Below are 72,089 nucleotides of genomic sequence, written 5' to 3'. Positions count from 1 at the left end.
ATTTTCTTAAGTCCAAGACCTCCCGGGCCCCATTCAAAACTCACCCGAGCCCTCGGGGCTCCAAACCAAACATGCACACAACCTTAAAAACATCTTACGGACTTACTCGTGCGATCAAATCGCCAAAATAACATCATATACATAGGATCAAGCCTCAAACACATGATTTTCTTTCTTCAACTTTCATAACTCAAATTCTCCATTTTTAGTCCGAAACACGTCATATGACGTCCGTTTTTAGCCAAACTTTACAGATAGTGCTTAACACATATTTAAGACTTGTACCGGGCGTCGGAACCAAAATACGAGCCCGATACCTATATTTTCTAACTCCTTTTCATTTCAAATTTTCATATCAAATTTCAGAAAATAATTTCTTTCAAAAATTCATTTCTCGGGCTTGGGACCTCGTAATTTGATTCCGGGCACACGCCCAAGTCCCATATTTTTCTACGGACCCTCCGGGACCGTCGAATCACAGGTCCGGGTCCGTTTACACAAAATGTTGACCGAAGTCAATATTATGCATATTGATATCAAAATCCATCAAATTGTTTTCACAAAATTCACATATTCTAACATAAAAACTTTCCGGCTATGTGCCCGAACTGCGCACGCAAATCGAGGCAACTAAAAGCGAGGTTTTCAAGGCCTCGAAAGAGCGGAACAAGGAAGAACTACGGTGATGCCCCTTTGGGTTGTCACATTCTCCACCTCTAAAACAACCGTTCATCCTCGAACGGACAAAAGAAAGAAGTACCTGAGTCGGGAAATAGATGGGGATAACGGCCCCGCATATCGGACTCGGACTCCCAGGTCGATGCCTCAGGAGGCTGACCCCTCCACTGAACACGCACCGAAGGAAAACTCTTCGACCTCAACTGTCAAACCTGCCGGTCTAGAATAGCCACCGGTTCCTCCTCATATGACTGATCCTTGTCCAATTGGACAGTGCTAAAATCTAACACGTGCGATGGACCTCCGCGATACTTCCGGAGCATAGATACATGAAACACGGGATGCACAGCTGACAAGCTAGGTGGCAAGGCAAGTCTATAAGCCACCTCTCCCACACGATCAAGAATCTCAAATGGACCGATGAACCTAGGGCTGAGCTTGCCCTTCTTCCCAAATCTTATCACGCCCTTCATAGGCGATACACGGAGCAATACCCGCTCACCAACCATGAAAGCAACATCTCTGACCTTGCGGTCTGCATAACTCTTCTGTCTGGACTGAGCTGTACGAAGTCTATCCTGAATAATCCGGACTTTATCCAAGGCCTCTTGAACCAAATCAGTACCCAATAATCGAGCCTCTCCCTGCTCAAACCATCCAACTGGAGACCGACATCGCCTACCATACAACGCCTCATACGGAGCCATCTGGATGCTGGACTGGTAGCTGTTGTTGTAGGCGAACTCTGCTAAAGGCAAAAACTGGTCCCACGATCCTCCAAAATCAATAACACAGGCTCGGAGCATATCTTCAAGAATCTGAATAGTCCTCTCGGACTAACCGTCCATCTGAGGGTGAAAGGTTGTACTCATAATCACCGGGGTACCCAACTCGTGCTGGACGGCCCTCCAGAACCGTGATGTAAACACTTAACCCCTGTCTGAGATGATAGAAACTGGAATGTCGTGCAGACAGACAATCTCCCTCATATAAATCCCTACTAACCGCTCCGCTGAGTAAGAAGTACACACTGGAATGAAATGAGCGGACTTGGTCAGCCGATCCACAACAACCCAAATAGAATCAAACTTCCTCGCCGTCAGAGGGAGACCAGTCACAAAATCCATAGTGATCTTCTCCCATTTCCACTCCGGAATCTCCATCTGCTGGAGTAACCCTCCCGGCCTCTGGTGCTCAGCCTTTACCTGCTGACAGTTGAGGCATCTAGCTACAAACTCTACTATATCCTTCTTCATCTGCCTCCACCAGTAATGCTGCCTCAGATCCTGATACATCTTCGCGGCACCCCGATGGATGGAGTACCGCGAGCTATGGGCCTCGGTCAATATCAACTCCCGAATATCATCCACATCGGGTACACAGATACGACCATGCATCATCAATACCCCGTCATCTCCAATAGTCACATTCCTAGCATCGCCATGCTGAACTGTGTCCCTGAGGACAAGCAAATGAGGGTCATCATACTGCCGCTCCCTGATACGATCAAACAATGAAGACCGAGAAACCACACAGGCTAGAACCCGACTGGGCTCCGAAAGGTCCAATCTCACGAACTGACTGGCTTAAGCCTGAACATCCATCGCCATGGGCCTCTCTGAAGCTGGTAAATATGCCAAACTCCCCAAACTCTCTGCCCGGCGACTCAAGGCATCGGCTACCACATTGGCCTTGCCCGGGTGATATAAAATAGTGATATCATAATCCTTCAGTAGCTCCAACCATCTCCTCTGGCGCAAGTTCAGATCCTTCTGCTTGAACAAGTGCTGTAAACTCCGATGATCCATGTAAATCTCATAAGGCACGCCGTACAAATAATGTCGCCAGATCTTCAAGACATGAACAATAGCAGCTAACTCAAGGTCATGGACATGATAGTTCTTTTCATGTACCTTCAATTGTCTGGACGCGTGGGCAATCACCCTACTGTCCTGCATCAGCACCGCTCCCAGTCCAACTCATGAGGAACCACAATAAACCATATAGGACCCCGAACCAGTAGGCAAAATTAGAATAGGGGCTGAAGTCAAAGCCTTCTTGAGCTTTTGGAAGCTCGTCTCACACTCGTCTGACCACTGAAAAGGAGCACCCTTCTGGGTCAATCTAGTCATAGGGGCTGCAATCGATGAGAACCCCTCCACAAAACGACGGTAATACCCCGCCAGGCCAAGGAAACTACGGATCTCAGTAGATGAGGAGGGCCTGGGCCAACTCTGCACGGCCTCCACCTTCTTTGGATCTACCCGAATGCCCTCACTCAATACCATGTGGCCTAGGAACGCCACAGAACTCAACCAAAACTCACATTTTGAGAACTTTGCATATAATTTCTTTTCCCTCAGGGTCTGAAGCACTGTCCTCAGGTGCTGCTCATGATCTTCCCGACTCCGGGAGTATACAAGAATATCATCTATAAAAACAATGACAAATGAGTCGATATAGGGCCTGAATACATTGTGCATCAAATGCATAAAAGCTGCTGGGGCGTTGGTCAGCCCAAATGACATGACAAGGAATTCGTAACAACCATACCGAGTCCTGAATGCAATCTTCGGGATATCCAGCTCCCGAATCTTTAGCTGGTGATATCTTGAGCGCAAATCAATCTTAGAAAACACCTGTGCACCCTGAAGCTGGTCAAATAGATCATCAATACGAGGCAAAGGATATCGGTTCTTCACTGTAACTTTGTTCAACTGCCGATAATCGATACACATGCGCATAGAACCATCCTTTTTCTTTACGAACAAGACATGAGCACCCCACAGTGAAACACTGGATCGAATAAAACCCTTATCAAGCAATTCTTGTAATTGATCCTTCAACTCCTTCAACTCAGGAGGAGCCATACGGTAAGGAGGAATAGATATGGGCTGAGTGCCCGGCAACAAATTAATAATACCAAAATCAATATCCCGGTCCGGCGGCATGCCCGGAAGATAAGCTGGAAACACACCGGGGAAATCCCGTACTATTGGGACAGAGTCAACAGAAGGGGTATCAGCACTAACATCTCTCACATAAGCTAAATATGCGGCGCACCCCTTCTCAACCATACGCTGAGCCTTAAGAAAAGATATAACTCTACTGGGAGTGTGATCAAAAGTACCACTCCACTCAATACGGGGAATACCTGGCATAGCCAGTGTCACGGTCTTAGCGTGACAATCAAGAATAGCATACTGGGGTGACAACCAGTCCATGCCCAATATAATATTGAAATCAACCATATCAAGTAATAAAAGATCTGCCCTGGTCTCAAAACCACGAATAGTAACCAAACATGACCGATATACACGGTCCACAACAAGGGAATCTCCCACGGGAGTAGAAACATAAACAGGAGAGCTCAAAGTCTCTCGGGCTGTACCCAAAATACGGAGCAAAATAAGATGACACATAAGAATAAGTAGAGCCTGGATCGAATAGAACCGATGGATCTTTGTGACTAACCAATATAATACATGTGATAACAGAATCGGAGGTGACAGCCTCGGCACGATCAGGAATAGCATAAAATCTGGCCCGGCCCCTCCCTCGAGGGCGACCTCTATCTCCCCGATCTCCGCCCCTGACTGGCTGGGCAGGTGAGGTGGCAGCTGGAGCTGGAACAATGGCCTGAGAACTCTGTGGGGCACTCTGTGGCTGAGAAGTGTATGGAGGTGCACCCCTCCCAAGTCTAGGGCAATCCCTCACCACGTGGCGTGTGTCACCACACTCGAAACAAGCTGTGGGAGGACGTAGTGGCTGTGACTGGTTAGGGCCAGGTCTGCTAGACTGACCTCTGAAAGCACCCCGCGCAAGAGGTGCGCTAGAAACTAGAGGTGCATAATATGGCTCCTGAGATCTGGGAGAAGCTGGAGCATTGCTGGATGCTGGAAGAGCTGAATGAACGGGGCGACTGATATATCCCCTACCATGACGACCTGCAGCTGGGGTACGGGCACCAGAAAAATGGTCCGACTCACGAGACCTCTTGGCCTCCCTCTCCTCTCTCTCACTAGCATGCATACCCTCAACCCTCCTAGCAATGCTCACTACCTGCTGATAAGAAATATCCATCTCCAACTCACGAGCCATGCTAGATCTGATGGGAGGAATAAGCCCCTCAATAAACCGGCGAACCCTCTCGCGGACAGTAGCAACCAAGGCTGGTGCATGCCTAGCCAATCTGGTGTAACGGAGAGCATACTCTGAAACAGTCATAGTACCCTGGCGCAAATGCTCAAACTCTGCACGTCATGCGTCCCTGAGGCTCTGAGGGACGAACTCTCTCAAAAACATGTCTGAGAACTGGGTCCAAGTCAGTGAAGCAGCCTCGTCTGGACTGTCTAACTCATAGGTGTACCACCACTCATAGGCGGCTCCCTGAAGTTGGAAAGCAGTGAAAGAAACCATGCTCGATCCGGTAATACCCATAGTACGAAGAATACGGTGGCAATCCTCCAGAAATCCCAAGGCATCATCTGTCGCTAGTCCACTGAAAACCGGAGGATCATACTTCTTGAACCTCTCGAGTCTCTGCTGCTCATCCTCAGAAGCAGTTGGCCCATCCTCGGGCTGAACTGGAACTGCAGTCTATACAGGAATGATTTCTAGGACCTGCTCAACCTGCACTCACTACTCAGGAGTGCGGGCGGCGGGAGTCTGTGCCCCTCCCCCGGCCTGGGATGTAGCTGCAGCAAGGGGAAACAACCCTGTCTGAGCCAGCCTGGTGTACATACTCATAAACTGTGCCAATATGTCCTAAAGGGCTGGAGTAGTAGTGGTTATAGGCGCATCGGGTGCCTGAACTCCGGCTGGATCTGCTGGCGGTACCTCAGCGGCAGCTCGCGCATGTGATCTGGCTGCACCCCGTGCGCGTCCACGGCCTCTGCCCCGACCCCTACCTCTTATGGCTGCAGGAGGGGGTGCGGGTGCCTGATCGTCCCGAGTAGCACGTGTCCTCACCATCTATGAGAGAATAGAAGATAGAAGTTTAGAATTGATGTCAAAAATATCGCACGACAAGGAGATCAATGAACTGAAGAATTTTTCCTAAATAGTTGCATAGCCTCTCGTAGATAAGTACAGACGTCTCCGTACCGATCAGCGAGACTCTAATAAACCGGCCTGTGTCCCGGGACTCCTATGAACCTAGAGCTCTGATACCAACTTGTCATGACCCTAGTTCACCAACCGTGAACATGTCATGACGGCACCTAGTCTTCGTGACCAGGTAAGCCTAACACTTGCGAAAACATAATAATTGCAGAAAAATAGAATACCATATTTAATTATCTAAAAAGGAAATTGTACTGAATGTCGCTCGGCATATACGACTCAATATCTCAAGACTAAAACAATCCCAAAACCCGGAAACTCACGGGAAAACACAGGCTACAGAAATGTATAGTGAGGCTCCAAACTACAGAATATCTAACAAACAAAAGGAAAGAGAACTAAGTACTAAAGATAGAATAAAGAGGGAGACTCGTCAGTCTGCGGACGCAGCAGATCTACCTCAAAGTCTCTGTAGTCCTCCTGCCTTACTAATAGTGCGCCTGAGTAGAGGTACCTGGATCTGCACATGAAAACATGCACAGAAGAGGCGTGAGTACACCACAGCGATACTCAGTAAGTGCCAAGCCTAACCTCGGTTGGGTAGTGACGAGGAAGGTCAGGGCACTACTGAGGTTATATAAAATATAAAGATATTAGGATAAGATAAGCAGTGTAATTGAGAATCTAACCCGTAGTCCCAAAGTAAATGTGCAGGGGGAATCTCCCGGGAATCTAACCCATAGTCCCAATTTAACACACAGAGCAGCAACACAAGAATATTAAATTAATGCTAATTTCGTACCAAGTAAACATTTACTTCTATCCTAACATGCTTCACGTAATGCAAATTCAGGCAATTTAAGCAAATAGGCAATTTAGTCAACTAAACATGCCTTTCTAGACTAGCAACATGCTAAATTCACAAGTAGAATAAAATAAGAAAAGAACTCAATTGAAATACTTAAGGAAAAACAGGATTTTTCAACAATTAGCTCAAGTACGCGCTCGTCACCTCACGTACAGGCCATTTCAATTATCAAATATAGCACATCCTAAGGGGAATGGTCCCCCACACAAGGTTAGACAAGCCACTTACCTCGAATGCTCCAACTCAAGTCTCGATTATAGTTTTACCTCTCGAATTCACCACCCAACCGCTCGAATCTAGTCACAAATTACTTGAATGCATTAATAATTACTATTGGAACTAGCCCCAATGCACAAAAATAGTTTTTACAAGGTTTTTCCCAAAAAGGTCAAAAATACCCCCGGACCCATGTGGTCGAAACTCGAGGTTCGGACCAAACCCTATTACCCATTCTCCCACAAATCCAAATATATGTTTTGTTTTGAAATCGGATCCCAAATTGAGGTCCAACTTCTCAATTTGTAGAAAACCTAGGTTCTACCCAAAACACCCAATTTCCCCATGAAAACCTTTGATTTGAAGTTGAAATCATGTTAAAAGATGTTAAGAAGTGAAGAAATTAAGTTTGAAATCACTTACCAATGGTTTTGGAGAAGAAAAGTTGTTTGGAAAATCGCCTCTTAGGTTTTGGATTTTTGAAAAGTGAAAAATGACTGACATTTTCCGAACTTGTATACCTTTCTGAGGACCTGGCTCGGACCGCACAAAAATGTGTTGCGGCCACGCCGAGTGGGAGAAAAATTGGGGCTTCTCTAAACCCTTCCAGCGCGGACCGCACTGTTTTGGTGCGTGGCCGCGCTAGTTAACCTGAAACCCTAGCCCTCAGACTCAGTCACGCGGACCGCACAAAAAGGCATGGCGGTCGCGTGGCTCCAGCCTGGAACGCGCGGAAATGACCGCGGCCACGCTGGTGTCTGCAACACCTGAACCTGCATTTTCTTAAGTCCAAGACCTCCCGGACCCCATTCAAAACTCACTCGAGCCCTCGGGGCTCCAAACCAAACATGCACACAACCTTAAAACATCTTACGGACTTACTCGTGCGATCAAATCGCCAAAATAACATCATATACATAGGATCAAGCTTCAAACACATGATTTTCTTTCTTCAACTTTCATAACTGAAATTCTCCATTTTTAGTCCGAAACACGTCATATGACGTCCGTTTTTAGCCAAACTTTACAGATAGTGCTTAACACACATTTAAGACTTGTACCGGGCGTCGGAACCAAAATACGAGCCCGATACCTATATTTTCTAACTCCTTTTCATTTCAAATTTTCATATCAAATTTCAGAAAACAATTTCTTTCAAAAATTCATTTCTCGGGCTTGGGACCTCGGAATTTGATTCCGGGCACACGCCCAAGTACCATATTTTTCTACGGACCCTCCGGGACCGTCGAATCACAGGTCCGAGTCCGTTTACCCAAAATGTTGACCGAAGACAATATTATGCATATTAATATCAAAATCCATCAAATTGTTTTCACAAAATTCACATATTCTAACATAAAAACTTTCCGGCTATGCGCCCGAACTGTTCACGCAAATCGAGGCAACTAAAAGCGAGGTTTTCATGGCCTCGGAAGCGCGGAACAAGGAAGAACTACGGTGATGCCCCTTTGGATTGTCACACAATGTACTGATTTCACATATATAGATTGATTTCATAACAGGGACGCCCCTAGGAAGCTTGAGTCTTCCCCTTTTATCTTTTTCTTTGTCAGTCAGTTAGGTAGCAACACACGTAAAAGAAGCTTTTTTTTTCTGTAACTGTCTTTTATAATGGGGGGTAAGAAATGATAGCTCCTTATGAATCTATCACGAACACTCCATGATGATCCCTAAATAAAATACTTTCCAACTATGATGTGATTTTTATCTATGGGAAAACACATCTCTCAAAGTAGTAATAAATTACTTTTTCTTCCTTCAAACGTATCTTCATATCCAAACTGTATATGAATCAAATTTTCAATCATTACTCTATTTGTAGGGATCTTTTGTGGAACAGAAGAAGTTAAAAAGAAGAGTTATTATAAGCAGTTTCTTTCATGTTTTTTACGACAAAGCTTTCAATACTATTATCTTGATTTTGGAATACGAAGTTATATTATGATGCCTAAAAGTTTCTGGAGCATTCTCCTAGAGTTGAGACTACTCAAGCATGTCAAACTTTCTTTTTGCTTCATGGAGTAGTGTGTATTGTTTTTATCATTTTTATTTTGAGGCCAAGGCCTTTAATCCCCACATAAATAGACACAAATCGGCCTTTTAAGTAACTCGACCGTAAGGGAGATCACCTTCCTCCCTCGAATATTTATCTTTGTTTTTTGCTTGATTATACAGTTGTTGATTGAGTTTACGCCCCGTAGTATTACATCGATGTTATGCTCTACAGTAATATATTACGATGATGTTACCCTCTGCAATAATATATTACGATGATGTTACGCCTCGTAGTATTAAGTTACGACAATATTGCACCCAGCAGTATTACATTACGATGATGTTACACTTCGCAATAATAAGTTACGACAGTATTGCACCCTGTAATATTTTACGTTGAATTTGTCGTAATGTAATTGACATCAGTCCAAGGAAAATATTATTTGGAGATTATAAGGATTATGCTAATTCAAACAAGTGATGAGTAAATTCGTGAAGATAAACGGGGAAGCAAGTCGGAGAAAATTAATTTTCGTCAAAGTTTAGCATTTTGGAGTAAGAAAACGGCCCAAGCTAAAATGCCCGGTATTTATGGACTAGTGCCATACAAGATACTACATGATCATGGTAGTAAGGTGTATAAGGTGTGTTAAAAGTGAGTAGTATTTTAGGTAATTTTAGATAATCCTTAATTATGTAAATTATTGAATAATGGGGGAATTAACTAGTTAATTAATCAATCATGGTTGATTAATCAAAGTCTTTGGATAAGACTAAGGAGCCAAAACATGGCATCCCACAAAGTCAAAATATATGACTCTTATATCACTATTCAAGGTGTCATTCTTAGAGAATTGGGCGGCCAACTAAGATAAAAAGTGGGGCCCACTCTTAAAGGTTAAGAAAACCTTTCAAATTCATTTTGAATCTCTAAAATGAAGAAGGAAGTTTCAGCAACTTATTCAAATGTTATCAACATGAATTTGCTACCAAAGACCAAACCACATTCTGTTTTTGGTTAAAACCAAAAACGTTAAGAAGAAGAAACATTTTCATCCAAGATTTCAATCCATAGCAAACTTTAGTTTGAAAATTTTAAAGAAAGCAAGAAGGATTCCATTCTTACTTTGAAGGGTTGGAAGTTAATTTTTTATAAAGGAAACGTTGAAGCAGAAGCATTTTGATTCAAAACAAAAGCTTCATCAGAAGCAATTTCGTTCAAATTTCAAAGCGCAGAGGCTTAATCCGATTTTTGGGTTCTAAGTTCAATCCACGAAGGTTTTCAGCGGAGTATTATACGGATTTTCCCTATTTCGGGTATGTTAAGGCTAAGTTTTTCCTTCATTTTAGCATGATCGCTTCATTACACATGTTTGATAACGAGCCATAAAGAAAAATTCATATCCCGAAATTTACGTATATTTGGCTAGTCTCGCGAATTACGTATATTTTCCTAGTTTTGTAAGTTACAATATTCTCCTTATTGGGACTTCATATTCAATTGAGTATTTTCTTCTTCCAGTCAAGAGAGTAGAGAATTTACATATATACAGTATTAAAAGTATTTTCATTACCATCGAGCTATAACCGATGGGCAGGCCCCTATTGGGCAACCTCTGATTAGATGGTAAGTTATATACCGAGCCTACTGTGGCCGAGCACTTATAAGCGAGCCTAGTTGGTCGAGATACAGAGCCTAGTATGGCCGAGCGCCTATGACCGAGCCTATTACGGCAGAGCAGTTATATATATATATCGAGCCTTCTAGGGTCGAACAACTATTTTACTTACTATATTAAGAGAGTTGAGTCAGTATCAGCAGGTAAGCATATCTTCATATTATCTTAAACTTCCAGCTACTTGCAGTTATTATATTATCAGTTCAGTTTCAGCTTTCAGTATATTGCCTTACATACTCAGTACATTATTTCATACTAACGTTCCTTTTCTAGGGACGCTGCATTTCATGCATGCAAGTCAGACAGACAGACGGATAGGCCACTTCAATAAGTGTTGCCCGAGTTTAGCTTGATCGGTAAGCTTCATGCCTTTCGTAGTTTCCGGGTCTAGAGCCTTATGTACATCTTGTATATATCTGTATATATGTTATGAGTAGGCCGGGGAGTTGTTCCGATCATAGTATATCCATCAGTAGACGCTTATATCTGTAATAATTATGACGGCTTTGTCGGCCCAGTTTTATATTGACATTTAGTTAGTATTCGCAATTATCTTGCAATGTGGCCCATGGACAAAGTATGATCTCATATGTTCAGAGTCCCTTAGTTGCAAGTTGGTACGCAAGGATAGGTGAGGCTCTAGGTGCCGGTCTCGCCCCCCAGGTTCGTGGCATGATAAAAGTGGTATCAAAGCAGTTCTGTCCTAGGGATGTCTACAAGTCATGTTTAATAGAGTTTTATTTATGGGTGGGTCGCGCACCACACTTATAAGCAGGAGGCTACATGGCATTTAGGATTGTCACTCTTTTTTCTTACTCTAGATCATGTGGTAGAGCTTACTTATAAGAATTCAAATTCCAAAATTTTTTTTATTCATAATAAGAAGATACCTACATCTGGAATGAAGGTTGAAAAGAGAGATAGTTGTGGACGAGTTGAGTCTGAGGAATTGAATTTTTGTATTATGCCTACGATAAGTAAATGTGAGGTCTTTAGCAGATCATGGGTGTACTGGAATGTGCAAGCTTCCGGATAAGTAGCCTTAAGGCAAGAATGTTTATCCATCTTTGTGGTGAAAGACAATGAGAGATTAAGAAGATAAATACAAGTTTCAACAAGCAAAAAAAGCAAGATGAAGAAGGGTACGAGGTGCCTAGTTAATGAAGGTTAACAGCGTTTATAATTGAGCCAGAGGAGTATAAGCTTTTTGAGTTATATCCAATAGTAATAGAGGTTATACAATTGGTCGTACCAATTCCAGATATGCCCTATGGGGGTTAACAGAACTAGTATAATAAGATATGATGGATGAATTGTTTGCGTCAGTTGACATTTCCGAAGGATATTGCAAATTTACTAATAGATCTCTTTATGAGATACCCAGATGGTGCACTCTAAAATAGTACAGCTAGATATGAGTACTACAAATATAGGTACTAGAAGCCTTGAAGGGATAAATAATACCTTAGTATGGCTCACATCCCTAGTAGAACGAGAATGCTTGGCAATCCGAAGAGTCAATGGATGAAGCAAGGGGAACTAAAAGCAAAAGAATGTCATGTTGAAGTTTTTAAAAGAAAGTGATAGGCAGAAATATTAGCAGGGAAATAAGAAGAGAGATAAAGAAGCATTATGAATAAGGTGTGATACAAGGATAACGACGGCATGAAAAAAAATGATGACAGTATTACAGAGTCTATAGTCAGGTGAAGGAAGGGACGAGGGGTGACAGTCCTTAAGACAACAAAAGAGTATAGGCTATAAAGTTATATCGTCATTTCTATAAATGAGCTCATGACTCCAACGCGACTACCTAAAGGAAAATTTAGATTCCAGAGTAATAGAAATCAGTATAATTGGTGAACAGGACAAACTAAAAAAAGAATTAGGGACTGAGTGATTTGATAATAGTCGGCATCATGAGAATTTCAGATTTTGTTCTGGCGATAGTAGAATGGACAACATAAAACGATTTAGGAGAAATTCAGAAAATGGTCATTCAGGAAGACGCTTCCCTAAAGCAAGAAATGTAAGCAAAGTTAAGCTTAAGGGACTATGTGTGCCAGTTACACTAAGTACCACCCTCGCAAGTAAGAAATTTTGTTTTCTTGGTACAGAAGGATTACTGCAAGGCGAGTAAGGGTCGTCGATGATGTGAGAAGATGCCAAGGCTGAAGAGGTAAAACATCTACAGGTAGATAATCGTAGTGCTAAATCTTAGTACTCCCCTAAAGAGGGTAATATGGAGTTATATGGCATGAAGTCAGAATCAAGTGGTTCTAGTAAGCATGAAATGGTAAATGAAGAATGTGGTAAACACGAAAAAGGAATGATATTACACTTATTCAGCTTCTATCTATGTGCTACAATTCCTGAACATTATGCAAATACGACGTCAATGAGAGAAAGTAAGGGTCCCTTCCCGAGATGTTATTGATAGAAAAGGAGTTAGTGCGAGAAATAAGTTAAGATAAAGGAAATAACTCAAGAAAGATTTTGCGGAATATTAACATGAGAATGGGCCAAAGAGTAGTTAGTAGTTGATTCAGGAAGAGCCTAGTCACGACTAGACAAGAAGTTACAGACAAATCAGCAAATTATGCAAGATAAATGTAGTAAACCCCAACATGGAGAATTCAACCCCGCAGTTATGACATTGTAATACTTGAGATATATTCATATAGGAGTTGGAGAAGTTAAAAAGGTACTGTATGAGAGTTACAAAAATAAGAGAGAGTGCCACTAGGAAGACGTTCAAAATATCAGTCCAGAAGCAACCCCACAAGCACAAGGGCATGGAGATAAGTAACTACGAATAAGTATAGGCAAGGAAGGACAGCAGAAGGTCCGTCGAGTATATGATATAATAAGATCGCATCTTTACAAGAGTCAGGGGATCCTCCCTAAGTACTACAATGAAGGACTAGCTAAGTAAATAAGGAAGAAGGCTTCAACCTAAGCACAGTGACCTAATAAAGAGGTGGTCATGTAAAAGCAGTCTCACAACAAAAATTGTATGTCCTCTAAAAGAAAGTGGCACCTACCGTGGCTAACGAACGGGGAGAAAGATCGAAGGTAATATTTGAGACTATATGAGTTGCACAAAAATTCCGGCATGTATGGGAACTAGGATTAGTTAAGTATGCACACAACATAGGGCAGAAAGACCATGAAAAGTAATTGCACACGTTTAAAGAAAGCTGAGATGGAACAAAAGGAATTATTCGATAAATGATCCCGAGTTAGTACGTTATGGATACACTCAAGATTTTGGAGCATTATATTTTTTGACAATCATACAGCCATAGAAAACTCTGGTATAAGTTAAAAGAAGAATTGAGCCTATGAAATAGACAAAGGATTGAATTGTTAGAAGATTGTATCATGGATATTCCGTAATGCCCATCAAAGGCTAAGGTAATAACTGATACTATGAGCCATAGATCGGAAGATAGCTTAAGCCTACATAAAGGCTGATCGGAAGGAAGAGAAAGCTAAAGAATTATATCACCCAAGTAAATCAGAAGTCTGATTATTGGATCTAGAAAAATTATAGAAGTTGTTCTTGAGAACATGACAGAATCACTCTTAATATCAGATGTTCAAGAGAAATAATACAACAACTATAATCTATAATGGCTCTACAAAAAATCTAGTTAGATGAAGTATCAGCCTCATAAGAAGTCAATACGAAGATCCCATCGGATTGTGTATGTAGTAGAGGTGCGAGTATTATAATAGAGCTTCAAGTTATGGACAAGAATTACACCTAGGTGAAAGGGAGGTCAGGAAAGAGATAGAAGATACGATGTGAAATTTTAAGGTAAGTAAGGTAAAGGTGAACAACGTACGAGATACTCAAAGGCAGAAGATCCTGAATAGTCCATACTTCGGATAGAAGGCTATAAGCACGGGGATCCAATAACTAGGAGTGATAGCGGCATCTTCGGCAACATGTCTTCTAGCCTATGGTTTCTAAATACTGAGAGATCTAGTTAATAGAGTAGAGAAAAGTTGGAGATGATGTGATGTCTCGCTTGACATTCTAGAATAACATAAGGAAATATATGGTTCAAGCAAGTTGAAGGAAATTTGCGAGTAGTATAAATGGATATATATAAGTCGCAAGCTAAAGTATGGTAGAGCGATAAAGTTTTAAGGAAACATGAGTAAGGATGAGGAAAGGCAAGTGAAAAGGTGACGAGCATGGATAAGTCCTCAGGATTTAGTCCATGGAAACAAGAGAGATAATGGTTTCTCTAAGTTATTGAAAGTTCAGTATATTCTGAATGAACTCAAAGGAGTCTAAGATTAATAGTATTTAGAAGGAATGAAATACTGACCTGGTAATAAAATGAGGGTATAATTGTGACAAATAAAGAATGATGTTTGGGCCTTCGTTTAAATAATGATTTGAAAAAAAATGAAGAGAAGTAGAAAAGATTTCGCTGGCGGCACGAAATTAGGATACCCCCATATGGTGAATCACATTGAGACACTATGTTACGATTATGGGAATCACTTCGAATATTCCTTGATGTAACGTAAGCCCTAGTGGAAAAGTATTACGTAAGAAGTTTCAAGTTATCAGTAGTATATTGTAGATCAATATTGAGGTGAATCAATAATGGATGGACAAAAGTCACAAGGTATGAGATGAGATTATGCCGTCATTCTAAAGATGGGCAGTAATGAGGAAGCATTAAAGGAATTAAATTTATACATATGGAATAAGCAACAAGAGTAAGCTGGGATTTGGTAACAGACCTCAGCAATGTTAAATTAAAGTAAGAGTTATGGTAGTAAATTCATACGGATGGCTAAACGGACATGTGCGATAAGATATAGCAATATTCGTAAATTCAAAAAAGTACCGAGCTAAGAACTTCAATATACTCATAGATTCCCAAAGGGACATCTTATCATGCTCTAAATATGAAGCCTAAAGATTGGGCACCTTTACAAGGTCAAAATCGTACAGGCTGCATGATGAAAGGTAGCAACAGTTACGAGATTGAAAGGATTCTGACTACAAGTTATGGTGTGAGAAGGAAGCCTAAGTGGGGAATGCCTTAGACTTTGGACTTATTCACAGAACAGTCGCCTAGATGGAAAGGGAAGTTCTAAAGTATTCGGAAGATATAAGTTATGAAAATAATAAGTGCATCAGTCAACATTCGAGGACGAATGTTTCAAAGAGGGAATAATGTTACGCCCCACAGTATTACGTCGATGTTATGCTCTGCAATAATATATTACGATGATGTTACCCTCTGTAGTAATACACTACGATGATGTTATGCCTCGTAGTATTAAGTTACGACAGTATTTCACCCAGCAGTATTACATTACGATGATGTTACACTTCGCAGTAATAAGTTATGACATTATTTCACCCTGCAGTATTTTACGTTGAATTTGTCGTAAGGTAATTGACATTAGTCCAAGGAAAAGATTATTTAAAGATTATAAGGATTATGCTATTTCAAACAAGTGATGAGTAAATTCGTGAAGATGAAAGGGGAAGCAAGTCAAAGAAAATGAATTTTCATCAAAGTTTGGCATTTTGGGATAAAAAATACGGCCCGAGCTAAAATATCCGGTATTTATGGACTAGTGTCATACAAGGTACTACATGACCATGGTAGTAAGGTGCATAAGGTGTGTTAAAAGTGAGTAGTATTTTAAGTAATTTGAGATAATCCTTAATTAGGTGAATTATTGAATAATGGTGGAATTAACTAGTTAATTAATAAATAATGGTTGATTAATCAACGTCTTTGGATAAGACTAAGGAGCCAAAACGTGGCAGCCCACAAAGTCATAATATATGACTCTTATATTATTATTCAAGGTATCATTCTTAGAGAATTGGGTGTCCAACTAACCTAAAAAGTGGGGCCTACTCCTAAAGGTTAAGAAAACCTTTCAAATTCATTTTTAAATCTCTAAAATGAAGAAGGAAGTTTCAGCAACTTATTCAAATGTTATCAACATGACTTTGCTACCCAAAATCAAACCACATTCTATTTTTGTTATAAAACCAAAAACGTTAAGAAGCAGAACCATTTTCATCCAAGATTTCAATCCATAGCAAACTTGTCACGACCCTAACCCCGAACCCGATCGTGATGGCGCCTCTCGTGAAGACAAGGCCAGCCAGTCTAACACATTTCGTCCTTTTAAGCAGTTAAATAGCATAAGAACAGTTCAAACATGATTTAATAGCACAATTAGCGGAATTAGCGATAACAAAGCGGAATTTCCAACCCGACACAGCCCTAAACATGGTGTCACAAGTCATGAGAAACTAAGGATCCTGATATGAGTCTACTAAATACAATATCTGGTACAACTGTTTAAGGAACTTAGAAATATTAAGATAAGGGAGACACGGGGGCCGTAGACGCCAATAGCTACCTCGTAGTCTCCGAAACACCACCTGGACTGGAAGGATTAGCACTCAGGAGCGGGACCTGCTAGGCCTGAATCTGCACACACGGTGTAGGGAGTAAAGTGAGTACTCCAACTCAGTGAGTAATAAATATAAATAATGACTTAAAGTAAGAAAACACGTAAAACACAAGGCATTCTATACCGAAGTAGTAAAAATCACTTAAAACTAGTAGACAGTGAAGAATCGAGTAAAATCCCTTTTTAACAAGAAATTGACAGGTAAGTAAACACATAGAAGTTCGCCCCTCGGGCACAATATCAACAAAACCACCCCTCAGGCAACATCTCAGAATAGTACCAGCCCCTCGGGCAATCACATGGGACAACACCAGCCCTTCGGGCTCAAATAGAACAATACCAGCCCCTCAGGCTCAAATCTCAGAACAGTGCCAGCTCCTCGGGCTCAATCACACATCACAATGGGTACCCGCGCTCACTGGGGGTGTACAGACTTCGGAAGGGGCCCTTTACGGCCCAAGCGCAATATCAAGCCATCTCGTCGCATCAAATCTAGGCCCTCGGCCTCATAACAGTCAAGCCACCTCGTGGCTTATATATCTCAGGCCCTCGGCCTCATAAACAATATCAACAAACCACCTTGTGGCGTACATATCTTAGACCCTCGGCCTCAAACCAGTATAAGTGTTTCCTCACAACTAGGCCCTCGGCCTTACTCAGTCAAAAATACTCACAAGCCCCTCGGGCATTAGTAAAACAGTATTTCTCAGTCCAAAACATCATTTAAAATATCATTTAAGTCTCAAAACGGAGTAAAAATGGCTGACTAGTAAAACAGTGGAAAATAACATGACTAAGTTCAATTAATAAGTGAAAACAGTGAGGAAATAGTAATAAAAATCCCCGAAGGGTTCAAATAGTTGACACGAAGCCCAAATATGGCAATCTGCCCAAATCATGATGATAACAAATAAGTTCCAGTCAAATACGCGGTAAAATCATCAATCGGGACAGACCAAGTCACAATCCCCAATAGTACACGACCCCGCGCTCGTCATCAAGCGTGTGCTTCACCTCAATATAGCACTACGATGTGCAATCCGAGGTTTCAAACCCTCAGAGCATCATTTATAATCATTACTCACCTCGAACCATTTAAATCTCTTACTCCCGACACCTTTGCCCCTCGAATAGGCCTCCACGCGCATCGAATCTATCCAAAATCAGAACGAATATGTCACAATATGCTAAGGGAACAAAGCCCAAGCGAAAACAATCGAATTACCACAAAATTCCAGAAATTGGTCAAACCCGACCCCCCGGCCCACATCTCGAAATTTAAAAAAACTAGAATCCTTATACTCTCACGAGTTTAACCATACGAAATTTATCCAATTCTGATACCATTTGGTCCTTCAAATCATCATTTTACATTTTTGAAAGATTTCACAATTTTCTTCCCAAATTTCATCCCAAATCACGAATTAAATGATGAATTCAATGATAGATTCATGTACTCTAGCCAAATCTGAGTTAGAATCACTTACCACGATGAATTTCTTGAAAAAAACCTTCGAAACATCACCAAAATCCGAGCTCTCTAGGTCAAAATATCAAATAAAACCCAAAAAACCTCGTATTTATAGAGCACCCCACAGATTTCCACCTCCGCGAACCGCACAAAATCGATCGCGGTCTGCACAAAGCCAGTGCGTTCTGTACAAAAACGACCTCGGCCGCACAGGCTTTCCTCTGCAGTGATAGGTTTTAGTATTTTGGCCATTCCTTTCGCTACAAATGCCCAAATTGTAATATATTTACCTTTCTGAAAACTAAACATGAAGAGCTACAACTTTCGTTTTTGAATAATCTCAAAATTCTTTGTAGATCAAAAGATATGTGCTTCCGAAGTAGGACCAGTGAAATGTTCCCCACCGCGGCCGCACTGCATTTTGTGTGGTCCGCACAACACCTACCATGGCCGCACTTCATTTTGTGCGGTCCGCACAGCACATACCGCGTCTGCACTCCTTTTTGTGCGGACCGCATGGGTGGGTTCCGAGGCCTGCAACCCTTCTGGACCTGCTACAACTATAATTTGCGGCCTAAAACAACCCGGAACCTACCCGGAACTCCCGGAACTTCAAACCAATTGTACCAACACATCCCATGACATCGTTCAAACTTGCTCAAAACTTCGGAATGTTCACAACAACACCAATCACCAATTTAACATAGGATTCAAGCCTAAGAACTCTTAGACTATGCTTTCGATCAAAAAGTCTATCAAATCTCATCCGAATGACCTAAAATTTTGCACACACATCCCAAATGACACAAAAAAGCTACTGTCACTCTCAGAATTCCATTCTGACCCCTATATCAAAATCTCACCTATCAACCGGAACCGCCAAAATATCAACTTCGCCAATTTAAGCCTATATCTTCTCTACAACTCCAATACCCATTTCGATCGTCCTCCTAAGTCACAAATCACCTCCCGAAGCTAACCGAACCATCGGAACTCACTTCCGAGCCTTCTAACACATAAGTCAACATCCGGTTGACTTTTCCAACTTAAGTTTTCTTAAGAGAGACTAAGTGTCTCAAACTTCACCAAACTTATGCCAGACTCGATCCGACCAATCCGATACCACAGAAACACGAATAACGAAGCATAAAGAAAATGAAATGGGGGAAACGGAGCGGTACCTCATGACGACTGGCTGGGTTGTCACATCCTCCCCAACTTAAAAAAACGTTCGTCCTCGAACGAGTTAAGAAACATACCTGAAGCCTCGAATAGGTGAGTATATCTGCTCTGCATTTCCCGCTCGGTCTACCAGGTAGCATCCTCCACGGGCCTACCTCTCCACTGCACTTTCACTGAAGCTATATCCTTTGACCTCAACTTCCGAACCTGACGACCCAAAATAGCTACTGGCTCCACATAATAGGTCAGATCATCATCTAACTGAACCGTACTAAAGTCCAAAACAAGAGACGTATCCCCGATATACTTTCGGATCATAGAAACATGAAATACCGGATGCACACTCGACAAGCTGGGTGGCAAAGCAAGCTCATAAGTCACCTCCCCAATCCTTCGAAGTACCTCAAAAGGCCCAATGAACCGAGGACTCAATTTCCCTTTCTTCCCAAATCTCATAACACCCTTCATGGGTGAAACCTTCAACAGAACCTTCTCGCCAACCATGTAGGACACATCTCGAACCTTCCTATCAGCATAACTCTTTTGCCTTGACTGTGCTGTATGAAGCCTCTCCTGAATCACCTTCACCTTATCCAAAGCATCCTGTACCAAATCAGTTCCCAATAGCTTGACCTCACCGGGCTCGAACAAACCAACTGGAGATCTGCACTGCATCCCATACAAAGCCTCATATGGAGCCATATGAATACTCGACTGGTAGCTGTTGTTATAAGAAAACTCTGCAAGCGGTAGGAACTTATCCCATGACCCTCCAAAATCAATAACACAAGCACGCAACATGTCCTCCAATATCTGAATAATACGCTCGGACTGCCCGTCCGTTTGAGGATGAAAAGTTGTGCTCAACTCAACATGAGTACCCAACTCTCTCTACACAGCTCTCCGAAACTGCGAAATAAACTGAGTAACTCTATCTGAAATGATGGAAACCGGAACGCCATGCAAACGAACAATCTCCCGGATATAAATCCCTGCCGACCACTCTGAAGAATAGGTAGTACACACAAGAATGAAGTGCGCGGACTTGGTCAGCCGATCCAAAATTACCCCAAATAGCATCGAACTTTCTCAAAGTCCGTGGAAGTCCAACAACAAAGTCCATAGTGATTCTCTCCCACTTCCACTCAGGAATATCCATCTGTTGTAGCAAGCCACCCGGTCACTAATGCTCATATTTCACCTACTGACAATTGAGACACCGAGCTACAAATCCCACAATATCTTTCTTCATTCTTCTCCACCAATAGTGTTGCCTCAAATCCTGATACATCTTCGCGGCACCCAGATGAATAGATTACCGCAAGCTATGGGGCTCCTCCAGAATCAAATCCCGAAACCCATCCACATAGGGCATGCAAATCCGGCCCTGCATCCTCAACACCCCATCATCGCCGATGGTCACATCTCTGGCATCATCATACTGAACTCTTTCCTTAAGGACTAACAAATGTGGATCATCATACTGGCGCTCTCTGATACGATCATATAATGAAGACCGAGAAACCACACACGCCAATACCCGACTGGGCTCTGAAATGTCTAATCTCACAAACCGATTGGCCAAGGCCTGAACATCAAATGCAAGAGGTCTCTCCCCAACTGGAATACATGCCAAACTCCCCATACTTACTGCATTTTGGCTCAAAGCATCGGCCACCACATTGGCCTTTCCCGGATGGTATAATATAGTAATATCATAATCCTTAATCAACTCCAACCATCTCCGCTGCCTCAAATTAAGATCCTTTTGCTTGAACAAATGCTGAAGACTGCAATGATCAGTGAACACCTCACAAGATACGCCATACAGGTAATGCCTCCAAATCTTTAATGTGTGAACTATGGCAGCCAACTCCAAATCATGAACAGGGTAGTTCTTCTCATGGAGCTTCAACTGACGAGAAGCATAAGCTGTAACTCTACCCTCCTGCATCAACACACAACTAATCCCAGATCTCAAAAGAATCACAATACATGGTATATGAACCTGAAGTTGATGGCAAAACCAACACCGGAGCTGTGGTCAAAGCTGTCTTGAGCTTCTGAAAGCTCTCCTCACACTCGTCCGACCATAAAAATGTAGCACCCTTCTGAGTCAACTTGGTCAAGGGCGATGCGATAGACGAGAATCCCTAAACAAACCGGCGATAATAGCCTGCCAAACCAAGAAAACTGCGAATCTCTGTGGCTGAGGACGGTCTGGCCAACTCTGAACCGCCTCTATCTTCTTCGGATCAACCTGAATACCCTCGCTGGACACCACGTGACCCAAGAAAGCCATTGAACTAATCCAAAACTCACACTTGGAAAATTTTGTATAAAGTTTCTCCTCCCTCAATCTCTGCAATACAACTCTCAAATGCTCCGTGTGCTCCTCCTGACTGCGCGAATACACCAGAATATCATCAAAGACGACTATGACGAATAAATCGAGATACGGCCGGAACACGCTGTTCATCAAATGCATGAACACTGCTGGGGCATTGTTCAGCCCAAAAGACATCACCAAAAACTCATAGTGACCATATCGGGTCCTGAAAGCCGTCTTAAGAATATCCGAGTCCCTGATCTTTAACTGGTGATAACCTAAACGGAGATCAATCTTGGAGAACACCCTCGCTCCCTGAAGTTGGTCAAATAAATCATCTATGCAAGGCAAAGGATACTTGTTCTTAGTTGTTACCTTGTTCAATGCCTATAATCAATGCACATTCTCATTGTGCCATCCTTTTTCTTCACAAACAGAACCGGCGCACCCAAGGTGACACACTAGGCCGAATGAACCCCTTATCTAGGAGCTCCTATTGTTGCTCCTTCAATTCTTTCAACTCCTTTGGTGCCATACGATACGGCGGAATAGAAATGGGCTGAGTGCCCGGCACCAGGTCAATACCAAAATCAATATTCTTGTCCGGTGGCATGCCCGACAGGTCTGCAGGAAACACATCGGGAAAATCCCTCACAACTGGAACAGAATCAATACTGGGAGTCTCAGCTCTAACATCCCTCACAAATGCTAGGTATAAAAGACAACCCTTCCCAACCATACGCTGGGCTCTCAAGAAAAAGATCACTATACTAGGAACATAATCAGTCACACCGCGCCACTCGATCCGCGGCATAGACAATGTGACTGTCTTAGCGTGATAGTCCAAAATAGAACGACACAGAGATAACCAATCCATGCCCAAAATGACATCAATATCCACCATGCTCAATAGTAATAGATCCACTCGGGTCTCTAGACCCCCAATAGTCACAACACATGACAAATACACATGGTCTACAACGATAGTATCGCCCACTGGAGTAGATACATGTATAGGTAAAGCAAGAAACTCACGGGGCATACCCAAATAACGAGCAAAATATGATGACACATAAGAAAAGGTGGAACCGGGATCAAAGAATACAGAGGCATCTCTATGGCAAGCTGAAACAATACCTGTGATAACAGCATCTGAAGCAGTAGCATCAAGTCTGCGTGGGAGTGCATAGAAATGAGCCTGGCCACCGCCCCTAGCTGGCTGGGCAGGTGGTGAAGTAACTGGAGCAGAAGTCGAGGGTTGACCCCTCTGCTGAGACAAACTAGCAACCCGACAAAGGACACTGCCTCCACATGTGGCCCATCTCGCCACACTCATAACAACTCCCAGGTGCTGGAGAAGGGGACTGAAGGGAACCCCTCACACCAGAGTTACTAGCAGATGAACTCGACATAGAAGAGCCCTGAGCTGATCGGGCACGAGATGAACTCTGATCTGGGAGGGCGCTGAGTGATGACTAGCCCTGCTGAGATCCATGATAACCATAACCTGAAGAAGCCCCACGATGACCCGAGCGGGATGACTGAGCAGGCCTGAAAGAACGGCCTCTACCATGCTGAAATTGGCCCCTCGAAGGAGCACCGCTATAACTGCCCGATCCTCGAGGCCTCTTGGCCTCCCTCTCTTCTCGCTCCTGACGGCGAACCATCTCAATCTCACAGGCGATATCAACCACCTCCTCGAACGTAGCACCCATCACTCTCTCTCTTTGGTCATAATAATACAGAGATGATAAGTAAGGCCATCAACAAATCTCCTGATCCTCTAACAATCTGTTGGAACCATCCAAACGGCATGACGAGCCAACTCAGAAAACCTCGACTCATACTGTGACACAGTCATATCCCCATGTCGCAACCACACAAACTGCCTACACAACTCCTCTTTGTGGGACTGCGGCACATACTTCTCGAGGAAGAGAACATAGAACTCCTGCCAAGTGAGGGTTGCTACTCCCATAGGCCTACGCCTCTTATACGCCTCCCACCAAGTGATGACAACCCTAGAAAACAGAAAGGTAGTGAATGCCACACCACTAGACTCGAGAATGTCTGCTGTACGGAGCATCCGCTGGCACTTATCCAAGAAACCCTGGGCATCCTCGCCCTCTGCTCCGCTGAACGTCGGAGGCTGGAGTCTTCCAAACCTCTCAAGACGACGCTGCTCATCATCCGGCATAGCTGGCACAACAAACTCCTGAGCATGTGCAACAGGCTGGGCTAGAGGTACCCCCGACGTCTGAAGTCCCTGCACTACCTACTCAGGTGTACGAGCAGTGGGGGTCTGATTACCTCCCCCAGCCTGTGAAGTAGCTGCTGTTGTGGTTGCTGAAACTGCCTGAGCCAGGCCAGTGCAAACTGATAAGATCTGTGCCATGGCCTTCTGTAGACCCGGGATCACGATGGGCATAGCTGGTGCCTGAACTGGTGCTGCTGGAGCCTGATCCTGAGTTGGGGCAGCTGGTGGATCAACAGGTGCTGCCCTCGCCGCTCTACCTCTGCCGCGGCCACGACCGCGTCTGCAGCCTCTGGTGGCCTCAGCTGGTGGCACTAGTGGTGTCCCACCTCATCCGATAGCTTGCGTCCTCACCATCTGTGAGAGAATGGAATGACAGAAGTTTAGTACTCGAACCAACAAGTTCGCACGACAAGAATTTCAAGAATATGAAGTTTTTCCTAAAGGTTCTGCAGCCTCTTAAGGATAAATACAGACGTTTCTGTACCAATCCACAAGACTCTACTAAACCTGCTCATGACTCGTGAGACCTATGTAACCTAGGTCTGATACCAACTTGTCACGACCCTAACCCTAAACCCGGTCGTGATGGCACCTCTCGTGAAGACAAGGCCAGCCAGTCTAACACATTTCATCCTTTTAAGCAGTTAAATAGCATAAGAACAGTTCAAACATGATTTAATAGCACAATTAGCGGAATTAGAGATAACAAAGCGGAATTTCCAACCCGACACAGCCCTAACCGGGGTGTCATAAGTCATGAGCAACAAAGGATCCTGATACGAGTCTACTAAATACAATATCTGGTACAACTGTTTGAAGAACTTAGAAATAATAAGATACGGGAGACACGGGGGTTGCGGACGCCAACAGCTACCTCGCAGTCTCCGAAACACCGCATGGACTGGAAGGATCAGCACTCAAGATCGGGACCTGCTATGCCTGAATCTGCATATACGGTGCAGGAAGTAAAGTGAGTACTCCAAATTAGTGAGTAATAAATATAAATAATGACTGAAAGTAAGAAAACACGTAAAACACAAGGCATTATATACTGAAGCAGTAAAAATCACTTAAAACCAGTAAACAGTGAAGAATCAAGTAAAATCCCTTTTTAACAAGTAAAACAAATAATTAACAGGTAAGTAAACAAATAAAAGTTCGCCCCTCGGGCACAATATAGACAAAACCGCCCCTCAGGCAACATCTCAGAACAGTACCAACCCCTCGGGCAATCACATGGGACAATACCAGCCCCTCGGGCTCAAATCTCGGAACAGTGTCAGCCCCTCGGGCTCAATCTCACATCACAATGGGTACCCGCGCTCACTAGGGGTGTACAGACTCCGGGAGGGGGCCCCTTACGGCCCAAGCACAATATCAAGCCATCTCGTGGCATCAAATCTAGGCTCTTGGCCTCATAACAATCAAGCCACCTCGTGGCGTATATATCTCAGGCCCTCGGCCTCATAAACAATATCAACAAGCCACGTCAGGGCGTACATATCTCAGGCCTTCGGCCTCAAATCAGTATCGGTGTTTCCTCATAACTAGGCCATCGGCCTTACTTAGTCAAAAATACTCACAAGCCCCTCGAGTATTAGTAAAATAGTATTTCTCAGCCCAAAACATCATTTAAAATATTATTTAAGTCTCAAAATGGAGTAAAATGGGTGAGTAGTAAAACAGTGGAAAATAATAACACCGAGTTCAATTAATAAGTCAAAACAATGAGAAAATAGTAATGAAAATCCCCAAAGGGTTCAAATAGTTGGCACGAAGCCCAAATATGGCAATCAACCCAAATCATAATGATAACAAATAAGTTTCAGTCAAATACGTGGTAAAATCATCAATCAGGACGGACCAAGTCACAATCCCTAATAGTACACGACCCCACACTCGTCATCAAGCGTGTGCCTTACCTCAATATAGCACTATGATGTGCAATCCGGGGTTCAAACCCTCAGAGCATCATTTATAATCATTACTCACCTCGAACCGGCTAAATCTCTAACTCGCGATGCCTTTGCCCGTCGAATCGGCCTCCACGCGTGTATCGAATCTATCCAAAATCAGAACGAATACGTCATAATATGCTAAGGGAACAAATCCCAAGCGAAGACAATTGAATTACCACAAAATTCCAAAAATTGGTCAAACCCGACCCCCGGGCCCACATCTCGGAATTTGAAAAAATTCACAAAACTAGAATCCTTATACTCTCACGAGTCTAACCATACAAAAATTATCCAATTCCTATACCATTTGGTCCTTCATATCATCATTTTACATTTTTGAAAGATTTCAATTTTCTTCCCAAATTCCATCCCAAATCACGAATTAAATGATGAATTCAATGATAGATTCATGTACTCTAGCCAAATCTGAGTTAGAATCACTTACCCCGATGAATTTTTGAAAAATCTTCAAAAAATCGCCAAAATCCGAGCTCTATAGGTCAAAATATCAAATAAAACCAAAAATCTCGTATTTATAGAGTACTCCACAGATTTCCACCTCCGCGGACCGCACAAAATCGACCGCAGTCCGCACAAAGCCAGTGCGGTCCGCACAAAAACGACCGCGGCCGCACAAGCTTTCCTCTACAGTGACAGGGTTTAGTATTTTTGCCATAATTTCGACACAGATGTACAAATTGCGATATATTTACCTTTCTGGAAACTAGACACGAAGGGATACAACTTTCGTTTTTGAATCATCTCAAAATTCCTTGTAGACCAAAAGATATGAGCTTTCGAAGTAGGACCGGTGAAATGTCCCCCACCGCAGCCGCAATGCATCTTGTGTGGCCCGCACAACACCTACCGTGGACGCACTTCATTTTTTGCAGTCCGCACAGCACATACCGCGGCCGCACTCTTTTTTGTACGGACCGCGTGGGTGGGTTCCGAGGCCTGCAACCCTTCTGGACCTGCTACAGCTATGATTTTCGGCCTAAAACACCCCGGAACCTACCCGAAACTTCAAACCAATTGTACCAACACATCCCATAACATCGTTCAAACTTGCTCAAAATTTCGGAACGCTCACAACAACATCAATCACCAATTTAACATAAGATTCAAGCCTAAGAACTCCAAGAACTCTTAAATTATACTTTCAATCAAAAAGTCCATCAAATCTCGTCTAAATGACCTAAAATTTTGCACACACATCCCAAATGACACAACAAAGCTACTGTCACTCTCAGAATTCCATTTCGCCCCCTATATCAAAATCATGCCTATCAACCGAAACCGCTAAAATATCAATTTCGCCAATTTAAGCCTAAATCTTCTCTACAACTCCAAAACCCACTCCGATCGTGCTCCTAAGTCATAAATCACCTCCCGAAGCTCACTGAACCATCAGAACTCACTTCCGAGCCTTTTAACGTATAAGTCGACATCCGGTTGACTTTTCCAACTTAAGCCTTCTTAAAAGAGACTAAGTGTCTCAGACTTCACCAAACTCATTTCGGACTCGATCCGACCAACCCAATACCACAAAAACACGGATAAAGAAGCATAAAGAAAGTGAAATGGGGGAAATGGAGCGGTAACTCATGAGACGACTGGACGGGTCGTCACAAAACTTTAGTTTGAAAATTTTAAAGAAATCAAGAAGGATTCCATTCTTACTTTGAAGGGTTGGAAGTTAATTTTTCATAAAGGAAACGTTGAAGCGGAAGCATTTTGATTCAAAACAAAAGCTTCATCAGAAGCAACTTCGTTCAAATTTCAAAGCGCAGAGGCTTAATCCGATTTTTGGGTTCTAAGTTCAATCCACGAAGGTTTCCAATGGAGTGTTATATGAGTTTTTCCTATTCCGGGTATGTTAAGGCTAAGATTTTCCTTCATTTTAGCATGATCATGTTATTACACAGGTTTGATAACGAGCCATAAAGAAATATTCATATCCCGGAATTTACGTATATTTGGCTAGTCTCACAAATTACGTATATTTTCCTAGTTTTGTAAGTTACAATATTCTCCTTATTGGGACTTCATATTTAATTGAGTATTTTCTTCTTCCACTCAAGAGAGAAAAGAATTTACACATATACAGTATTAAAAGTATTTTCATTACCATCGAGCTATAATCGATGGGCAGGCCCCTATTGGGCAACCTCTGATCAGATGGTAAGTTATATACCGAGCCTACTGTGGCCGAGTGCTTATGAGCGAGCCCAGTTGGTCGAGATATAGAGCCTAGTACTATGGTCGAGCGCCTACGAGCGAGCCTACTACGGTAGAGCAGTTATATATATACCGAGCATTATAGGGTCGGACAACTATTTTACTTACTATATTAAGAGAGTTGAGTCAGTATCAGCAGGTAAGCATATCTTTAGATTATCTTTGACTTCCAGCTACTTGCAGTTATTATATTATCAGTTCAGTTTCAGCTTCAGCTTTCAGTATATTGCCTTACATACTCAGTACATTATTTCTTACTGACGTCCCTTTTTGGGGACGCTGCATTTCATACGTGCAGGTTAGACAGACAGACGGGTAGTCCTCTTCAATAAGTGTTGCCCGAGTTCAGCTTGATTGGTAAGCTTCATGCCAGTTTCCGGGTCTAGAGCCTTATGTACATCTTGTATATATATGTATATATGTTATAAGTAGGCCGGGGAGTTGTTCCGGTCATAGTATATCCATCAGTAGAGGCTTGTAGACATATCATGTCTGTAAGTGCAATATGTTGGGCTTGCAGGCCTTGTATGTATATTTGGTTGGTTTGTCAGCTGTAATAGTTATGATGGCTTTGTAGGCCCAGTTTTATATTGACATTTAGTCAGCATTCACAGTTATCTTGCAATGTGGTCCATGTCTAAAGTATGATATCATATGTTCAGAGTCCCTTAGTTGCAAATTGGTACGCAAGGATAGGTGAGGCACTGGGTGCCGATCTCGCCCCCCCCCCCTCCCCAGGTTTGGGGCGTGACAAAAGTGAGGTTAAATAAAATATAAGGTTTAACATTATAGAACAAAAATAGTATAAATAAGTATAACAGTAAAAGTAACACAAGATAGAAAGAACAGCAACAACTATTACAGAGGCAAAGTAAACACACAAAGAAATACAGCTCAATACAAAGATAGCTACCGGGGATCTCCCAGAATACCGTCCTGTAGCCCCCAAATATAAATATCCAGTGGATCTCCCGGGTGCAGTCCCGTAGTCCAACTCATAATGCACGGGGATCTACCGAAAATCTGATCCGTAGTCCCAAATGTAAATATCCAGTATAGGGGGAATCTTCCGGGTGTAGTCCCGTAGTCCCAATGTAAATGTGTCGGGGGATATACCGGGATACTGTCCCGTAGTCCCAAAGTAAACATGTAGGGGGGTCTACCGGGATACCGTCCCATAGTCCCAAAGCAAACACACAGCAACAACACGAAGAATACACAACTCAATTCAAATTCCATACTAAGGTAAAACAGGTACATCTAGCCTAGCATGGTGCACATAATCCAACTAAGGCAGTTTGAGCAAGTAAAGCAATTAAGTCAATTAGACATGCTTCCCTAAGCTAACAATAGGCTTAAATTGCAAGTAGTATAAACAGGAAAAAGAATCACAATTAAAATTACATAAAGAAAATTGGATTTTCAACAATTAGAACAAGTATGCACTCGTCACCTCACGTGCAAGGCATTTCAAATATTAATAATACGAAATCCTAAGGGGAGTTTCCCCCACACAAGGTTAGGCAAGCCACTTACTGAGTACCGCTGTGGTGTACTCATGCCCTTTCTGCGCATGTTTTTCATGTGTAGATCCAGGTACCTCCACTTAGTCTTATCACCCTTGAGGCGAGGTGCTTCTGTACAAACTTCGAGGTATATCTGCCACGTTCACAGACCGAGGAGTCCCTTTCATTCTTTCTATAATAGTATAGCCATTATGTGTTTTCTTTTGTCAGACACTTCTGGAGTTAGAGCTTCTTATGTATCTCTTAGCTTGTTATTCATGGGGTTCCGGATTTTGGGAAGTGTTAGGTTGAGATTTTGCACTGTTATATGCCAGACGGCATCTTAAACACTATTTCAGTTTGTTATTTTGGTTTTCAAATTATTTCTGTTACACCCCGCAATATTACGTCAATGATACGTCCCACAATATTACGTCTCATAGTATTATATTACGACGATGTTATGCTCTGCAGTAATATATTACGATGGTGTTACGTCTTGCAGTAAACTATTACGGTGATGTCACGCTTTGTAGTATTAAGTTACGACAGTGTTGCACCCAGCAGTATTACATTACGGGATGTTACACTTCGTAGTAATAAATTACAACAATGTTGCACCATGAAGTATTTTACGTTGAATTTATCGTAAGGTAATTGACATCAGTCCATTAATCCAAGAAAAAGATTATTTGGGGATTATAAGGATTATGCTATTTCACAAGTGATTAATAAATTCATAAAGGTGAAGGGAGAGCAAGTCAAAGAAAATGAATTTTGTCCAAGTTTGGCATTTTGGGATAAAATACGGCCCGAGCTAAAATACCTGGTATTTATGGACTAGTGTCATACAAGGTACTACATGGCCATGATAGTAAGGTGTACAAGGTATGTTAGAAGAGGGTAGTATTTAATTAAATTGAGAAAATTTTTAAATTATACGGGTAATTGATTAATTACCGGGTAACGAAACATTACCCGATTAACTAATAAGTGGATAAAAACTTAATAATTAATATCCCACCCCACCCCACATGGCAAAAAGCCACAAGAATGGAAGTGACTAAGTAGTCAATTATGCTGCCACCTAGACAAGAATAAGTATGAAATGGACAACTATCTAAGTTGTCTAATTATTACAAAGTCCAACATGATTCAAAAAGGAATCAAAATGTATCCTTCCAAAATCAAAATGTCGATCAGCATTTCAACTTCAAGATTTTCCATCTCTCTTGGGTTGAAATAAAGAGCCAGAAGCTTCAAAAAACGGTTGGAACAAGTTTTATACTATTTGGTTCAATGTTCACAAAAACTTTAGAAGCAAATTATAGTTTTCACCATTTCAAGAATATTATTCCATCAGATTATTGTTGGAATAGGATTAAGCCATGATGGCTAAGTTAGAGTGCACATTAATTCTCTCAGAACTTGCATAGCGTTGGAAAATATTGGAATGATGAGATCAAGAAAATTCTCTTTTAGCGTGAGGCATATATCATGGAAGACATTGTCGTTAAGGATATCTCATCCAACGTAGGTGTAATCTCCAGGTATGTTGACGCTATCCCTTCTTTCTTTTGGCATGATTCATATGATACGAACGAAACGTGCAAATGCACAAATTCCATGAATGACTCTATTCATAGAAGTATAAGAGATATCTATGTTCTTGAATTTCCGTATGTCATAATATTTTATCATCTGTTCATGGGTCTCAGGAAAATATGAAAGTTGAAAATAGTGTACTTTATAATGTTACTCAAAGGCAAAATCAACTTATGAAGCTCCGAAAGATTTTTTTAATGTATTTTTCATGTATTGCATTCATATGCATTAACCCATGACCAGATGACGTTATATACGTGTATATATGTAAATATATGTATATGGGATATGGGAAAAGGTTACGGCGTTATATACGCACCACCACCTGATCAGCTGGTATATGATGATGATGTTGCCCACAGTGGCTGAAATATGATTCAAATGGCGTTATATACGCATATATATGTATGTATTCAAACGGCGTTATATACATGCACATATGTATATATATATATATATATATATATATATATATGGGATATGGGAAAGGTTATGGCGTTATATATGCACCACCACCTGATCAGCTGGTATATGATGATGATTTTGTCTATAGTGGCCGATATGATATGATGGGATGCCCTCAGAGGCTGATGATGTTATGAAACACGTACCTATACACGACATGACATTCATACGCATATGCATGACGCTAAAAGTAATTTATGATTTACAAAGCTATTCAGACTTATAGGTTGAGTCATGTACTCTATATGTCTTCCATGTCTCTTATGTATTTATTTATGTGCCTTACATACTCGGTACATTATTCGTACTGATGTCCCTTTTACTTGGGGACGCTGCGTTTCATGCTCGCAGGTCCTGATAGACAGGTCGAGAGCCCTCCAAGTAGGCTATCAGCTCAGCGGAAGATGTTGGTGCGCTCCATTTGCTTCGGAGTTGCTTGTTTGGCTGGTATGATTTAGATGTGTATTGTTTGGTATGGCGGGACTTCGTCCCGACCTTTATGACGTTTATGTACTCTTGGAGGTTTGTAGACATATGTCGTGTACATAAAAGATTGTACGGCCTTGTTGGCCTATGTTTTGAGTTTATAAAGGATCATGTTGGCCTATTAGGCCCGTATTACATGTGTATATGATGATGTAATAAGAAAGATACATTACGTTGGTATTCGGTTGAGTAAGATACCGGGTGCCCATCGCGGCCCATCGGTTTGGGTCATGACAAAAGTGGTATCATAGCAGTTCTTTCCTAGGGAGTCTACAAGCCATGTCTAGTAGAGTCTTGTTTATGGGTGTGTCGTGCACCACACTTATAAGCAGGAGGCTACAGGGCATTCAGGACGGTCACTCTTTCTTCTTACTCTAGATCGTGTGGTAGAGCTCACTTATAAGAATTCGAGTCCCGAACTTCTATTCGTAATAAGACGATGCCTACATTCAGAAAGACGATCGATAAGAGATATAGATGTGGGATTATTGATTTAGAGGAACTCGATTTTGCATCTTGCTTATGATAAGTAAAAGTGAGATCTTTAGCAAATCATAGATGTATTGAAAGGTGTAATACTCTTAATAAGGGACTTTAAGGCAAGAATATTTATCCACCTTTATGGTAAAAGACAATGCTTTTAAGAAGTAAAAGAAACAAGGTGAAGAAGGGTACAATACACCCAGTTAATGAAGATTATCGGAATTACAGTTCCGGCAGAAAAATATAAGCATTAAGAGTTACCCTCAACAGTAACAGAGATATGTACAATTGGCCGTAACCACCTCCGTTATGCCTTGGGGGTGATAACAAGTGTAGTTTAAGAAAAGGACGGAACATCAGGACCCTATGGTTAATGGATTGTTTGTGTTAGATGACATTTCCAAAGAATATTGCAAGTATGCTAGTAGATATCCTCGTGAGATACTTAGATGGTGCACCCTAAGATATTAAAGTTAGATATGAGTACTGGAAGCCTTGAAGGAATAAATATTACCTTAGTGTGTCCCCCCCCCCCAGTAAAGAAAGAATGCTAGGCAATTGAAAGAGCCCTTATGATACATGGATGATAATTGTAGGTCAAAAAAAATGATGATAGTATTACATAATTTACAGTCAAGTGAAGGGAAAGACAAAAGATGACAGGCCTTGAGACAATGAAAAAAATATAGGCCATAAAATCATATCCTCACTTCGAGAAATAACTTTGCAACTCTGACGCAATTAACAAAAGGAAAAGTTAGACCCTAGTGTAATAGAAGCCAGTATGGATTGGTGAACAAGATAAACTAAACATGAATTAGGGACTGAGTGATTGATGATAGTCTCCATCATAAGAATTTCAGATTTTTTTCCACCAATAATAGAATGGACGACAAAAGAAGATTCATGAGAAATTCCGAGAATGGTCATTCAGAAAGACGCTTCCCTACAACAAGCAATGTGAGAAAAGTTCAGCTTAAGGTACTGTATGTGCTAGTTATACTAAGTTTCACCCTCGTAAGTAAGCAATTTTGCTATCCTTGGTACGGAAGGATTACCGCAAGGCGAGTAAGGGTCAACGATGATGTCAAAAGACACCAAAGATGAAGAGGTAAAACATCTATAGGTGGATCCTCGTGGCTTCAACTCTTAGTACTCCCCTAAAGGGGGGAATATGGAGTAATGTGGTGTTAAGTCAAAATTAAGTGGTTCTAGTAACTACGAAATGGTAAAGGAAAAATGCAATAAAAATGAGAAAGGGATGAGATTGCACTATTCAAAGCCTACAGATAGGCTACGATCCCAGAATATTAGGCAAACATGACGTCAAGTAGAAGAAGTGAGGCATTCCTGCCCAGAATGTTATGGATAAGTAAGGAGCCAGTGCGAGACGTAAGATAAGACAAAGGAAATAACCTAATATAGTGAATTCAGCTTCGCAGTAATGTTATTGTAATACTTGAAATATATTCAAACAGGAGTCAGGGTAGTTAAAGGTACCGTATGAATGTTACGGGAATAAAAGAGCGTGCCACTGGGGAGACAGTCAAAATATCAGTTCAGAAGCAACCCTACAAGCACAAGGGCATGGAGGTAAGCAACTACAGATAATTATAGGGAAGGAAGGACATCAAAAAGTCCATAATAAGCTCACAACTTTACAGGAATCAAGGGTTCTCCCTAAGTACTATAACGGAAAACTAGTTGAGGAAATAAGAAAGAAGGCTTCAACCTAAGCACAATGACCTAAAGAGGAAAAGGGTCGTGTAACAACAGTCTCACAACAACATTGCAAGCACTCCAAAGGAAAGTAGCCCCTACCATGGATAATGAACGGGAAGAAAAATTAAAAGTAATATTCGAAGGTCATATGAGTTGCACGAAAACTCTAGCATGCGTGGGAACTAAGATGAGCTAAGTATGCATGCAACAACGGGGCAGAAAGAGCAGGAAAAGTAATAGCTTACATTGAAGAAAGCTAAGAATGAACGAAAGAAATTATTTGATCAATGATCCCGATTTGGTGACGTTATGAACGCACTTAAGAGTTTGGAGTTTTATACCTGCATCATATACAGTCGTAGAAGATTCTAGTATACATTAAAAGAAAGAATTGAGCCCAGGTCATAGATGAAGGATTGAATTGTTAAAGGATTTTATCATAAATATCCCTCAGCACCTATGAAAGCCTAAAGTAATAACTAATACCAGGAGCCGCAGGTCGGAAGATATCTTATGCCTACATAGAGGCTGATCAGAAAGAAGAGGAGACCAAAAAGTTACATAGATTAAGCAAAATAGGAGGGACCAAGAGAATTATAGACCTCAGGATCACTCTTAAGTAGCAGAGGTATAAGAAAGATAGTACAATAGCCATATTTTATAATAGCTCTATGATGAAGTCAGTTGGAAGAAGTACCAGCCTCATAAGAAGTCAGTACGAAGCTCCCATCAGATTGTGTATGTACCAGAGGTGCGAGTATTATAATAGAACTTCAAGTTATGGACGTGAATTGCACCTAGGTGGAAGGGAGGTCCGGAAAGAGATAGAAGATACGATGCAAATTTTAAGGTAAGTAAGGTAAAGGTGAACAACGTACAAGATACTCAAAGGTAGAAGATTGTGAATAATACATACTTCGAATAGAAGGCTATAAGCACAGGGATCCAATAACCAGGAGTGATAGCGGCATCATCGGCGACATATCTTTCAGCTTATAGTTTCTAAATATTAAGAGATCTAGTTAAGAGAGTAGAGAAAAGTTGGAGACGATGTAATGTCTTTCTTGACGTTCCAGAATAACATAAGGAAATCTATGGTGCAAGCAAGTTGAAGGAAAGTTTATATATGAATATGTATAGGTCGCAAGCTAAAGTATGGTAGAGCGACAAAGTTTTAAGGAAACATGAGTAAGGATGAGGAAAGGCAAGTGAGAAGGTGATGAGAATGGATAAGCCCTCATGGTTAAGTCCATGAAAACAAGAGAGATAATGGTTCCTCTAAGTTATTGAAAGTTCAGTACACCCTGAATGAGCTCAAAGGAATCTAAGATTAACAACATTTAGAAAGAATGAAATGCTAACCTAGTAACAAAATGAGGATATAATTATGATAGATAAAGGATGGCGTTTGAGCCTTCGAGTGAGTAATGATTCTACGAAGAAAAGAAACAGATCTTATGAATTGGACAGGATTAAAGTACCCACGCAAGGTGAATCGCATTGGGATGATGTGAGGTACGGTTATAAAAGCAGGGTATCGCCCCAGGTGGATCAATCTAATCATTTCAGATGCTCCCTGATAAAACATGAATCCCAGTAGCAATATTACATAAAAGTTTAAATTATCAGTGGTATATTGTAGATCAATATTGAGGTGAATCAACAAAGGATGGACAAAAGTTACAAAGTATAAGATAAGATTAGGCTGTCATTCTAAAGATGAACAGTAATGAGGAAGCATTAAAGGACTTAAATTTATACATATGGAATGAGCAACGAGAGTAAGCTGGAATTTGGTAGCAGATCTCAGCAACGATAAGTTAAAGTAAGAGTTATGGCAGTAAATTCATACGGATGGTTAAACGGACCTATGCGATGAGATATAACAATATTCGTGAATTCAACCAAGTACCGAGCGAAGAACTTCAGAATACTCATAAATGCCCAAAGGGACATCTTATCAAGCTCTACACATGAAGCCTAGAGATTAGGCACACTTACAAGATCAAAACTATACAGGCTTCATGATGAACGGTAACAACAAGTTAAGAGATTGGAAGAATTCCGACTACAAGTTGTGGTGTGAGAAGAAGTCCTAAGGGGGGATGCCCAAGACTTTGGACTTATTCACAGAACAGTCGCCTAGATGGCAAAGAAAGTTCTAAAGTATTCGGAAGATATAAGTTAAGAAAATGATAAGAGCATTAGTCAACATTCGTGGACGAATGTTCCAAAGAGGGGAATGATGCTACACCCCGCAATATTACGTCAATGTTACGCCCCACAATATTATGTCAATATTACGTCCCGTAGTATTATATTACGACGATGTTATGCTCTGCAGTAATATATTATGATGGTGTTACGTCCTGCAGTAAAATATTACGGTGATGTCACGCTTTGCAGTATTAAGTTACGACAGTGTTGCACCCAGCAGTATTACATTACGGTGATGTTACACTTTGCAGTAATAAGTTACAACAATGTTGCACCATGTAGCATTTTACGTTGAATTTGTTGTAAGGTAATTGACATTAGTCCATTAGTCCAAGGAAAAAATTATTTGGGGATTATAAGGATTATGCTATTTCACAGGTGATTAGCAAATTTATGAAAGTGAAGGGAGAGCAAGTCAAAAAAAAGAATTTTGTCCAAGTTGGGCATTTTGGGATAAAATACGGCCCGAGCTAAAATACCTGGTATTTATGGACTAGTGCCATACAAGGTACTCTATGGCCATGATAGTAAGGTGTACAAGGTATATTAGAAGAGGGTAGTATTTAATTAAATTGAGATAATTTTTAAATTATACGGATAATTGATTAATTACCAGGTAATGGGATATTACCCAATTAAATAATAAGTGGATAAAAACTTAATAATTAATATCCCACCCCACCCCGCGTGGCAAGAAGCCACAAGAATGGAAGTGACTAAGTAGTCAATTATGATGCCTCCTAGACAAGAATAAGTATGAAATGGACAACTATCTAAATTGTCTAATTATTACAAAGTCCAACATGATTCAAAAAGGAATCAAAATGTATCCTTCCAAAATCAAAATGGCGATCAGCATTTCAACTTCAAGATTTTCCATCTCTCTTGGGTTGAAATAAAGAGTCAAAAGCTTCAAAAAACGGTTGGAACAAGTTTTATACTATTTGGTTCAATGTTCACAAAAACTTTAAATGCAAATTATAGTTTTCGCCATTTCAAGAATATTAATCCATTAGATTATTGTTGGAATAGGATTAAGCCATGATGGCTAAGTTAGAGTGCACATTAATTTTGCTCAGAATATGCATAGCGTTGGAAAATATTGGAATGATGAGATCAAGAAAATTCTCTTTTAGCATAAGGCATATATCATGGATGACATTGTCGTTAAGGATATCTCATCCAATATAGGTGTAACCTTCAGGTATGTTAAGGATATCCCTTCTTTCTTTTGGCATGTTCCATACGATACGAACGAAACGTGCAAATGCACAAATTCCATGAATGACTCTATTCATAGAAGTATAAGAGATATCTATGTTCTTGAATTTCCGTGTATCATAATATTTTATCATCTGTTCATGGGTCTCAGAAAAATATGAAAGTTGAAAAGAGTTTACTTTATGATATTACTCAAAGGCAAAATGGTCTTATGAAGCTCCGAAAGATTTTTTTAACGTATTTTCATGTATTGCATTCATGTGCATTAACCCATGACCAGATGGCGTTATATATGCATATATATGTAAATATATGTATATGGGATATGGGAAAAGGTTACGGCGTTATATACGCACCACCACCTGATCAGTTGGTATATGATGATGATGTTGCCCACAGTGGCTAAAATATGATTCAAACGGCGTTATATATGCATATATATGTATGTATTCAAACAGCGTTATATACGTGCATATATGTATGTATACATATGTATATGGGATATGAGAAAGGTTATGACGTTATATACGCACCACTACCTGATCAGCTGGTATATGATGATAATTTTGCCCATAGTGGCCGATATGATATGATGGGATGCCCTCAGAGACTGATGATGTTATGAAACATGTATCTATGCACGACATGGCATTCATACGCATATGCATGGCGCTAAAAGTAATTTATGAGTTACAATGTTATTCAGACTTACAGGTTGAGTCATGTACTCTATTAGTTTTCATGTCTCTTATGTATTTATTTATGTGCCTTACATACTCGGTACATTATTCGTACTGACGTCCCTTTTGCCTGGGGATGCTGCGTTTTATGCTCACAGGTCCCGATAGACAGGTCGAGAGCCCTCCAAGTAGGCTATCAACTCAGCAGAAGATGTTGGTGCACTCTATTTTCTTCGGAGATGCTTGTTTGGCTAGTATGATTTAGATGTGTATTGTTTGGTATGGGGGGACTCTGTCCCGACCTTTATGGCGTTTATGTACTCTTAGAGGCTTGTAGACATATGTCGTGTACATAAAAGATTGTACGGCCTTGTCGGCATATGTTTTGAGTTTATGAAGGATCATGTTGGCCTATTAGGCCTGTATTACATGTGTATATGATAATGTAATAAGAAAGATACATTACTTTGGTATTCGGTTGAGTAAGCCGTCGCGGCCCATCGGTTTGGGTCGTAACAATTTCTTCCGCAAATTGTTTATTTTCCTCATTTGTTAGGCTTACCTAGTCGTAGAGACTAGGTGTCGTCACGACAGTTCACGGAGGTTTTTTTTTTGAAGATTAAGTTTACCCATAGCCTCACGAACTCAATTATATAATTCACTCTCAATTCCATACCCAAAATCATGGCTAAAATCCAAAATATCAATTTTCTAGGTTTTCGCTCAAACCCCAAGTTTCTATCAATCTCCATGCTCAAATCCGTAACAAACCATGTATTTAACGCCTAATGAGTGAGAACAACTTACCTTGACGTAGATGAAGAAAATATCTCTTCCAAAAGCTCCAAAATCGTCCAACCCGAAGTGAAAATGGGTGGAAATGAGCGAAAACTCGACTTTTAAAGAGAGCTCACTGCCTCCAGCCTCTTTGCACCTGCGGTCTCTTGACCGCTTCTGCGGTCCTGCAGGTGCGGACCAAATGTCGCTTCTGCGGTCCAGGGCTCCCAACCCATTCCTTCTTTTATGTCCTCTTCTCCGCAGGTGCGGTCTCGCTTCTGCGGCGAAATGACCGCATCTGCGATCCCAGCTCTCCCCCACCAAAATCGCACCTGCGACCCTATGGCCGCTTTTGCGGCTCCGCACCTGCGGCCAAAACCTCGCAGGTACGGTTACACCAAATACCAGCTGCATCAAACCTTCTCCAAATTCCATTTTTTTTGATCCGTTAACCATCCGAAAGTTGGAGTAGGTCCGTAATGTCAAATGTGACCTGTGTGCAAAATTTGAGGTCAATCGGACATGATTTGATATGCTTCGGCATCGAAAGTAGAAGTTTGAAATTCTAAAGTTCATTAAGCTTGGATTGGAGGTCGATTCATAATTTTAGCATTGTTCGATATGATTTGAGGCCTCAAGCAAGTCCGTAATGTGTTTTTTGATTAGCAAGGAATAGTAGGATCTTTGAGGGAGCTATAGAATGTATTCGTCATGTAAGATTTAGTTGCATTCATAATTTGGATTTTTGGAGCAAAATAAATGTATCATTTAATACTTGTTGATATCCTGGATATTATGGACTCCTTGCAAGCGTAAGCTAGGTATATCATGTACACGAGGATCTTTTGCACTATTTAGTACCTTTTTATAGAAGATAAAGAACGTACTTTTTTGCAAACATGCAATGTTCTAAATGTAGATATTTCATTAGTAATCTTTTGGATATCTTGTGAAGCTTTGTTCCCATGATAGTGTCGCTCCTTTTTCTTTAATCCAGTTAAACGCTTGAAATCTTCAGGAAGCACGAGAACTAATTGGTCTTCAACCTTTCTGGTTACCTTATACTAGTTGTATATTTGAAACCAAGTGAAATAGAAAAATGGGATCTTTATTAGTTTGGTTGATGCACATCTTATTTTATCAAATAAAGTATGGTTCCATGTGCAGCCAAAAATGTATTGCAGGTTTTGACATTGCTATCAATATTTTCCTTAATAGCTTTATGATTTCTACCTAGCCCCCATGACCAAGAAGAGGCTGAAAAATGAGAGTCTAATGCGATCAGATTAGAGGCTGAAAAACAAGATTATTTTTTGTATTTGCAATCCAAGGTTCATCTAATGCAAGAATTTTACTTACGTAATCAACATTATTTATGACTGTAATATCTAAGTAAAATACTATGGCAAGCATTATTTGCACTAGAACAAACAGTAGAACAAACAGAAGGATATTATAACAAAATTTGTTCGGCCCGTGCTAAACATCTAGTTAATAATATATTGAGGTCAGCCAAGAATATTTATAGGGGAAAACATCCAATATTAAACTTCAATTACTTAAGCAATTTCATTAATAGCTAACACAATATTACAAGTTATTTTAAAATTCTTTAAGTGGAAGAAAAATAACATACAACATATCGAATCCCAATATAATACATGACTCACACTGTATCCATGGAGCCTCTAAATTAATAGGAGAAAAACATAGAAATGCCAGTGGAAAGGCCCCAACTATACCTTAAACAATGTGTAAGGATCAATATAACACGAGAGTCCTGATACAATGTATGGTTCATCAAAAATCAGCTGAAGGAAGGTCCGCTCCTATAAGGAACATATTCCGCATGCTGGAGTATCACCTGCATCTTAAGATGCAGCGTCCTCGGTAAAAAAGATGTTAGTGCATGTGGAATAGTACTATTATGTAAAACGGACAGAACAATGTATAAAAATACAGTAGCTCAAAGAGAAGTAAATGAAATACATCAAGAAGCTATGAAACAACATATAGGGTCATATGTCAAGTCATATTGTACTTAATTCATTCTGCACTTCTTTTGGATCAAGTGAACCATATGAGCTATGTTTGGGATACAAAAATATAATGTAGATGTAACACTATGTACCAGCAAAAGACAATAAAAATGTAACCTATGTGTTTCATCTAGCCGTCCATAGGGCTCACCTATTACTTGTGCTAACTATGTGTTTAACCAGTACATCCATAGCCAACCTTTACTATGCACCTATGTGTTTCACCTGTCCATAAGGCTCATCTATACTCTACACATGCATTTTGTCAGACCGTCTATATGGCTCATCTTTACTACAGCTACGCACCTATAGATTTTACCAGACCATCCATAGTGCTCATCTATACTCTACACCTATGCTTTTCACCGGATTGTCCATTGGGCTCATCTATACTATGCACCTATGTGTTTCACCAGATTGTCCATAGGGCATGTAACACATTATTATGCATATGACCATATGTAATCTCAAAGCAACACGAATAATATTACATTTAGGGTCATAAGACTAGATCATTAGAATAATTCAAGTTCATGGTCATCATGCGGAAGCATAGCTAATTACATTAGCGCATGTATGGAGAATCAATAATTGGATTACAATGGTGCATGAGCACCATTCATCATCTTTATGGATCATCATTATTTACCATAAAACATCTCTCTTTCATCTCGTTATGTACTCATTTATCATCTTCAGGTCATTAGCTAAGAGCATCATTCTTGGGGACATATGATTGAAATCATAGGAATGCCTTAATTTCAACGTCATGCTTATTTGTAAACTTGAACCTCTGTAGCGTTTCCATAAAGGAAATATCATGGTATGCGGAACTACACAAGTGGAGAGATTACATGGAGAACACATAACCGTTTGTCTCCCAAAAAGATTCCATATAAATCATTTCATAAAAGTATTTTATTTTCATTGTCCTTTGGGACATTCAGTACCTCATAATTTTCATTTTGGCAAGTGGCCGCATTTTATTGTCATACTATCACATCCTTTTACTCGCCACTCGTTATGGGTCATCATAAAACATTAAAGGTATTTAAACTAGGAATCATTTCTACAACTGCATGAGTAATAAAAGCTTAAGAAACTTGGAAGATATCTAAAAAGGAGAGCATAGTGATAGTAATTGAAGCATGACTATAACTCGTAAGCATTTGAGAAGTCAATCATACTTGAAATATTTTTCAAATATGAGCATATAGATGATAATTGAAACATGACTTGAGTATGTACACATTAGATAAGTCATCCCTTTAAGGCAATTTAACATAATAAGAATAGGAACTCGAACAAACCATGCTTGGAGTTCATGAGGAATTCAAGGAATCTGATTTTACTGAGGGAGTTTAGCCAAATACCTCAAATTATTCCCTTAATGATACTACGATGATCAACTTCACTAAACAACTTCAATCTACAATAACAACATCAAATAAGACTTATATTAGTAGCAAATTTCACAATTTAGGGCACTTAGACATTTATCAAACACTTACTAGGCATAAATCTCTACAACTCTTAACCATGGAATTTATTTATCCAACTACCACCATTTACAATAATTTATCTTGATATCATCCTTATGTAGTTTAGAACTTCCAATGTTATATGCATGTCCAACCATCCACACCCAACCAACAAAATTCCATCAAATAACCACCCTTTAATCTCTACAATGGCTATGAATTGAAATTGGGAACTTATGGCTTCCAATTACCATCCAATAAGTTTAACATTTAATTCATACTACTCATAATAAATCCATGCACCTAGGTCTAAGGGTGTAGGATTACCTTTTGGAAGAAATCTTGAAAACCCCTCCTCTGAGTTTTTTAAGAAATTTCTTGAAAATCTTATGATTTAATAGTGGATTGTGTTAGTTCTAGTGTATAATTGATTGAAGAAAACACCAAACTAGTGAAAATTACTCACATTGAAGATAGGAGGAGTTGGGGGTCTTGAAAGAGAGAGAAAAAGAGCTCCAAAAATTGTCTAAGTGAAGTGGGAGAAGTGAGATCTCGAAATGCCCTTTTCTATAAAAGTCTAATGGTTGTGCGTAGCTACGCACACTTCCTGCATTGCTACTCAAGGGACAAATCCCTGAAGCCCTCGTTTTTCCACATTCTATTTTTAACTACGCATGCTGCGTAGCCACCCAGTTGTATGGCTGCTCAGCTACCCTTTGGTAAAAAGACCATGCAACTAAGACACCAATAAACTTAACATTATCTCTTTCGTGGTTTATTGTCCTTACGTAATCAATCAATTGACTAATACATAGAATCAAGTAGATCATACAACCAAACAAGACATATAACAATCTAAAATCTACCCCGAGTATGAATACACATGTAACATGTATATACACACATCACCTTATATACGCATCAACCCCGCATGTAGCAATTAATATCCACTATTAGGAAAAATTTCCTCAATTAAAGTTTGCCAAGACACTTACTTCAATCAAGCCAAACCAATATTTCAAAAATGCATTCACGCATGAATCGACCTTCAAACGGCTCGTATGCTAGCAAAAAATAGCTCAATAACAATAAATAATGCCATAGAATCAAACCCAAATGATAAAGGTCAAATTTTTAATCAAAAACTCAAAGTCAACAAAAAATCAACCCAGTCTCGCTTCTCAAAACTCGACAAAACTCACGAATCCCGAATAACCATTTGATTACCTGTCCAAATATACAAGTTTCATCCAAATTCGACTCCAGATTGAGGTTCAAATCTCTACTTTTGACTTTAGAAAAGTTTTGCCAAAACCTTCAAAATACACTTTCTTATCTTTCAAGACAAAACCCTCTTTCTTCTTTAAGATTTCTTGAAATAGAGCCAAAATCGATGATGGATTTATTTTATAATCATAAATTCAAGTTAGGTTTTCTTACCTCAATGAAGTAGATGAAAACTCCCCCAAAGGACACCTCTTCGTGAGCTCCAAAACCTTGTGAGAAAAAGAAACTAAATCCCAAAATAAGTATACAAAAATACAGTAGCTATCTCAGCCTGAATCAGATTCTAGATTATCTTGCAACTCACATTTGATAAGCCCAACATAAGTCTTATGAGATTACATACAAGATAGCCGTAAAAATAGCACGGTATAGCCAGTTTTTGGACTGGTCATTCAAATATAGTCAGCATAATATACTGGAGTTCGGTGCACCTGTGTATGAACTCCAGCATATTATGCTGGACCAGTATACTTTGCTGACTCCAGTATAATATACTGGAGACTGGAGCACCGGTGCTCCAAACTCCAGTATATTATACTGGACAATTATACTTGCTGGAACTCCAGTATATTATGCTGGAGTTCTAGTGTACTTATGCTGGAACTCCATCATATTATACTGGAGTTCCAGCATACTTATCCTGGAACTCTAGTATAATATGCTGGAGTTCAAGCATACTTATGCTGGAACTCCAGTATAATATACTGGCGTATTTTTCGGGTTTTGAACAGTGTTTTCGCTCAGATTTATCTTTACATAAAAAGTGGCTAAATTTCGATTACTTTTGAAACTGGACTATTTTTGAACGACCAACTGTAAATCTGGCTATTTTTGTATTTCACCCAATATAACTCTTTGAATCATCCAATTTGGCCTTAAAATGAGCGAGATATGATAATTTAAAATTTTAAAGGAAGTTTGAAAATTTCAGGGCATAACTAGTATTTTCAAAATTAGTGCACCAGAAAATCAACAATCGCAAAATTTTCGTTTAAGCACCCAAAACTCATTTGTAACCGTCCATCACAAACTATATATGAATTTCAATCATAAAATACGCTACAAAACCTGTTCGGGCACTCAAACGAATAGAATTTCTCTTAAGTTGTTAAATATTCATTCTTTCAAAAAGAGTCATTCTTCCAAATCAATCACGAACAACTCAAAATCCAAAATTGACCTTACATTGAAGTCATAATACATTAGATAAAGCTATTCAAAGTCTTAAACTACCGAATAGAATGTTAAAGGTCAAAACGACGATTCAGGTCATTACAGGACAATGCCAAACTCCAAATTGTGATAATCCTTCTCATGTGGATGTTGTTGCCGCATGCTTAAGCAATAATCCTACCATCCTGCACCAATACCGTATCAAGACTAACACATGAATTATCACAATACACTATATAAGGCCTCAAACCCATGGGCAGCACCAACACTGTGACTGCAATAGATGACAACCCCTCTACAAAATAATAGTGGTAGTCTGTTATGCCCCAACCTCGGAGAGCGGGACCACCGCCCAACTGAGTGAACCCGGTCGAGCAAGATTATCCATCATTTCCTACCCTACTCATTCATAATCCAAAAAGGAAGTGCATCACCATTTGTTAAACAAGGGAGAGATCAGTTATATAAATATGTAAACGTTGCTAGTTCATTTTTACTTAAACACAATATGCAATGGTTAAGTTCTTAAAAGTACAAACAGTTAATAATCTAGTGGAGAAGAGTTTCAAAATACAATGTGATCCAATGACCACCCCGACACACATACATGACCCACATAAACGTCTATAGAGCTTCTAAGGATACAGAAGACCAACATGACAATGCCGACAACAAGGCCCCGGGCATACCTCAAAATGTGGAAATTTATACAAAAGAAGAACTACATAACCCCTGGGAGAAATGGGGGCTCACCAAGACTACTGTGAGGAGAGAAAGAGAGCACCACTATCTGCGATCGGTGCTATCTGCAATGGAATCACTTGCATTTGTTCAAAGATGTAGCGCCCTCGGCCAAAGGGATGTTAGTACTGTCGAATAGTACTAGTACGTAAGGCAAACAGAAATCTTAGTAGGATGAACATGCGAAACAAATTGAAGGCAGTTATAAAAATCAACAAATGCTTCACAGGATTACAAGGAACCACCAAATAAGGATCACAGAGTTCTGATTCAATCTTTCCATCTCTTTAGGTTAATAATCTTTAGTGCCCAATGCCACAACTCATAATGCCACCGTATTTTCACACGGATTCCGGTCTTGGCCCAACCAGCTAAGCCATCCCTAGTGAGACATATCCAAATTTCAATGATAATCAGAAATCCAAATAAATGCCACCATGTGTACATCATGGTATCTGATGTCGGCCCGATCGGCTAATCCATCTCACTTGGGACATAACATTTTGCAATTATTTATTTAATTCACTTTTGTTTCCATCTTCCATTACATGGCACAAACAGCCCCATTTATCAAGTAGTTCTTGTCACTTGGACACATTTTATAATTCAAGTCTTTCCCTTTATTATTTGTTCAAATAACTTCATCATCCATGTCTCAATATAAGGCATGCGCACATAAGGAAAGAAAAAGAAAAGCTTGGAGAACATAATCACATTTTCAAATAGCATAATTTTAGGGTAAACACTTAGAACAATTATGGAACAAAAATCTTTCAAGGAAATCCATCTAGTATGATCAACTCGGAGCTCACGCCAATTATTCAGACACCAAGATTTCAACATTAAGAAGAGGAGGGTTAGCCATACAAACCTTACGTGAGTCTTTTCCATAATTCCTACGACAAGTTCCGAAACCTTTAGCACCTTCAATCTATTTAACAATGTAGCATAATTGAACTTATTATTAGAAAATTGATCATAGCCCTAGCTCACTTAAGCAATATATCAACATTATGTGTTTGTCAGGGTCTCATGGCCCCTTTTTAGTGGAAGATTCCCCACAACCCATTCCCCATTCTTTCCTATATTTGTTTTAGCACTCCCCCACATACCTTAGGATCACATGCATGCAAGGTAACCACCCTAATCCAAATGCATTACCTCACTAATAGTCCATTTTAGCTACAATTTGGAATTGAGAGTTTGGGTGATGAAGCTTTCTTCTTGGAAGGGAGACCCAGGTGCCTTGTTTGTTATTCTTCAAGATGTTTAGGCTAGGATTTGATGAACAATTGATGGAGACCCCTTCCCCTCTCTTTGATCCTCCTCTCATACTCTAATTATCAGAGAAAAATGCTGAAAATAGCCTAAGGGGGTATTTTAACGAAATGGGGGTCGAATTTTAAATTAAGAAAAATTGGTGCCCCGACACAGGTTTGCGATCGCATATGCAACCGCATAATGGTTATGCGCTCTGCAAAGTGACCGCAGAAGGAGCCTCATGAATTTAAGTTTTCTAACTGAGTATGCAATATGTATGCGGTCCGCATATCTGTTCTGCGGTCGCATAATGCATTGCAGAACTTTCCTTCACAAAAATTCAAGGCAGATATGCGACCAACATACGGCCAACATAGCGATTATGCGATGGCACAATTGGGCCACATAACTGGCATCAAAATTGGCCAACTTTCTATTTCACTTTGCGGCCATTATGCAGTCTGCAGAGTGATTATGCGGCCCACAGAGTGATAATGCAGCCGCATAATGAGCCGTAGAAATGCGTTCTTTTGAGAAACATTTTCCTCTAAGTCTGTAGGGTGCTGCTCAATCCAAAAGGTCCGAACCGCGGCAAGCTTACTTCTACAATAATAATGCAGGGATCCAACTCGGCACCACGAAATCTCAAGTTTTGATTAAGAATTTTACGGTCTTTACATAGTCTTCCCTCATAACACTATGAGAAACATCCAGCACCACATTTGTATCGTCATTGCAACTCGCTTGTGCCCAAGTGATATGGAGTACTTAACATTGCATATGAATGAATAGAAAAGAACTGAAGATATAGGCTTCAAGACGAGATAAAGTCGCACAATAAGGAATCAAGAAAGAGAAAGTTCTTAAAGCCTATAGCCTCTCAAAGATGAGTACAAATATCTCTCTACTGAATCAAAAGAATCTACTTCGATTGTTCATGACTCGTGAGACCTATATGAACCTAGTTCTCTAGTACAACCTTCGCACGACCTAAAATCCCACCGGAGCCGTGATGGCACCTAACACTGCTTTCTAGGCAAGCCAATAAAAGATATGCAAAATTAAACTTAAACAACAACAAGAAATAGCCATACACAGCGGAATAGCATAAATAACTGAAATCATAATGACAATACAACTTAAACCATCCAAAATCTCATGTGACCGAGTTCATGCGCTCTATAAATTACTAAATACAATAATTTCTGAAAGTCTAAACAATAATGACATAATATAAAGGAGGGAACTTCAAGGCAAGCAAATGGAACAATAGTGCTACCTCGAAATCTCCAAGAAAATCCGAATAAATAGATCACTAGAAACCAACACTATTATCAATAACTGGATATGCACATGAAGTGCAGGGTGTAGTATGAGTACAATTAAAACTATGTACTTTGTAAGTAGCAAACCAAACCTCCGAGAAAGCAGTGGCGAGGTTGATAATGTCTGATGCTCACTTTCAGTAGCTAACAACAACAATAGCTGCAGAATAATGCGTATAAGAGAAGAGCAACTCAAATATTAACAGACTCAAGTCTAACACAATAAGAGGAGAAACAAACATGGTTTTTAGGTATATCAGTCAAGACGTTCACTTTTTCACAAAAATCATGTAGACCGGGATTTATCAAGGTAAACTATGAATTTCAAGATATAAGCATCAGTAGAGACATCAAATACCAATTAGCATAAGGAAATACAACTCTATGCATGCATGTCAAATATACAAACCAAAATCAACAGCTTCAGAGTTTAATCATCAAGTATACACAATCTTAACACGCTCATTGTGTCTAGTACATGTACCCCCCCCCCAAATCATGTTCTCAACACTCTCATGATGCCTAACACAATACCCCTAGATCATCACAAACACAAACTCAGCATTATATGGGTACCTCATATAAGTCCCTCACCAAGCACATCTCGTGTGTCTGCCTCAAAAGGCCCAAAGTAACATCAGTTATCACCTAACTTTGGAGGGGCAGAACCTAGCTCGAGCGTTGATCGAATCAAATTCAATGATCAATATCTCTCAGCCCAATATGGGGCCTTGACACAAGTGTCACCTAACTATCAATATGAAAATGGCTTTATAGCCCAACAATAGTCATCAATCCGCTCAATATGGCTCTATGGCTTAAAATAAATCATCAATCTCCTCAGGCCTCAATATGCCAGCATCTCACATTATTATAATTAAAATATTATACAGAATATATAAATGTGCCACAATTCAGCTAAAACCCCTGTTATAAGCAAGGACACTAACATCATGTGAGATAACATATAAAGAGTGCACAGAGACAGAGATATAACATGCAGAAATAATATCATGACAGACAAATATGACTATGACTAGAGCAAAATGCTCAACATGGAAAAATACCCCTATTATATTTCAAAAAGATAAGATTATAACATAAACATGATTTCTAGCATAAATAATAGCTCATGTAATAATACATACAAATAAAACATGGTATCAAGGAGGCATGATAGCAAAATAAGGCATATAATAGCCTAAGGTCTACTCGAATCATGAAAAACTGTGATGCAAGCTTATATGCTCGTCACTTTGCATATGCATCAGCCCCCAACATATAACAAGAATCATAGCATATGGGGAAATACCCTTAGTCCAGCCTAGAAAAGATACTTACCTCATCCTGGCTAGTCTTTACATTAAGATCGCGTCAAAAACATCGATCTGGTCCTCCAATCATGACATGCAAGAAAAACATCATCCAAGAAGTCAAACAATGTTATAGGAAGCAATCTCAAACCATAAATCTTCGATCTTTAAAGAATTCCCGAAACTCAATAGAAGTCAACCTAGGCTCGCTTGCCTGAAATTCGAAACTAATACAAAAATCTGATGTCTCATAACCTACCGAGTGCAAATATATAACTAGTTTCCAAAACCGAGTCCAAATAAAAATTCAAATTCCCAAAATACACTCTCTTAAAGTATAGACAAAAACCACAAATTTTCCTTTAAAATTTCATGTTTTAGGTGTAGAAATCCGTGGGGATTCATGATACATAATCAAAATAAAATAAAAATTACTTATGTAAGGCCCCGTAAAATTTTACCAAAACTCGGGATTTTGTGGTGCCGAGGTGGACTTATGTATTAATGATTGTAGAGATGTGTGGACTTTTTAGGTTAAACAGTGGTTTGTGAGATGAATTTTTTTTTAAAAGTGTAGGGCATTTCTGCGGTCCATTCTGCAGTCACAGAACTAATTTGCATACCGTAGACCTGCCGCACAGTGAAGCAGAAACCTAAGCTAAAATTTAGGACCAATATCCGGCCACATAATTATTTTGTGGGCCGCACAATTCATTGTGGTTCCAACATAAATATTTCTAGACGGATGTCCTACGGCACAGTATGCGACCACAGACCGGTCACAAAGTGAAGCAGAAATGCCCTATTCCAGAAGCCTATTATGCGGTCCATTTTCCAGACCGCATAAGAGTTATGTGGCAGCATATGCTACCGCAAATCTGCAACGAGGCTTCATTTTTCTAGTTTTATAAACTCGACCCCATTCTAATAAAACAAACTTAGGGATCATTTAGAAGGATGAAACTTATATTTTAGAGAGGGGAAGGTGGTCTAGAGTGAGAAACGAAATGTCTAAGTCATTTATTCATCAATCTTTGCTCAAACATTGAAGATTTCTCTAGGGTAACTCACAAGGTCTTCAACCCAAAGGTAAGATTCTACTCCCTAGCCTTCAACTTCGAGATTTAACTAAAAATAGGTAATAAGCCAAGCCATTCTTGGGTGTGGGAGTTGTTTGTTCTGCATGCATGTACTACCTAGGATTGTGGGAATATTGTGTGCTCAATTGGGTAGATTTTGGTTAGTGAAGTAGAGGAATCCATCATAGGAGGACCTTGAAGTCATAATGACAACCTAATGTTTGATAAAATTCTCAAATGAGCTGGAACCATGAATTCTTTCCTAATTTGTGTTCAATTTTGCTAAATCTCTAAATAGATCAAAGTTGTTAAGATTCTAGAACTGTGTAGTAAATTAAGGAGAGCACAAAGCGAGGTATGTTGGCCAAACTCATCTCCTAGAATTGAACCCCATAGTGTCCTTGTAAGTCCCGTATTGCTCTTCATAAATTAATTTTTTCCAAATAAGCCTTGTGTCAAAATGAATATGCGTTCAATGTGTATTTCAAAGGTTATTGTAATGTTGAGTTACTGTTTGAGAGCTATCGTGATTCAATATGTATTCTAATGAAAGCTATCATGTCAAATTGTGTAAGAAATCACATGTTCCTAAGACGCTAAATTGCTCAAATGTGTGTTTAAAGTCTTAATTTGAAAACCTTGTTGTTTATTATCCATGATGATATTTGAAAGTGAAAGAAGAGAGCATGAAATATGATGTGCGGCCAATATGCCAAGAATGATATTATGTCATGGCCATTGGTGCCAATGAAATGAATGATATGTAAAAGAACGTGAAATGTATGGTAAATTCCTTTAAACAATAAATGCTTTGGGAGTATCGTTCAAGTCACTGAGGAATGGTAGGTTAAAATAACCTAATCCTGAAACTACACATGCCGGCGTAGGAGTGATTGATGAGTAAATCTCCATGTTAATATGATGAGGTTGTTTCCCCTTATATGGGATGATATTATGGTGAAACGACTTAGACGATCGGGCCGAGATGGGACGCCATGCCGCGCACATGGTGGTATTGTGAGTGGATGTCTCGAGGTGAGACGGCTTAGCCGATCGGCCTGAGATCGAACTCCGTGCTAAAAACACGGCGATGTATTGGTGTTAAGGATCTCCCAACTTAAAAAATTGAAACTTAATTTGATATTTACCTTGCCTTAACTTGACACCCTGATACTATTTGAGTCTCTTATTGATTTTATGTTTCCTTCTCCATTTGTTGTTACTCGTTCTATTGAGAGGGTGTTTATTCATACATACTAGTACTATTCTATATGTACTAACGTTCCTTTTGTTGGGGGCGTTGCATCTTTAAATGGATACAGGTGATTCCATAGCAGGTGGTGTTGACCCGTGATAGTAGCATACTCTATCTTCAGCTGACTTGGTAAGCCCCACTTCACTTCGGGGTCCTTTATCTCTTGTCCTTTGTACATAGACCTTTGAGGTATAGTCGAGGCCTTATTGCCGGCACTGTCTTAGCACTCTTTTGGTTCTATTAGCGGCTTTGTAGACATAGTGTAGGTTATATCCTTTTTGGGAAGGTTAAACTAAACTTTTTGTAATTGTACCATCTGCTCCACTTTAACTACGAACATATAATGTACTATTTTGGAGACTTGTTAAGGATGTAACTAAGGAAAATGGACTGGTGTTATTCATATGACCTCTTACTATCTAATTAATGAAATGTATTTTCCTCTTTATTCATGGGTGAGTTGGGTAGACGACATTGTGTAGGCTTTCTTGGCCGAGGTAACCCTATCAAGTGTCGATCGTGCTCCCCAAGGTCAGGGCGTGACAACTTACCCTCAAGATATGGGTAAAATCCATCCCCAAAATCGTCTCTTCCGAGCTCCAAAACTCAAAATAGTGAAAACCCCTCAAAATCCCAAAATTTGACAGCTCAAATCAGTGACATCAAATACTCTACACGACCACGGTCAAACCCATGTGATCGCGATGAGCAATCCAGCGCTGCCTCCAGAACCTTCACCGCAAATGCGACCTAGAACATGCAAACGTGATGGCCAAATGGCCTCACTACTCCGCGAACGCGAGGGATCGAACACGAATGCGAAAGTCTGCAGCTCGACCTCCTCCAACACTTCGTGAACGCGAAGCCACATAAGCGAAAGCGATAGCCAGCACCCCCAATACTCCACGAACGTGAGCTCGTTCCTGCGAACACGATACACCAATTCCAAGCGGCCAAAATCCTTCTCCTCAATCGTGAGCCTTGCTCCGCGATGGCGACCCAGTGCAACACACCAGCACATCATCAACTCCAAACTCGACCAAAATTGTCTGAAACAACCGAGAATCACACAAGAGCCTCGCGTCCAATTATACCAACAATGTAAATACATTATTCAAACTTATGCAAAGTCTCAAAGTACTACAAATAACTTCAAAACCAAGAATTATAGATCGAAAATATTCTTTTAACTTTCAAACATTTCAATTTCGCCGAACTTGTCCGAATCAGATTTAGACACTCTGGACCACAACAAAACTATGAAAGTTAGTTCCAATCAACTAAATGAACCTAACAAAGGTATCAAAAACCATAGTAAAGGTCAGATAACACCGAACTCAATTTTCAGTCAAACCTATGAACTCTCCAATTTTTTGAAATTGCTAGCTTTCGACAAATAGAGCTAAAACAATCTAGAAACATCCATATTCAAATCCGAACAAAGGCCCAAGTCCAAATTAGCCATGCAACCTTATTGGAATCATGAAATCACCAATTTGAGGTCATTTATTGTTGAACCTTGGTCAACTCTTCCAACTTAAAGCTTCCAAATTGAGAATTACTCTTCTAAATCTTTCAAGAACCTCTCAAAAGTTAAAACCAACCATACACACAACTCATAATGCATCATATGAAGCTATTCACAACCTTAAAAGTACATAACAAAATTCAAAAGCTCAAAACGACCGGTCAGATCGTTGCGCATACATGCATGAGATATGATTAATCGAGATAGAAGTCACTTCATATATATTTCTGTTTATATATACTCAAGCATATGGTGTATTTTTTTTTGTATCAGGATTATGAATCTACTCTTACTTGCTCATGTTTTATGACAATAATTCTTGGAGCAGTTTTTATTTAATTCCGCATTTTTACTTTATCATTTACTAAAAGATTTTCTTCGATCTGACTTGTGTTGGTGTTGATTGATTCACCCAGCGGGTTAGGTTAGGTTCTATCATGACTTAGTTAAATTTGGGTCATGATATTGGGCTTTATTTGGAGACTTAAGGTAGAGTTTTATGATCGATTTGCAGTACCTTCGAATCACCTTCTACTATTTCTATCTCTATATACTATTTATCTCTTATCATACAGTGATTATTATTCAGATCGTTGTGTTTACTATTCGCAGAGAAAAGCGGGGAGATAAAAGGAAGAATAAGAAGAAGTGCAAAGAAACTCCAGCTGTTAGTATAAAACTCAGACCACTGAGATAAAAATATAGATCCTGTAATGTAAATATTTCTCAACAAAGTATAATTATGTCACCCTCCAAATATCTGTTTAATTTATTTCCCCCTAAAGAAGAGAAAAATTGTTATACTTATTTACATCATATTATAATGCATGCAGAAAGGAAAATGGTTTAATAGATGGGTTGAATGGGACGAAACCTATGTACATGAGGAAAACAGACAAAGAAAAACATGTAGCTGGTAGAATGCATGATTAGTCCTACTCAGAGACGTGGAATGGAAACATGGGTTAGATAAGAACAAAGATACCGATGGAGGCACCCAATTTAGGAAATACTCTGTGAGAGTCCCCCACCTCACCAGGAGAGGTAAGATACATATTGGTATTTGTTGTGACAATAAATAGGCTAGTTTATGGCCTGATAATTTATTTTTTTTTTTTTTTTTTTGCTTATTGCTAAAATCAGGGCATGCAAAGTCAGGAAAATTAATTGATAGTACAATATTTTTGGGTGGTTGGTTTTTGTTCATATATCATACCTCTCTGGGGTCTACAAAAAGGCCTCTATTTTGTGGGGTTTTTGTAAATTCAAGGAAGGCTTCTATATCTTCATTATTGTTTAAGGCTTTTATGCACCACAAATCCTCCGGACATGATAGTAACTTCCAATGTGGGATGTCTAGTTTTAGCTTGTCACAACATCCAATCTCTGTGACAACCACCTTATTGCAGCTGCTGCTGTAATTATCCTTAGACGCCGTGGCCAAGTTGTGCACAAATTTACAAAGTGTTCGTACCAACTTCCTTGATGATGGTCCCTCCCTGAAAATTCCATATATGAAGAAAAGACCAAAAGGTTCAAAGAATTCCGGCATTGAAGGAGCTTTGAAGCATGAGAATCCCTTTCTCATTAGTCTTGACATTTTTGCATAGAGGAAACAATTTAATGTTGCTTGCCCTACCCTCAGCTTGAATATTTCCCCACTATCCCAAACACTCATCATGGCCCAACTATTTGGAACCTTTCCATCTCTTCCAAATTCCCCAGCAGATGGCTCACCTCGCCAATAGGCCGCCCACGTTCCTAAGCTCAGCTTATTTGTAAGAATATTGTCTATATCGTGCGAGAAGAAATCCATTGAACTCATCACTTTTCGATACAAGAATTCAGCTTGTTCCACCTTGAGTTTCATTATCTCTATACCTGAAAATACAATGTATAGTTTTGAGATGTATATTTAACTTTATTTTTGTTTACTTTTACATCCACCACTGAATAGCTTGATGCTTGTACGTAATAGTACCTGGCGGTGAACGGAATGATCTCGGGTTACTAGCTGCCGGGTGGATGAGAATGGTTGGATTTCTGAATTTGACATAGCCAAACTTGTTGACGAAAAGTTTGACAGAGGCTTCATTGTCTTTCTCAGTTGCCATGTAAGCGTAATCAACCTGATGGGAGATGAACCATTCTTCCATATGGCGTACTAGTTTCGAACCAATCCTTTTTCTACGATGAAGCGGAGAAACCCTCAGTCCCAACATATATCCTACTTTTGCTGCATTTTTTGGTGGTTTGTGGAGGGTTACCACCTTTATAGTGCCTTGAATAACACCAACGATTTCATTATTCAACTCGGCCACCTAGGGAAAAAAAATAAACAAAAATTTGTCTTTGATAAGACGTCAATTATAACAAGAATAATGGAATGATGAAGCTGAATAAGGGGAAAGAAATTAAAAAAGATGAGAATATAGTGGTACCAGCATGTTGTACACGGGACTATTACGGATTCTACAAATGGGGTCACCCATGGTATCCGTGTAAAGAAACACATTCTCAGCTGGTCCTACTTCACATCTTCTTTCAAGATCTTCTACTCCAAATCTATCGACTTGCCCATTGTAGCTCCTTATCTTAACCATCTTTACCCAAATGCCACTTTCTTTCCTTTACTATGAAACCAAGAACTTAAAGAGAATTCAAAAGGGTTTTCAGTAGCATGTCAATTCACAAGAAGGGGAAAATGTTTGGTGGTTCATATTCAAAATCAGAAAGAAGAAGAGACACGGAGGGAGATGGTTTTAGATGATTCGTATTTATACATGGGACAAATATAAAGGAATAAATGATCAGCATCAGCCTAGGCCTCCAAGTAGTGATGTTAGACAAAAAGTTTATCAATTATAGAATGTGTGTGTATGCCTTGTCTTCAGCTTATTGTTTAGCTTAATTAGCCCCTGTCCACGTTAGGATAACCTCAGGCACACGACATGGTGCATGCCTAAGCATATGTCCTGTTGTCCTCTCTTGATTTGTTATTAGCCAACTTAATTATGGCCCTAACCGAACATTTCTTGTACAATACATGTAGACATACGTACCCCCACCAACAACCCCATTCATCCGTACCATACAGTCGGCAAAGCCCTAAATATCTTGTAGAATCTAATCATATAGTCTCTACTCCCTTTTCAGAATCATGATGAAAAAAAACTATCTTCTTTTTTCTTTTAAATTTTCTAATATACCTATTGAATCTGGTTGAGATAATTAGTTGACAGATGGTATCATTACAAGATAAGATTAACGTAAATGAAGAGTCTAGACTGCATTAAGGGGATACGTGTTCATTGGACAGCCTTGGTTTAGTATTAATTATTAGCATTACTATATTTCTTAATTATTTGAATAAATTAATGACTTTGGTTTGGGTAGATTGAACCCTTCTTTTTGTAAAGTGGAAGAGGAGGTCACTTTCAGTTCGCACTCAACTTTTAATGTGTAAATCCATATTATGATTCGTTCTTGTTTTGGCTCCGTGGCACAACTTAGTGGTCCCTTATAGCTCTAACACTTTGATACGAAAGTGAAATTCCACTATATGATGTCGTTACCTTCAGCCAAGTGATAATTAAGTAATTAATTATATGTATTGAGAATGCAACTACTGATAATGCTTTCGCTAAACTCACGTGCTTAAGCGCATCCAAAATTGATGATACAATCAAAATTATTTATCATCACCATTCAGTTGTTCTTATGTAGTTCTTCATAGTGAAAATGATTTAATTTGATACTTTAAAAATCACATGAAGAATCGAAGGATTGATCTCAAACTATATGTGCAAACAGGTATTGATTAAGTTGAATAAGAGCGGCAAAACCAGTTTCTAATTGTGTATTTGCCAGAGTAATTGCAAATCTTTTTTTCTTTTTTCTTTTTTCTTTTTTAACGTGAAAGGTTCTTAAAGCTTGTGACTGGGGAAGGGGAATTAGGGTGATAGTGAAGCTCTTGGCAGGAGTTTCTTTCCTCTTTTATTCATTTTGCTTTTCAAATCTGTATTTTGACGGAACATGCAGACGGAGGCTTTTCATTAAGACTAGTTTCTCGAAGTCAACTTTTGTAATAAAATAATATGGTAAAATATATAGTATTAATAATATTAAAATAAAACTTCAAAAGAAATATAGTATAAGTTTATGTGAATAATTAATGTAAATCATCATGTGGTGACCTGTTTATCGAGGTAAAAATGATTGGATATCATCTAGACTATTGATATAAGTAACTAAACTTTAAATTTGGGGAGAAGGAGACATTACTTTAGTAGTATTTGTTGCTATTTCGGTCACTATAATAGTTTGTTGTTGTACACAATGAACTGTCATTGCATCTATATAAGTCATTGCATAACAGTCATTGCATCTATATAAGAAATATGAAAAAATACACAATATTATAAGTTTTTTATTTTGTCTATACCTTCTTGATGTGGTAAAAGATAATGGACATGTAGCAAAATAAACTTACTGATTTGACTGGACAATAAAAATATACAGTTCAAATAAATAACCATTATATCTAAAGAAAAATAACAAGAAATACACTATTAGTACTCTATTATTTTAGTTAGAGTTTTATTTTCCTATAATGATGGAGTTCCAACCTAAATTTTCATAAATTTTGCCCAAAAAAAATACACTGTTGGAAAAAATAGACATTATATCTATAGAAGAAATAAAAAAGACTAAAAGTTGGGGTAAAGTACACATTGTATATAAAGATGAAGCAAAAAAAAAATACATAATTGTAACAAATAAATTATTACATATGACTGTGTGTCGATTAACGGTTAAAAAATAACCCACTTGAAAGCTGTTTTTTTAATTTTTCTTCACTTCAAGCGTGTAGGAGAGAATATATCCATACTCTTCGCCACAGCAACGTCCAAGGGGGTAATGACCGTCAAATAGTCAAGTTCAGGAGGGTAATTAAGACCACGAATAGTTTAGCGGTGTAACTAATAATCCATGCCAACTTTAATGTGATTTGAGGGTATTCCGCCTTATTTATTTATGGTTTATTATATGTGTTGTTGCACATATATTGTTATTATTGTATTGAGGATAAAACTCAATGCAACAAAGTAATGTTTGAACAATATTAGTTATTCTAGTATATCAAAATTCATCTTGATCATCTCCTTATTTTTAGATATTTTAACATTAATTGTAGTTGTAAATATTTCACATGTTAAAGTTTTTGTCTTGTTTTTAAGAAATTGTAGCCTTTTTTTACAGTCCCATACATATCAAGAGTTATTATTGAAAGAAACTATTATTTATGTATATATTTCGTTCATCGTATTTCTTCCTTAGAATAGCTAGTATATTATTATCAATTTTATGATATACATTTATAAAGATATAGATATTATTAGTGATAGAAAAACTTAATAATTACATTATTTTCTTTCAAATGTCGATGCAATATATTTTTTCACATGTCATTCCTAATGATAAGTTCTCTTTAGCATTAAAGTAAATATAAATATTTTTGTCACAAAATGTATCATATATGAATATATGTGTATATATATATATGGAATTGCACGCGCACACGCACATAATTATACATAGACATGGAAATAGATTTATTTTTCTTTTACTCAACCCAATAAGAAGAAGAAGAATTTTTAGAGTTGGAGTAGTAGATTCAATAAAGAAAAATAGCAATACACGTCTAACTCTCAAGATGGATTGGCATAATAGTTAAGGAGTGTCATATTTTATTTTGGTCAAATTGAAATTTTGTATTTAACCAATGAAAATATTTATATTCGCTAGCCCACGGGGCTCTAGAGCTAGATCCTTTACGTCTATTCTCATAACTATAGTTATGTACTTTTCCTAATCTCTTCCTGATTTATATATTATTTCCACTAGGATATTTATTTAATTGTTCTAACATTGACTTCCATTTGCTCCTATTCTGGCCTTTGATATGCAGCTACAAAGCTATTTCTCGAACTTTTTCTGCATATGTAATACACTGGTTCTGAAATCTTCTTTTATTCCTATCCATCCATATGTGTTTTGTATAACTGACCAAAGTCATATTGTTTTGTATAACCGACCAAAAAGAAGTATCAGAAAGTCAAAATAATAACTATTCTTTTTATGTTATCAATTGACTACCAGCGAAACCAGTTAAATAGATATGATTATTTTTTTAGAATGGATACTTTAAATAAAATTAGTTTCTATTTTTATATTTCTCTTTCTACTTTTATGATATCTAACTACCAATAATCTCTCCATGCTCTTTAATTTATTTTATTTTTCATATTATAGTTCTATTTTCTAATTTTCAATCATGAATTCGTAATATTTATAGGAATTTAACTATGTCTATAAAAAAAATTATATTATCAATACAACTTAACATTTGAATTCTATTATTCCCAGTAATTACTTATGTTAATTTACTTTTAAGAGATCAAATAGTGTAAAAAGTTTTATATTGTTAATGTACAAAAGTTAAATTTTATTTCTAGTTCTAATTATAATCTTTTACATGTAATCCTCGAAATTTTATATACTACTTTTTTCAGAAGCCGTATTATGTTTTGAAATGGTCAAAAGCGTTGGTAAAAGATATGTTAGCTATTCTTTTCTTTAAATTGAGGGGAAAAAATATAAAAACTCACGTGCTGTTTATGTTGGTCCATAGAATGTTGTACCGATGAAACCATTTGGAAGGGCCAAACCAAAGATAATATCTTATCAGTGCTCCCACTTCCTTACTTCGTTGTTTGCTCGAAATCTTTATGTTTTGCTCTTAAGATTTAAATAAATGGTTGTATAGAGAAACGATAGTTAGTTGCTTTTTAAAAAGACACAACTTTTTAGAAAGGACACTTCAAATTAAATCTGTTTTTTTCTTCTTAATTAGTATTATTATTATTATTATTATTAATTATAATTATAAGTAGGATATTTAAGTTTTTAAGAAGGATATTTTAGTAATTCAATTTTTTAATTAAAGGCTTCCCACTTTTAATATAATATAGATTATATTGATATCTTTACATGTCAACCGACGAAGTGCCAACAATAATTGCCCAAAGTTGTTCAATTTTCAAATTTTTCTTGATTAGCTTGATTAATACGACGAGGATTTACTTAATCAAATACGGAATTGTAATAAGGGGTGTGTTTGGTATGAAGTAAAATATTTTTCGGAAAATGTTTTTCAATTTTCCTATGTTTGGCTGGCTTAAATGTTTTGGAAAAAAAATTGCTTATGCACTCATTTAGTCATTTTCCTCCAATTATAGGAAAATATTTTCCTTACCAAGATAAGGGAAAATATTTTTCAAACTCCTTCTCAACCTTCCCCACCCTCACCAACCCACTCACACCCACACCCACCCTGCTACCCTTTCCCCCACAATTTTTTTTATAATTTCAAATTTCTATTTTTTTCGTTTTTCTGCACCACGCCTCCCTCCTCCCAACCCGCAAACCCCACCCCCCACTGCTCCCCACGCACAAAAAAAAATATTTTTTTACATTTTTTTTTGTAATTTTCAAATTTCTATTTTTTGTTTTTCTGCAAACAAACCCCACTGCCCCCCCCCCCCCCCGAAAAAAATAATTTTTTTTTATATATTTTTAGTTTTAGTTTTTTCATCTTTCGGTTTACAGGTTCGAAATTTTACAAGTTCCAAAGTTATAAGTTCGGAGATTTATGTGTCTGGAAGTTTACGGTTCGAAAGCTCGTGGTTTCGAAAGTTCAGGAGTTCGGAAGTTTGTGAAATTTGTGGGTTTGGAAGGTTGTTGGTTCGAATGTTTATGACTTCATGTTTATTGTATCTAAATTATTTATGAATACTCTTGAAAAGTTATTTTCCTTAATTTGCATACCAAACACCGGAAAATAAATAAGATTACTACTTATTTTCCAAGAAAATATTTTCCGTTATACCAAACACACCGAAGTAGTTATTATCCTTTCCTCGCTATAAGTTACTCTTCTGCTTCCTTAGTACAAGTTTGTGATGATACCCCTGTCTAATCACCCACACTTACCATACATTAATGATGTATTGTGGGCTGGGCACAGCCCGGGACCGCTAGCAAACGGGTCAAACGGGCCGGTCCCTAACAGTCCTAAAAGCCCACTGTGGGTCGGTCCTCACCAAATAGATCGCGAGTCCGGGACCGGCAGGCGGGCCTGGGCCGGTTCAACCGGGCCCAACGGCTATTTTAAAAAAAACGGTCTGAAATTTAAAAACTAGCCGTTAGCCTACAATTTTAGTCGTTTGGCTTTTTAAAAAATAACCATTTGGCCCTCAAACTTTGTTTTAACCCCAAACTTTTTATAATTACACTTTTTCCCTATTCTCAACTATAAATACCCCCTCATTCTTTCATTTTTACTCATAAATTCATCAATCTCTCTCTAGTTTTCTTTTATAATTGCTTACTTTATTATTGCAATTTTGTGAAAAATTGTTTAGTTGGTGAATTGAAGTATTCAAGTCTTCAACGATATTTAATTTTCAAGAAGTTGTTCGTCAATTCGGTAAAATCGTTCTAACTCTTAAGTTTTAATATTATAGTTTTGTTTGTTTTAGTTAGTATAATTATAATTAATATGAACTTTTCTTTGAAAAAAATATTTGGTGGTAAGGGTAAGGGAAAATCTAAAATTGGTGAATCTAGTCGCCAAGCTACTACTCTTTCCCCGGCTCCCCGACCCAGACCTGTTACCCGTCCTCCTCCACCTGTTATTCTTGATAGTGATAACCCTTGTTTTCAATTTTTCGATACTCAATTTTGCCATGATGTTGCACCAGGTCAACAATTAAATGATGAAGTTATGAATGCTCTTTATCATAATCATACTATCTTTGAAAATGATCATTTAGATGAAACGCAATTGAATTTAGATGATGCACCTACTAGTCATGTTAATAACCTAACTGTTAATAATCCAAATGATACGTCGCCTGACCCTCCTGTAGTAACCCCTACTTTTAATAGACAGCCTTCTAAATGGACCGAAACATCTCTTATTTGGCACTTTTTTACTCAACTAAGAGAAAAAATAAGGCTAAGTGTAAAACTTGTGGGTCTTTGATGGCTCATAAATATACTGGAGACCGTAGCGGTACGGGTACTTTGACTAGACACATAAAGAAACACCCTAGAGATAAAGCTAGATATTTACAAATGAAAGCTGCACAAGAGGGTAGAAGTTTAGATACTGAGGTTAACCCCAGTACAGGGTCAAATCTAGTTCAACCGCGAATTAACACTGTTATAGGTGGCATTTTATGTTATGATCCAAATAAAGATCGTGAAGAATTGGCAAAAATGGTTACTATTATGTGTTTACCCTATAGTTTTCCTTCTAACCCTCACTTTGTAAATTATATTAGAAGAGTTTTTAATCCTACTTATAAAGTATGGCCTCGCGCAACCGTAAAGAGAGATATTTATAAATATAAACATGAATATGAATAATATTTGCGCTATTTATTTACTCATATAGATTGTCGCATTGCTATTACTACTGATATTGGTAGAAGTGGTAGTGAGTATGATTATCTAACTGTTACAAGTCATTAGATTGATGAGGACTAGATAATGCAAAAGCGCATTATTGCTTATAGAATTCACGCCACACGGGTAAGTTTATTGCTAACACAGTTGCAGATATTTGTAGATATTTTTGCATTAGTGATCAAATAATGTCGGTTTCAATGGATAATGCTTCTAGTAACACTAATGTTATAGGCTTGCTTACAACTACACTAAATCCTACATTTAGTAATATTTTTCATGTTAGATGTATTTGTCATATTTACCATTTAATCGTCGGTGATGGTATGAAAATTTTAAATGTGGAAATTGAAAAGGTTAAAATGGCTCTTAATTGGCTTTTTTATTCAAACCGTAGAAGTAGACTTAGAGAATATTTTAAAAAAAGTGATGAATTTGGCCTTAGAGAAAGAAAGGTTCCTAAACCTTGTCCGACTAGATGGAATTACATGTATGAAAGTTTAGTTGTTGCATATGAATATAGAAACCCAATAAATGCAACGTATAATTCTCGTGTTGGTGGTGATGATGATGAGAACCTTACAAATCAGGATTGGACTAATGTTAAAATGCTTGTAAACTTTTTAGAACAATTTCATGTTGCTACAAATGAATTATCTGGGCAATATTATCCTACTATTTCTAACTGTTTAGTCAATATTGCAGCACTTGCAGATTTGTTTACTCAAATTTCAGAGTGTGGAGTAATTTATCAACTTGTTATTAATTCTATGAAAGATAAGTTTAAAAAATATGTTTTCCCTATCCCCCCTATTTTTGGTGTTGCTGCCATGTTAAATCCTACAATGAAATTAGGAGGTCCTCACTTTTGGTACACAAAAATTTATAACGCTTTATCACTTTCAGATGAGGAATTTGCTACACTTGGAGATGCAAAAGCCTCAATTAAAATAAATGCTCAAATATAATGCTTATCAACTTGCCTTAGATCATGCTAGACCAAATGTTCCAACTCCTACTTCGTCTAGTTCGCAATCATCTTGTGACGACCCGGCCAATCGTCTCATGAATTACCACTCCGTTTTCCCTATTTCTACTTCTTTATACCTCGTTATCCGCGTTTTATGTGATCGAGATGATTAGTTTGCGTCCGGGGTGGATTTGGTAAGAAATGAGACACTTAGTCTCTTTTAAGAAGGTTTAAGTTGAAAAGTCAACCGGATGTTGACTTATGTGTTAGAGGGCTCGGATGTGAGTTCCAATGGTTCGATTAGCTTCGGGAGGTAATTTATGACCTAGGAGTGTGATCGGAATTGGTTTTGGAGGGCCGGTGTAGAATTAGGCTTGAATTGGCGAAGTTAGTATTTTGGCGATTTCCGGTTGGTAGGTGAGATTTTGACACGAGGGTCGGAATGGAATTCTGAGAGTTGTTGTAGCTTCGTTATGTCAATTGTGAGGTGTATGCAAAATTTCAGGTCATTCAGACATGGTTTGGTTGGGTTTTTGATCGAAAGCGTATTCGGAAGTTTTTAGAAAACTTATGCTTGAATTCAATGTGAATTGATGGATTTGGTATAGTTTGAGGTGTTTTGATGATTGGAACAAGTTCGAATGAGGTTTTAGGATGTGTTGGTACTTTTGGTTGAGGTCCCGAGGGCCTCGGGTGATTTTTGGGTGGTCAATCAGACCATTTTCAAAGTTGTAAAGTTGTAGATTTTGGGAGTCCAGGTGTTGCAGAAAATAACCCTTCGCGTTCGCGAGGGGTATGTCGCATTCGCGTAGAAGGGATTTGGAAGGCAGGAATTTAAGCCTTCGCATTCGCTTTTGAAGGCTCGCGTTCGCGGAAGGATAAGAGTGGATGCTTTGCGTTCGCATGAGTTTGCTCGCGTTCGCGTATAAGGAAATGGGGTCCAAGAGCAATTGTTCTTCGCGTTCGCGTGTGAGGGAACGCGTTCGCGTAAGTGTAAAGACTAAAGCATTGCGTTCACGGAGGGTGAGTCGCATTCGCGTAAGGTTAATTTTGGCTAATTTAAAATGTGCTTCACGTTCGCGAGGCTGAGGTCGCGAACGCGATGAAGAGATATCAGAACTAGGCAGAAAGTTTATAAGACATGTCCTCCACGATTTTAAGACATTTTTCCACCATAGTTGATCATTTTAAGAGCTCTTTGAGGGAGATTGAAGAGGGATTCAAGGAGAATTGATTGAAGGTAAGTTTTATGAATCAAAAACATGATTCTATTGTGAAATTAACCTAGAAATTCATGGAATTTGAATTAAAATTGGAAGAACTAGGGTTTGGGATTTTGAACTTTTAAATTGGGATTTGAAGGGCCATTTGAGGGCGGATTTGAGAACTTTTGATATGTATGAGCTCGTGGGGTGATAAGGAATCTAATGATGTGAAAATTTCTGAGTTTCGAGATGTGGGCTCGGGGCTCGGGTTTTTCCTAATTTCTGGATTTTTGATTTTTTTTCAATTGTTTTCGCTTGGGTTTTATTCCCTTAGCATATTGTGATATATTTGTTCTGATTTTTTGATAGATACAACGCGCGTGGAGGCCGATTCGAGGGGAAAAGGCATCGCGAGCTAGAGATTTCGCCGGTTCGAGGTGAGTAATGATTGTAAATGATGTCCTGAGGGTTTGAAACCTCGGATTGCACATCGTAGTGCTATATTGAGGTGAGACACGCGCTGGATGATGGGCGCGGGGTCTTTTACTACTAGGGATTGTGACTTGGTCCGTCCCGATTAATGATTTTATCGCGTATTAGATTGAAATTTATTTGTTATCATCACGATTTGGGCTGATTGCCATATTTGGGCATCGTGCCAACTATTTGAACCCTTCGGGGATTTTTATCACTATTTCCTCACTACTTTGACTTATTATTTGAACTTAGTCTTGTTGATGTCTACTGTTTTGCAAACTCAGCCACTCTTACTCAGATTTGAAAACTTATATGATATTTCTAAATGATGCTTTGGGCTGAGAACTACTGTTTTACTAATGCCCAAGGGGATTGTGATGATTTTTGGACTGAGTGAGGCCGAGGGCCATATGTGAGGATATGCTGAATGATATGAGGCCGAGGGCCTGAGATACTTTATATGCCACGAGGTGGCTTAAGTGATGTGAGGCCGAGTGCCGAGTGATGTGAGGCCGAGTGCCGAGTGATGATGCCACAAGGTGGCTTGATATAGCGCTTGGGCCGTAAGGGGCCTCTTCGGAGTCTGCACACCCACAGTGAGAACGGGTACCCATTATGATCTAAGAGTGAGCCCGAGGGGCTGATACTGTTCTGAGCAATTGATACTGTGCCCGAGGGGTGGATTTCTACTTGATATTTACCTGTTAAAATTTTCCTGTTTTACTTGTTTTAAAAAGGGGTTTCATTTGACTTCTTCACTGATTTACTGCCTTAAGTGATTTTACTGCTTAATATGGAATTGTTTTGTGCCTTTACGTGTTTTCATACTTTCAGCCATTATTTATAATTATTACTCACTGAGTCGGAGTACTCACATTACTCCCTGCACCATGTGTGCAGATTCAGGCATCGCAAAGTCCGCTCCTGAGTGTTGATTCTCCTAGTCCAGGTAGTGATTCGGAGACTATGAGGTATCTGTTGGTGTTCGCAGCCTCGTGCCTCCCTTATCTTATCATTTTTATGTTTTTAGAACTATTGTATCGGATTTAGTGTTTAGTAGACTTGTATCCGGATTTCTTAGTTGCTCATGACCTGTGATACCCCGGTTTGGGCTGTGTCGAGATGGTTTTTATTGTTAGTATTGTTAAATTCCACAATTTATGGATATTATATTATGTTTTATTGCCGATTATGATAATTATTTGTTTAAAAGAGGTGTTCCGTTTTGGCCTGGCTGGCCTTGTCTTCACGAGAGGCACCATCACGATCGGGTTCGGGAATTGGGTCGTGACAAATTGGTATCAGAGCCTAGGTTACATAGGTCTCATGAGTCATGATTGGGTTTAGTAGAGTCTTACGGATCAGTACGGAGACATCTATATTTATCCTCGAGATGCTACAAAACCTTTTTAGGAAAAACTTCATATTCTTGAAACTCTTGTCGTGCGAACTTGTTGGTCCGAGTACTAAACTTCTGTTATTCCATTATCTCACAGATGGTGAGGATGCGAGCTACCGGACGAGGTGGACGACCACCAATGCCACCCACTGAGACCACCAGAGGCTGTGGATACGGTCGTGGTCGTGGCAGAGGCAGAGCAGCGAGGACAGTACCTGTAGATCCACCAGCTACCCTAGATACGGATCAGGCTCCAACTATGGATGCTCCAGCAACACCAGTTCAGGCACCAGTTGTGCCCATCGTGATTCCGGGTCTTCAGGAGGCCTTGGCATAGATCTTATCAGTTTGCACTAGCTTGGCTCAGGCAGTTTTAGCCACTACAGCAGCAGCTACTTCCCAGGCTGGGGGAGGCAATCAAACCCCCGCTGCTCGCACACCTAAGCAGGTAGTGCAGGGACTACAGACACTGGGGGCACCTCCAACTCAGCCGGTTGCACCAGCTCAGGAGTTTGTTGTGCCAGTTATGCCGAATGATGAGCAGCGTCGTCTTGAGAGGTTTGGTAGACTCCAGCCTCCCTCATTTAGTAGTGTTGAGGGCGAGGATGCCCAGGGTTTTCTTGATAAGTGTCAGCGGATGCTCCATACATCAGGGATTCTTGAGACTAGTGGTGTGGCATTTACCACCTTTCAGTTTACTGGGTCTGCCTTCACATGGTGGGAGGCGTATGAGAGGTGTAGGCCGGTTGGAGCAGCGCCCCTTACTTGGCATGAGTTCTCCACTCTCTTCTTGGAGAAGTATGTATCGCAGTCTTGCAGAGAGGAGATGCGTAAACAGTTTGAGTGGTTGCGACCACGGATATGACTATGTCACAGTATGAGTCGAGGTTTTTTGAGTTGGATCGTCATGCCGTTTGGATGGTCCCAATAGATCGTGAGAGGATTAGGAGATTTGTTGATGACCTTAACTATCATCTTCGTATTCTTATGACCCTAGAGAGGGTGTTGGGTGCTACGTTCGAGGAGGTGGTCATTATTGCTCGCGAGATTGAGACGGTTCGCCTCAGGATCGAGAGGAGAGGGAGGCTAAGAGGCCTCGAAGATCGGGCAATTACAGTGGTGCTCCTTCGAGGGGCCAGTTTCAGCATGGTAGATGTCGTTCTTTCAGGCCTGCTCAGTCAGCCCACCCAGAGTATCGTGGGGCATCTTTAGGTCGTGGTTATCATGGGTCACAGCAGGTTCAGCTTTCACTCAGCGCCCTTCCAGCCCAGAGTTCATCTCGCGCCCCGTCAACTCAGGGTTCTTCTATGCCGAGTGCATCAGCTGGTCACTCCGGTGTGAGGGGTTCCCTTCAGTCCCCTTCTTCAGCACCTAGGAGTTGTTTTGAGTGTGTAGAGTTGGACATGTGTGGAGGTAGTGTCCTCGTCGTATTGCTAGTTCATCTCAGCAGAGGGGTCAGCCCTTGGCTTCTGCTCCAGTTACCTCACCACCTGCCCAGCCAGCTAGGGGTGGAGGTCGGGCAGTCAGGGGTCGCCCTAAAGGGGGAGGTCGATCAGGGGGCGGTCAGGCCCGTTTCTATGCATTTCCAGGCAGGCCAGATATTATTGCTTCAGATGCTGTCATTATAGGTATTGTTTTAGTCTGCCAAAGAGATGCCTCTGTATTATTTGATCCCGGTTCCACCTTTTCTTATGTGTCAATCATACTTTGCTCGTTATTTGGGTACGCCCGTGAGTTTCTTGCTTTACCTGTTCATGTATCTACTCCGGTGGGGGATACTATTTTTGTAAACCGTGCGTACCAGCCATGTGTGGTGACTATTGGGGGTCTGGACACCCGAATAGATCTATTACTATTGAGCATGGTGGATTTTGATGTCATTTTGGGCATGGATTGGTTGTCTTCGTGTCGTGCTATTCTGGACTATCATGCTAAGACAGTCACTTTGGCTATGCCGGGTGTACCGCGGATCGAGTGGCGTGGTGTGACTGATTATGTTCCTAGTAGAGTGATATCTTTCTTGAAGGCCCAACGTATGGTTGGGAAGGGTTGTCTTTCATATCTAGCGTTTGCGAGAAATGTTGGAGCTGAGACTCCTAGTATCGATTCTGTCCCAGTTGTGAGGGATTTTCCCGATATGTTTCCTGCAGACCTGCCGGGCATGCCACCGGACAGGGATATTGATTTTGGTATTGACCTGGTGACGGGCACTCAGCCCATTTCTATTCTGCCATATTGTATGGCACCAGCAGAGTTGAAGGAATTGAAAGAACAACTTCAGGAACTCCTAGATAAGGGGTTCATTCGGCCTAGTGTTTCACCTTTGGGTGCACCAATTTTGTTTGTGAAGAAGAAGGATGGAACGATGAGAATGTGCATTGATTATAGGAAATTGAACAAAGTAACAATTAAGAACAAGTATTATTTGCTTCGCATTAATGATTTATTTGATCAGCTTCAGGGAGCGAGAGTGTTCTCCAAGATTGATCTCCGTTCGGGTTATCACCAGTTGAAGATCAGGGATTTAGATATTCTTAAGACTATCTTCAGGACCAGATATGGTCATTATGAGTTCCTTGTGATGTCTTTCAGGCTAACCAATGCCCCAGCAGCGTTCATGCATTTGCTGAATAGCATGTTCCGGCCTTATCTTGATTCGTTTGTTATAGTATTCATTAATGATATTCTGGTGTACTCTCGTAGCCAGGAGGAGCACGCGAAGCATTTGAGAGTTGTGTTGCAGAGATTGAGGGAGGGGAAGCTTTATGCAAAATTCTCCAAGTGTGAGTTTTGGCTCAGTTCAGTGGCTTTCTTGGGACACGTGGTGTCCAGCGAGGGTATTCAGGTTGATCCAAAGAAAATAGAGGCGGTTCAGAGTTGGCCTAGACCGTCCTCAACCACAGAGATTTGTAGCTTTCTTGGGTTGGTAGGATATTATCGCCAGTTTGTTCAGGGATTCTCATCCACTGCATCGCCCTTGACCAAGTTGACTCAGAAGGGTGCTCCATTTGTATGGTCGGACGAGTGTGAGGAGAGCTTTCGGAAGCTCAAGACAGCTTTGACCACAACTCTAGTAGTGGTTTTTCCATCAGCTTCAGGTTCATATACCGTATATTGTGATGCTTCGAGAGTTGGGATTGGTTGTGTATTGATGCAGGAGGGTAGAGTTATTGCTTATGCTTCTCGTCAGTTGAATCCCCATGAGAAGAACTACCCTGTTCATGATTTGGAGTTGGCCGCCATAGTTCATGCATTGAAGATTTGGAGGCATTACTTGTATGGCGTATCTTGTGAGGTATTCACTGATCATCACAGTCTTCAGCATTTGTTCAAGCAGAAAGATCTTAATTTGAGGCAATGGAGATGGTTAGAGTTACTTAAGGATTATGATATCACTATATTGTACCATCCGGAAAAGGACAATGTGGTGGCCGATGCTTTGAGCCGAAAGGCAGTGAGTATGGGGAGTTTGGCATGTATTCCAGTTGGGGAGAGACCTCTTGCATTTGATGTTCAGGCCTTGGCCAATCGGTTTGTGAGATTAGACATTTCGGAGCCCAGTTGGGTATTGGCGTGTGTGGTTTCTCGGTCTTCATTATATGATCGCATCAGAGAGCGCCAGTATGATGATCCGCATTTGCTTGTCCTTAAGGACAGAGTTCAACATGATGATGCCAGAGATGTGAACATCGGTGACGATGGTGTGTTGAGGATGCAGGGCCGGATTTGTGTGCCCAATGTGGATGGGCTTAGAGAGTTGATTCTGGAGGAGGCCCATAGCTCGCAGTATTCTATCCATCTGGGTGCCGCGAAAATGTATCAGGATTTGAGGCAGCACTATTGGTGGAGAAGAATGAAGAAAGATATTGTGGGATTTATAGCTCGGTGTTTGAATTGTCAACAGATGAAATATGAGCATCAGAGACTGGGTGGCTTGCTTCAGCAGATGATTATTCCCGAGTGGAAGTGGGATAGGATCACTATGGACTTTATGGTTGGACTTCCTCGGACTTTGAAGAAGTATGATGCTATTTGGGTGATTGTGGATCGGCTGACCAAGTCCGCGCACTTCATTCCTATGTGTACTACCTATTCTTCAGAGCGGTTGGCAGGGATTTATATCCGAGAGATTGTTCGGTTTCATGGTGTTCCGGTTTCCATCATCTCAGATAGAGGTACTCAGTTTACTTTGCAATTTTGGAGAGCCGTGCAGAGAGAGTTGGGTAACCAGGTGGAGTTGAGCACAACATTTCATCCTCAGACGGACGGACAATCTGAGCGTACTATTCAGATATTGGATAACATGTTGCGTGCTTGTGTTATTGATTTTGGAGGTTCATGGGATGAGTTTTTGCCGCTTGCAGAGTTTGCCTACAACAACAGCTACAAGTCGAGTATTCAGATGGCTCCGTATGAGGCTTTTTATAAG

General features: G+C 39.7%; 1 protein-coding gene across 1 annotated transcript; it reads right to left on the bottom strand.

The window, feature by feature from the left end:
• Positions 1-55,190: 55,190 nt before the first annotated feature.
• On the bottom strand, positions 55,191-56,824 carry LOC104225450 (probable N-acetyltransferase HLS1). Its single transcript, XM_009777247.2, has 3 exons — positions 56,517-56,824; positions 56,057-56,396; positions 55,191-55,956 (listed from the first exon to the last, which is right to left on the bottom strand). The coding sequence occupies exons 1-3, from the start codon at positions 56,676-56,678 to the stop codon at positions 55,286-55,288; spliced, it is 1,173 nt and encodes a 390-aa protein (XP_009775549.1). The 5' UTR covers positions 56,679-56,824; the 3' UTR covers positions 55,191-55,285.
• Between the last annotated feature and the right edge of the window lie 15,265 nt (positions 56,825-72,089).

This window comes from Nicotiana sylvestris, chromosome 7, assembly GCF_000393655.2.
Source record: "Nicotiana sylvestris chromosome 7, ASM39365v2, whole genome shotgun sequence".
NCBI classification, from domain to species: domain Eukaryota; kingdom Viridiplantae; phylum Streptophyta; class Magnoliopsida; order Solanales; family Solanaceae; genus Nicotiana; species Nicotiana sylvestris.
Note: the sequence above shows the minus strand (reverse complement) of the source record. Positions and strands in the feature narration are given on the sequence as shown.

Coding starts and splice junctions, on each gene's coding strand:
- LOC104225450 (XM_009777247.2), bottom strand. CDS start 56,678: ATGGTTAAGATAAGGAGCTACAATGGGCAAGTCGATAGATTTGGAGTA. Junction 56,397..56,516: donor GTCCCGTGTACAACATGCTG/GTACCACTATAT, acceptor TTTTTTCCCTAG/GTGGCCGAGTTGAATAATGA. Junction 55,957..56,056: donor ATCATTCCGTTCACCGCCAG/GTACTATTACGT, acceptor TTGTATTTTCAG/GTATAGAGATAATGAAACTC.